The sequence below is a fragment of the Sciurus vulgaris genome, assembly GCF_902686455.1.
Source record: "Sciurus vulgaris genome assembly, chromosome: 16".
NCBI classification, from domain to species: domain Eukaryota; kingdom Metazoa; phylum Chordata; class Mammalia; order Rodentia; family Sciuridae; genus Sciurus; species Sciurus vulgaris.
In genome coordinates this window covers 25363301-25435389 of record NC_136477.1, presented here as the reverse complement: position 1 = coordinate 25435389, position 72089 = coordinate 25363301, and the positions used below count along the sequence as shown (strand labels likewise).

The 72089-nt window shown below is 40.6% G+C and overlaps 1 protein-coding gene across 1 annotated transcript; it reads left to right on the top strand.

Annotated features, from left to right (window-relative positions):
* The first annotated feature begins 38823 nt into the window (after positions 1-38823).
* Positions 38824-41430, top strand: LOC306647370 (eukaryotic translation initiation factor 1b). The gene is made up of 4 exons (XM_079116651.1): positions 38824-39090; positions 39842-40005; positions 40464-40565; positions 40988-41430. Exons 1-4 carry the CDS (start codon positions 39060-39062, stop codon positions 41030-41032), a joined length of 342 nt encoding a protein of 113 aa, XP_078972777.1. The 5' UTR covers positions 38824-39059; the 3' UTR covers positions 41033-41430.
* Positions 41431-72089: the final 30659 nt, after the last annotated feature.

The window sequence follows — 72089 nt, the reverse complement described above, 5'->3', positions numbered from 1 at the left end:
ATGGCTGTTTCAATAAAACTTCATTTTGGACAGAGAAATTGCAATTTCACATAACTTTCACTTGTCACAAAATTCTATTCTTCAGTTTTTTTATCCAACTATTTGAGAATGGGAAAAATGTTTTAAACTAGCTGGCCATCTAGCAAGTCACAGAGGGGCAGTACAGCCAGGACAGAAGTTAGGCCTCTTGACAAAAAGTCCTTGGGATATCAACACTGCCTGTGCCAGACAGACACCTCCAAAAGGTTATTTTTTCCTTCCTTTCCAAATTGAACAGGGATGTGCACTGGGACTCTGGATCCACAGAAGCAACTCAGGTCCTTAGTGACCAGGAGAGGCGCCAAAGCTTCAGTACTCAGTCAAAACCCTGGTGCTGCTAGGTTAAGCAGGTCATTTGTCTTCCAATCCTCGTTTCCTTTTCTATAACACCAGGATGATGGTGACAACCTCAGGGCCTCACTGTACATCAAGTCTCTGTAGGGATTACTATACATGATGCTCGGCAATAACAAGCATTTAATTAATGTTAGCTTTGATTATTAAAGAAGAAACTTTGGCCAAGTTAACTTTATGAAGATCAAAGAGATAAAGGATGTGAAAATGTGGAAATGTAAGATCTAACATGGGATATCAATTGTCTCTTTCCAAACAGGGACTCTTGGGATGAAATAAATACATGAGGTGTGTGGCAGGGCAGAGTGGCACCTGGTCTACTGTCACCTTTGGACAGAGTGAGCTATGATCTTGAGCTGCTTCTCTCTGTAGCTTACTAGTTTTGGCTCTTATTCTTATTTGCACTCTTTCTCTCTCTCTCTCTCTCTCTCTCTCTCTCTCTCTTCTCTCCTCTCTCTCTCTCTCTCTCTTTCCTTTTCTTTGCTTGATCAGAATTGCCTGAGGCTTATCAGATTTTAGTCTTCTTTGACTTCCTTAATCCTAATATATTCTTACTTTCTCTTTCACTAACTTCTTCCCTTTTAGCTATTAATCTTTCTTCCACTTTCTTTGTTCCATTTGTAACTTCTCAAGTTCGATGCTTAACTCACTAACTTTTAACTTCTTTCCCCTTGCAAGCATTTAAGAATGTAAATTTCCCTGGGGCAGCCCACAGGTTTTGATATCTAGCATTTTTATTATCACTCACTTAGTACTATTGTGTAATGTCCATTCAATAAGGTGTTCTCCACTCCTTGGGGAACTCTGTGGTTTACCTAACACAGAATCATCAGAAATATGCACTGTTCTCAGCAGACTCCCCAACCCGGTCCATTTTCACTGCTTGTTTAAAAAAAAAAAAAAAAATCAATTCAAATATTGTATTTGAAGCTATCAGGTGTTGACTGACTTCCCTGAAGATATCATTGCACTTGCACTTTCTCATTCTCTTTGGTGTTTCTATTTATCAGTGTGTCAGGAATATCTTTACCTTATTTAACCACAAATCCATAGGGTGTGTTTTTGTACTTTGAATTTAAAAAAATGGTAGCTGCAGTACCTACAGATGACCAGTAGATGATGATATTGACCCACTTAAGACCAGCCCTTAAATTTGACAGTCATCTGCTTGCATTTGAGTGTTTTACAGAAATCAGAATTGAGAGGAGATGCTAAATTTGTAACTAAGCACTCAAGAAAAAGTAAATAAATAAAACTTTTGCCTTAAAAGGTGCATATGAATCCAGCACACACACCCTCAGAGGACCTCTCATTCCAGAGATCCAAAGCCCTTATGAGGAAGGAAGCAGCCTTGGCTTCCCTGTATCCCTGTTTGAGAGAGCTGCTCAATCACTCCCTGGAGTCTCTTTCCTTGGTGTAGTCACTTGGTTGACTTCTTTTGGATTGCAAATGTTCCATCCTTCCAAACTCACCTTAGAGTTAAAATGGTTGAAGCCCTTATTTGGGGACAATTTTCCACTAGAGGAAAACGGGAGTGATGGTATCTGAGGGAAGACTGTGCCTTTGGACTATTAGACCTTTCCAAGGTGCACTTACCCCTGTGCACAAGCACACCCGTATTCTCCCATACCCCTGCCCCCAGCCTGTACTCAGATTCTTCCACAGCCTCCTGAGCTTCTTGAGCTTCATTGTGAATAAATTCACCTGGTGGTTTTGTTAAACTGCAGATTCCCACTCAGGAGACCTGGAGCAGCCCTGAGGTTCTGCTTGTGGAATAAGATTCCAGGTGATACTGATGGTGAGGATCTGCACTTGGAGAAGCAAGGGTTTGTAGCCATGCAGTGGTATAAGGATAGGAGCCAAAGTGGTCACTTGAGAGAAGCCACAGAACTTGGAACCATAAACCCTGGACTCAAGTTAAAGTTCTACCACTTTCCAGGCATGTGACCTGATCAAGCCAGCTACATACCTCTCCTTCCTCAACAGTAACCACTGGAGATATGGTGCATAGTATAAAAACTATAATCATGAGATGGCATGTGCATATAATGCCTTGCCATAGCAGGTACTGGGGCACGTGGGCACATTGGGCACATGTTTAGCAAATGTATGTAGAATGACAGTGAGACTGGAACACTGGAGTAGAACACCAGGACCACCTCATGGAAATGACCTGTGGAATAATTTTCTACATTTGTTGATCATTAAAATTATCCAGGACACTGTGAAGAAACACAAACCCTGGAACCCATCATATCCCAGATCCTGAGCCAGAATCTCTGTGAAGGGCAGGGGCTTGCATGCTCGACACATGCTCAGAAGATTCTTGACATCAGGCAGGCTCAGAACACAGGCGTACTGGATATAAAAATATGAAAACCCACTTCTATTCTGGAAACTAGAGAAAGATGCCCTCTGTCTGAAATGGCAGTGTTTTTCTATTATCTGTCATAAAGATGGAGTCAAAGGAAGTCTAAAAGGCAATCTCAACATTACAGTGAAAGATGGAACAGAGAGGATGGGGGACCAGACAGAGCCCCTACCTCAAGAGAATGAGGGCAGGCCTCTGGGCCTCCATGCACGGGCATGCACCCTCCCAGAAGGCAGGAAGTAGGGCTTTGGGGTCCTCAGCAGAGGAAACCATGTGCATACAAATCCTTGCCTGGTTCTGCCTCTTCTTTTGGGAGGTTGACTACCATGAGGAAAATCATCAACAGGATCATGAATATTTTATGATTTTGTACAGGGCATTTTATCACTACCATACCAAAATGTAACCTAAGAATTTCCTTCTCCCAAGAAATTTCACTTCTGGGAATTTATGTCAAGGAGAGAATCAGACAGTGGGACAAAACTGAAGACATTTAGATGCTCATTGCATTATTATTTATAACACTGTACAAGTTGTGAAACAACCAACAGAAGACTACATGACTAAATAAGAACTGTAAGGGAGTTAGGCCAGCAAAGAATGTGGGGTGGCTAGCTTCAGAAAGAGGACTCAGCAAACACAAACCACTCCCATGGGAGAGCAACTGGCCAGTTTGGTTAGCACACAAGATGGGAAGAGGAGGTTGGCTTGAGAAGCGTGAAGTTAGGCACAGGTGGATAAGGCAGGGCCTCACAGAACACTGCAAGAAGCACGAATGTTATTTGAAGGCAATTATTCCTCTAAGCAGAGAGCAGCATGCTTTGATTATTGTAAGAAGCTGATTGTGCCACTGTACAATAAAGGAATGTATGGGAGACAAGAATGGAGGCAGGGAGACTGATTGAAGGTCACTCCATTAGTCTAGGGGGGATGATGGTAGCAAAGAGGCAGAGAAGTGGGTGGATGAGGCATGTTTTAAAGATAAAATTAACAGAACTCATTGTCGTATTGGCCATGGGGGCAAGGAAAATTTAACTCCCAGGTTTCAATCTCTAGAAACTGGGTGGCTGAGAAGCTGGGATGGAAGGACAAGATTAGGTAATGAAAAGAATTTCATTCTGAACATGGCACGTTTTAGACATCTAAGAGACTTCCAATTGGAGAAGTTAAGGGAGTAGTTGAATTTTTGAGTCTGGAGTTCAGAGAAGATATAATTTCAAGAGGAGCTTATGGAAATTATTATAATGACAGATCACAGGAGTTTTTATTCTTAATGACATAAGCAAGGAGAAAAATCTCACATGCGTACTAAAAATTCCAGTTAGACAATAGGAATTGTTTTTATTTATAATAGAAAGTGCCAGCATTCTGTTCCTGTCCAGTGCACAAACATATACACAAATACACTCACACTTACCCTTTTCAGGGGCCACCTGGACCAAGGAAATGTTCAGACAGTAGAATATTTTTTAAGCCAAGAATGAATGAGCTTCTTTAGTAAAAGGATATATAGAGAAGGCCCAGAAAAAAATCTACACCAAAATACTAGGTCTAAAGGAGTATATCCAAAACATCATTTTGCTTTAAAAAAAATAAACAAAATGACATCATACTAAAGAGACAGAAGATATCTCTGTTGAACATTCACCAACCTGTGCATGATGGATATCTCTGGATGGTTGGGGGTGATGGGCTTTCATTTTCTCCATTGCTTCTATCACATTTGAGTTTTTATAAAGAGCACTGTTATTACCTTTACATTGAGAGAAAAACAATAAATATAATTATTTTAAATAGCAGCACCCACCGTAGGTGAGGATGCTGTGAAGTGCACATGTGCATCCTCTTTGGAGGAAATGTGAATTGGTACAACTTTCTGGAATGATATTTGAATGAATTTTGTGTGAATGAAATTGTCAAGCCCCTTAAAATGTTCAGACCTTTTTTCTTATCACATCCTAGGGAAAGCATCAGAGATGGGTGGTAGGAACCCTGGAATGTTCTTGGCTATTCTCAGATGGTCATTTAGCCTGAGCCCATGAACCCCATAAATGAAACAAGGATTATGGGGACAACAAATTTTGTCTCGATCATGCCCCATCTCATGCCTACACCTCCCCCTGTAAAACTCCAGGGAGTTGAGTGCTGAGCCCAAGACACCAGGGAAGTTTCTTTCTCCCAAGTCCAGATGAGATGAGACTAAATGAGTTCTAGAAGAGATTGAGTGGGATCCTGAGAAGGCCAGATTTCCCTGCATGGTTAAGAAAACATCAGAGAGAGGGCTCATGCTCAAATATACTTTTAACAGCCAGGTTTGGTCCCACAGCAGGCCACCTCCAGGCCCAACCACCAGAACAAAAAGTTACTATCAGCCTCCAGAGGAGGGCAACTCACCCTGAAATAAACACTTGACCCTTCAGGGCCTCACTTATTCAGGCCTTCTGCAAACCCCTTAGCCTAGTTTGGCACTTCCTCCTACTTTTCTATTCCTTTCTTCAAGAGGGTCTCTCAATTGCATAAGCACCAGGTCCCTGCAGATGAGTAATGTTCTTGCACTCAGAGATTTGAGCTGGGAAAGAGGGAAATCACTGAGCAGTTAGCAGCAAGCACTGTAGGTGTCTGAAAGGAAGTGCCATCATAGGACCTGAGGGAGAGTAGAACATTGGGTAAGCCACAGAGTTGCTTAAGCTGGAATTCTGAGACTCATCAGGCCAGGAGAGCTCAAAGAAGCTCTGGGCTTGTGGAGTTGCAGCAGGGGTAACTGAGTAAGTGGGGTGAATGGGGTTCTGCAGAGTCAGGGTTGCAATGTGTCATCATTATTGTTATTAGAATTGCTGATGTCGCTGAGAAGATCAGTGGACTCTTTGCTGAGATCTTCGGAGCTGCTGTAGGTCCTGTTCCAGTCACCTGAAGGCCTGATACAACTAAAATGTCTCTTGGAGATTTCCAGGAAAGCCAGTCTTCTCCATTGCTTTGTCATATTCTTCCAATAAACTCCACCTTGCAGTGGGAAAGGCCTCATTCTGGCAGACACGATCTCCCTTCGGTCTCCAGGTGAGGTGATCCAGGCATCTCTCCCCATTTCACAGGTGGAGACCTGTCTCAAGGTGCTTCCTGACACCTCCCAAAATTCCAGAGCTACTATGTGTTGGGATTGATGCTGAACCTAGAATGTGGCTTTTCTGATCTTCCAGTGACTTCTCTATGCCGATAAGTCAGCTTGGCAGTGAATGTAAAAGCCAGCTGATGAGTCTCAGTTCAAAGTGGGCTTCTCTGTGCCCTAATTATTCTTCCAGTAAATGGGGGTTAGTGTGTGGGGGTGAGCTGCATATTTATTGTTTATGGGATCAAGGTGATTTAGAAGAGAATGTCTCCCTACAGAAAAGTCCTTCCATGGAATTCTTGTTGAAGACTTATTGCGGAAAGGGGGTGAGGAAAGGGGAAGAAAATTGTGGGTCAGGAGAGATTCAGGGCTCCACTGACCTCCACACCCAGTGATTTGGGTAGTCATCCCAGTTTCCCCAGCCTGGTTCTTCCCTGGATGAACTGGCTTTGGAGGGCCAAAGATGCAGTACTCAATGTCTCCAAAAACCCTGGGCCAGTGGTCTGTTAAAGACAGATGCTTTAGGGGCACAGGAGAAGCAGCCATCCAATTTGACTATTAAACCTAAGAGAAACCATCCTGCTGTCTTTTTATCTACTATCTCCACACGGTCTTTGTATCTACTACCATATTCCTCAACATTTTCTCCTTTTGTAAAGAAAAAACAAAGGCGTCCCATAAAACTGCCCAAGGGAACTGACCATCACACACAAAGCTAGCAGGCAGGTATGACATTAGGGAGGTCCTTGTGCTGCCCTTTAAAGTCTTCACCTCCTGTAGCCAGGAGGAGACAGACTACATCCACATTGGAGTTTCACCTTTCATTAAACTTTAATTCACTCATGCTTTGTCCCTGGAACTACATGCTGATGGGAACTGGTACCACAGCCACCTGGACGCAGGCCAGGGCCTTGCAGAACACCCAGAGGCATCACCAAGTAAAAATAGACTTTCCTGACTATTAAATCGAATGCAACTAGCAATCCCAAGAGAAGCCAGGAACTGCCTCCAGGCAGAGGACGGATGTTTTCAGTAGTCACTTCCCCCAGACACATGCGCAGATTTGAACACATTGGGATTATGCAATTAGTTAGTTAAATTCATCTCATTTCCCATGGGAAGGCATCAGAATGAGTTTGAGAAAAACAAGAGCTTCCAGTCACTCACATGTATGAAGTGCTAACTTGATTCCAGGTGCCGGGAGAAAATGAGATGACCTCATACTTCTGCAGGCACTGCCAGCGCCCTGCCCACTGTGCACCTGGGGATCACCTCCGCACATGCCCTCTGCAGCCTACCCTACACACCTGCATCCCTCTGAGGACCTCCTCTGGCTATGGGAACATGGTATGGGCAAGCAGTACTTTCTAGAAGTGCCAGGGAGCTAATGCCCTGGGCAGTTAGGGAATCTCATAAGGAAAAACAGTTGATGGATAAACACGCTGGCTTCATCAACTCTTGATCCTTCCTAGTTGCTCAGAAGGTCCCAAGCAGAATGGAGAGACTATTGCCCACCATGATTGATTGCTAGTTAATTCACCCTTTGTCTGCCTTTGTCCTTCTCTGACTCACCTCCTTCCTCTCTTATGAGGCGTTTGGGGATCACCTTTTCAAATAAACTACTTGCACCCAAATAATAGTCTCACCATCTGTTTTAGTGGAACTCACACCAATTCATGAATTTAGACTGGACCTCAGTAATAGTGAAATTTACAAGTAGGCTTTAGTAAAAATGAGGATCTCAAATTCAAATATCCACAGGTCAAAGGCAGTGAGTGGCCACATATGTACGGGTCATAGATCTATATATGTAGGTAACAAATATCTACAGGCCAGACTCAAATGGGACCCAAGAGGTCTGGGAGGCCGTGTCCTCTCTGGGTGATCGCTGCTACTCTACTAAAGAAAGTGTTGGCATTGCAAGAAAGTGGGGTTGCTATCACTAGATCTTCCAGTTTTTAGAGAGACTGAAATCCTAAATTTTTAGGTGGGCTTTCCCAATTTTTAAATGTTGGAATCAATTCAAAAATTTTAAAACACCATGAAGCCTGAGAGAAACCCATGTATAGACCAAAGCCCATTCACAGTCCCCCAGTTTGTAAATGGTTTTGTCACGTGGGCAGCCCCTGGTGACATTTTCCAGGGCACTCTAACTTAAATAGTGAGACCAGAATGCATACTTTGGAGAGCTCAGAAAGGAATCGGAAGCGAAAAACAGAGAATGGCAGTGTAGATGGGTCTTTCAAAACAGAGAGAGAGCAGCCGTTACCGGGGCCAAAGAAGAGTTTCAGTTATTAAAGTTTGGGTACTCGAGAATAATTTTAAACACAGAGGAAAGATCCAGCAATGAAGAAGAGGCTGAAGACAAAGGAGAGAGGATATCTTTGAGCAAAGTTTCTCAAGTGAAGGCCAAGAATGGATTCAGTGCTCACTGTGGGATTATTCTTTAACACAGCTCTCTGAAGTGGGACAGGAGACACCTGATCCCCTAAGGTAAAGATTCTCAAAGAGGTTTCAAGGCAGTGACTCATTCCTTTGTGTTTGTGTGTGGTGCTGGGAATTGAACCCAAGGACTCTCTAACCCTGACTTACATCCTCAGTCCTTTTTATTATTTATTTGAGACAGGGTCTCACCAAGTTGCCCAGGCTGGCCTTGAACTTGGCAATCCTCCTGCCTCAGCCTCCTGAGTAGCTAGAATTATAGGGTGTGTCACCATGAGCAGCTTGATTCCTTTTAAAATAACAATATTCAGTATTTTTATCATAGTCTACTTTATTTTAATTATCTAATTATAAAATTGATAATTTTTATGGAAATGATAAAATATACCAAAGAGCAAGGATGAAAAACATTTCCTGTTATCACACAACCTACAGAGAACTGTTATTAATATTTTGCATCTATGCCTTTTTCCTTCAAACAGGGATTTTTTTTGTAATCTCATTTTATTAACTTCATAACCAACCTATCAGAGGCATGTTCCCATGTCATTCTTCTTTTAAGATATGATGAGGGGCTGGGGAGATAGCTCAGTTGGTAGAGTGCTTGTCTTGCAAGCATAGGGCCCTGGGTTCAATCCCCAGCACTGCAAAAAAAAAATGATGAGTTATAGTTAAACTGTATTTTCCAAAGATGCATGAACCCACATGTTCCTCTTACAGTGTGATACGGGCCTGCTTCCATCAGGAGGTGGGTCTTTGCCCCCCTCCCCCTTTGAATCTGGTCAGACTTTTCGGTAACTTCCACAACCAATAGAATGTAACATAGGTGATGCTTTGTGACTTCCGTGGGCATGTTATTTAGGTAACATGGTTCTTTTCCTTTTCACCCTCAGATCTAAGCTGCCATGTGGTGAGGAAGTCCCCTAATCCATGGAGAGGCTGCGTGTGGCTGTTCCAGCTGACAGATCAACTTAGGACTCCAGCTGATACCAGCATCTGACAATGTGTTAGCAAACAAGACTTCAAATGATCGCTACTGTTTAAGTTCTCCAGCTAAGATCCCAGACAGTACAGAGTAGAAATAACTCATCCCCATTCTGCCCTTCCTGAGTTCCTGACCACAAAAACCATGAGAGATAATAAATGATTATTGTTAGATATCTAAAGCAGAGTTGCATTTCATGAATAAATCATAATTCCCCTCTCTTGGGCTTTAGTTTGTTTCTAATTTCTATCATAAATAACATTGCAATGAACTTTCACATAGCTGATTCTTTGTCTAACCATCTATTTCCTACAAATAAATTTGTAGAAGTAAAATAAGTCAAAAGATATGATCATTTCCTAAACTCTGGAAACATATGGCTAAATTGTTTCCTAGAATGACTGAGTCAATTTACACTCCCACTGTTAGTGTATGAGAATGTGGAAAAGCATTCAGTGAGTTATTCTTAGTCACCATCCTCTGAAAATTTCACTTTTTTTTTTTTTTTTTTCGCAAACCGTCATCTCCACGTATGTTGGTCAGTTTTTGAGGTGTGTGATTCTAGAATTCAGTAACAATTAGTAGATGTCATGTTGAAAGTTGTGCGATGTGGAGCAACTGGAGGAAACTGGTGGGAAACTGCTGGAGGGGACATGGAGTCCAGCACCTTTGCTGAGAACAGGACTCCCAGCGGGCTGCTGAGGCTGATCACACCACAAAGCAGAAGCTCCCACTATCCATTTGGGTGGAGCCTGGGGTAGTAGCCCCAGCTGCAGTGCTAACCCTAGGAAACGTGCCTGTCTTTATCCCTGGGATTGATAACAGGGAGGGGAACACCCTTTTCTGTCTTCTACTGTTGTTGAGGTGAGATTTACATATCATAAATTAATAATTTTAAAGTTAAAGATTTAGAGGCATTTCATACATTTATAATGTTATGCAACCATCATCTCTATAGTTCCAGAGCATTTTCATTTGCCCCAAAAGGAAACCCCCTTCCCATTAAGCAGTTACTCACCCTGTCCTTCCCTTCAGCCCCTACAACCACAATCTGTCTTCTGTCTCTGTGGATGATCTCTTTTGGGTATTTCATATAAATGAAACGTGTGACATGTGGCCTTTTGCACCTGGCCCCTACAGCTCATCCACATTGTAGCATGTGCCAATACTTCCTTACTTTTACAGCTGAATAATAGTCTGCTGTATGAACATGCCAGTCTGTTTATCCATTCAACATCATTCTGGAACATTTGGAGTGTTTATTGCTTATTTTTAACAAGATATGCATATTAGAACTTGTCCCTCACATGGTCATTCCTTGTCACTTTTCTGGCAAAGTCCTCACAATAAGTTCTGTGACTCCATTACTATGGGATACCTATCACTTTCTAACTCACCTCTAAAACTCCCTTGATTTCTCATTGAAGACTGCCTTTAACTAGATTTGGAGTCGACTGCTCTCAGGTGCTTTAAAAAAAAAAATTGTACAGAGTCTAGTAGAAAACTATATGGGAACTCAAAGTAGGTTTTTTTTTTTTTTCTTTTTAAAAAATTTTTTTAGCTGTAGATGGACACAATACCTTATTTTATTTGTTTTTTTTATGTGGTGCCGAGTATCGGACCCAGTGCCTCACATGTACTAGGCATGTACTCTACCACTGAGCCACAGCCCCCACCCATTTGTTCTGTTTTTTGTTTTGTTTTTTTATAAAATGCACTTTAAAAGAAGTTAGTGAAATGAATCTGAGGCAAGCCACAGTGTTCTAGAAACCACTTTTAATTTTGCTGCAGAAATCTGGGCCAAAGGAATGATTATCAAAATCTCTCCTTTGACCAGGCATGGTGGTGCACTCCTATAATCCCAATGGCTTGGGAGGCTGAGGCAAGAGAATCACAAGTTCAAAGCCAGCCTCAGCAAGAGCAAGGCACTTAGCAACTCAGTGAGACCCCTGTCTCTAAATAAAATACAAAATAGGGCTGGGGATGTGGCTCAGTGGTCGAGTGCCCCTGAGTTCAATCCCCTGTAACTACCCCCCACCAAAAAAAAGCTCTCCTTTGCCTTTCCACGTGGTTCAATAAATTAAACAACAAAAAAGGAGAGAGAAGTTCATCGCACGTTAAAGCAAAGAGGCCAAGGAATGAATTGGCAGCATGGTCTCTACCCAACCTGTTTCCTCATCCTCACCTCAACACAGGACTCTCATTTCAGGGAGCCACAGAGATGGTGCAAGGCGGACGAAGCTCTGATTACCCCCTCTGGTACTGTAACTGAACTGCTGCCACCTCATTCTTCATGCTCAGTGGTTGACCCTGTGTGGAAACTCAGTAGGGCCATGACTGACACATCAGAATTTAAGGACTTGTGGCTCATTCACTTATTTCCCTTAAGACTTACTCCAATAGGGGAATAAACACAGTAGGCTCCACTAGTCTATCTCTCGCAAGGAGAAAATATTCATTAAAGCTTAAGAATCAAAATGCAGTCTGTGAAAACTAAAAAAAATTTTAAATTTTTTTAAAAAAAGCTTAAGATGAAAATATTTTATGGTCAAATCTCACTGACTTGTTCCAGGTTTTTGTATTGCTGGATTGACTGACTGATTGATTGATTGATTGATGTGATGCTAGGGACTGAACCCAGTGCTTTGCACAAACTAACTAAAGCTAAGGGGCTAAAGCACCCTTAGCCCCTGATTTTTTTTTTTTTTTTTGCTTGACTTATCATACAATTTAAACCAAATCTGTTTGAACATATTCAATATGATTCATATTTGACCTTCTCTGAAGTAAACACTAGAAAAAGTTGCTTTAGGATTCTATGCAGTATTTTCTGGTCCCAGAGGTCAAGTCAAGTTTTGTAATCTGGATGGGATGTTTTCAGAAGCTCATCAAAGATACAAAGAACAGGCTAGTTGTAGTGGCACATGCCTGGAGTCCCAGTGACTCTGGAGGCCAAGGTGAGAGAATCACAAGTTTCAAGGTCAGCCTGGACAACTTAGCAAGACCCTGTCTCAAAATTAAAAGTAAAACAAAGCTGAGGATATAGCTCTAGTAGAGCAGCCCTGGGTTCAAACCCCAGTACCACAAAGGAAAAAAACAAAACAAAACAGAGTTCATCAGATAAGATGCCTGAGATCATCCACCTCCCCTGGATGAGCATCTCTCAATTGCCAGCAGAAATCAGAGTTTCTCAGGTATGTCATCCTTTCTCCTCCCCAGCTGTTTGAGATAGAGGTGGTTACAAGGATGGAAGTAGGTTGAAAGGAAGACTTTTAGCAATGTAATAAAGGTGTCTATTGTTAGTTCAGACTGTTTTAGTCACATGTGCCAGAAACACAACACAAACTAACTTAAGCATAAAAAGGCAATTTATTGGTTTGTTAAACTAAAGATTCACGGTTATTGCTGTCTTTAGTCAAGGCTGAATCTAGGTCATACTATGTCATCAGTTCTCTTGCCCTGCACACTGTCTTCCCTGCAGGCAGTGGCTGGGCTAAGGTCGGCCCCAGTTGAACCAAAAGATGGAGAGGGCTGCTTCCCTAAAAGCTGGATTTCAGGGTAGGATACAAGGAGAGATTGTACCACAGGAGGTCATATCCTGTGTGTCTTTAGAAAAGTGACTCTACGAATCTTGCCCTGAGATCATGATTCCTTTTGCTATAAACTGAATGGTTAGAATCCCCAGTGTGATCATATTAGAAGGTAGGGACTTCTGTAGGTGATTAGATCATAAGGGTCAGTCCTCATGAATGGGATTAGTGCCCTCATAAGAGACTCCAGAGACTGCCCTCAAACCTTCCACCATGTGAGGACACCATCTGTGAGTCAGGAAGCAGGCCCTCACCAGACACCAAATCTGCTGGCACTTTGGCCTGGGACTCTTCAGCCTTCAGAACTGTGAGATATAAATTTCTGTTGCTTATGAGCCACCTGGTTTATGGTATTTTGTTATAGCAGCCTGAACTAAGCTGCCTCTTCAACATCTACTATGTGCCCTGCATCCTTCTAAATGCTGTTAAGAATACACAGATGGGCTAACGTGGTAGGGCACGTCCGTCATCCCAGCCACTAGGGAGGATTGCAAGTTCAAGGCCAACCTGGGAAATTTAGTGAGACCCTGTCTCAAAATAAAATATAAAAAGGGTAGTAAAATGCCCCTGATTTAAGGTCCATTTTTACAACTCCAACAAGAAGAGTCCCTCCCTTCTTCCTGGATCACAACACAACATCCAGTGGGAGGAGTGAAACAGGAGGTTGCCTACAGGCTGAGCCTGAGACAAGGATTAAGAACAGATGATTGATAGAGTGCATGCACTTAGAGGAAAAGAGAGAGGAAAACGGCGGGAGCAGCGGAAGGAACTAAGCAAGAAGTGGTCTTTCAGCCTAATCTGAGGAAGGTTCTGGAGCATGTACTGGACCACAAAGTTGGTCCCACTTGTCAAGGAGGTGGACATTTTTTGCCTCTGTGTCAGCCACTCCATGGCTGTAGGCTGCCCTGGGTGGGCTGGGCGTGTGGTATTCCAGGCCAGTTGGCTTTTTGTTCTGCTAGGGCAGAAGGGGCAGCTGTGAGATATTAGCCGTCAACACTCCCAACATCTGGGGTGGGTCCACGGGCTGAAGAGGGAATCTGAGTGGGACACCTATGGACCGATGGTGTCACCACAGAAAGGATGACATCAATTATATTTTTATGTAATATGTAATGCCTCCCTATGTTTTGGAAGCCATTTTTATTCGATTCATTTTTCAATTATTCAATTAGTTAAATAGCAATATTAACATTATAGGGTGATTAGTTTAAACCCCAAGTCTTCTCTAGAAGCTTGGTGGTCATTTTAGGCCAAATAATGATAAATTAAAGTCACATCATATGCTGAGTCTTTCTCCACAATGCCTGGGGTGTGTCAGAAGTATTAAGGGAATGAGGCTGAACACCGTAAATTATGCCTGGCTTCTGGAGAGTGCCAATCTCCAGGAAATCTTTGCTTCCTAAAAATGAAAACCCTTCCTAAAAATGAGGACGTTAGGACAATCACAGCCATTGATCCTTCGCAACCGAAAGCTTGTAACCGCATAAAGTGGGGTTGAAAACTGCAAATCTGGTTTATCAGTAACAGGCAGAAGATTATAGTCTATTTGGACATTTGCTATAGGTAAATAATGAGCAGTGTCAAAAGTCTTATGCCTTCTTCTATTTTAACATGACTTTCCCATTGGGAATTGCAGCTTCATGGGTTGCCACATTATAGGCATTAAGTAGGCAGGGGACCATCAACTCCTTGCTTAGAAGGGTAAAACTGGAAGCCTTGGTAGCCCAGGGTCAGCAGCAGGCACACTGAGGTCAGTGCTGGAGGGCGGAGGCGTGCACCCACTGAGAGAAAAGGCTTGTTGGATTTTGTGTTGAGGATCTAATCACTTATACACACACACACACACACACCACACACACACACACACACAGCTTACTGTCTTCACTAACATGATTTTACTATTGCATTGCACTCCTTACCATGCCAGGAGATTCTCTGAACGTTCACAATAAGAACCTTCTGAAAGGCATGTCATAGGAAGCAACAGATCGCTTACTCTTAAGATTCTTCAACCCCTCCTTTCCCCCACCTCAAAATCCTCACCATGCTTCTTCCTTCAGTTCTAAATGGTTATGTCATGATCCTTATCCAATCCTAATCAATTCTCTCATTGTAAGACCTGCTTTAGAAAGTCCAGTTCTCTGCAAAATCCAGCTTTGCTCTGCTCCTTGAAGGCCCAGTCAAAGCTCTGCTGCATCAACTCCGTGTTATCTTATCATCAAAAGTTTGCACTGGAGACACTGGGGTGGGGGATGGGTGCGGTCAGTATTTTATTGCATTGGTCAGTATTTAATAGCTGTAGCTTTTCTCAGGCATCATCCTTAGTGTGTTCTTCTCCTCTGAATCCCTGTTTGTTTTGATTTTCATTATTTTATGCTTCTTCAAAGAAAACATGAGGAATATAAATATTTTTAAAAAGTAGGTTGTAACACTGTATGTGAACATTTATATACCCAATATTAAAACCTTGGAGTATATAAACAAAAAAGATATATATACACAAAGACAAATAATAACTCCACAATCTTTGTGATAAAATTTTAAAATATCAGAAATTGATAAAAACCAGACACAAATAAATAAAACAGAAGATTTGAGAATGGGGATATAGCTAAATGGTAGATAGCTTGCCTAGCTTGCCAAGGCCCTGGGTTCAATCTCCAGCACTGCAAAAGAGAAAAAGAAAAAGAAGATAGAGGATTTGAATATCAATAATATATATTAGCTGGGGTGTAACTCAGCTTTAGAGTGCATATTTTGTGTGAGGACGTGGGTTCCATCCCCAGCACCAAAATAATAATAGTTATAAACATTAAATGCCTAAATCTTTGATTCATTTCCTGTACTCAGCATCCATGACCCCATCCTCTCAGCTTTCCTTCCACTTTGCTGGTCCCTATTTTTCAGTTTTCTACTGATTCCTGTCATTGCCCCACATACAACATGTGTATCCCAGGGTTTAGTCCATGGACTCTTCCCATTGACACTTACTCTCTTGGTGACCTCATCTATTCCCTTGAACCTAAATACCAGCAGATTTATATCTCCACCCCAGACCTTTCTTTGAATCCCATATTCATGGATCCAATTGTCCACTTAGCATTTCTGAAATCGAATTCCTGATTTCATTCCCCAAACTCCGTCACTGTCTTCCCCATTTGTTTTAGTCAACTTCATTCATCACTGTGACCCAAAGACCTGACGAGAACAAGATAGAGAAGAAGAAGTATTTGGAGTTTACAGTTTCAGAATTCTTAGTCCATAGATGGCTGACTCCACTGCTCTGGGCCTGAGGTAAGGCAGAACATCAGGGCAGAAGGGTGTGGAGGAGGAAAATACCTCAGGACAGCCCAATCAGGAAGCAGAGAGAGAGCTCCACCCACAGGGACAAAATATAAGCCCCAAAGGCATGCCCCCAGTGATCTACCTCCTACAGTTATGGCCCAGTTAATCCCTGTCAGCAGATTAATCCACTGACGAGGTTAAGGCTCTCAGAATGCAATCCTTTCACCTCTGAACACTTGCATCGTCTCACACCTGAGCCTTGGGGACACCACCTATCCAAACAATAACACCATCTCAGTGGATGGCAACTCTAGAAAACCACTCAACCAACACCTTGGGTTGATTCTGGACTCCTCACCTGGATTCCCCATAGCTAACCTGGAAATCCTGTTGGCTCTACCTTTAAAGTAGATCCCACAGTCACTGTTTCCGAGATACCTCTCCTGCTTTCACCCTTATCCAGGACACCATCCTCTCCCACCAAGACTATGGCAATATCTCCCCGGCTCCATCCTTTTGTTCCTCTACAGTCAAGTCTTCACAGAGCCATCAGTGAAGATCCCTTTAAAATTTAGGTGCGATCATGATACTTCTCTGCCCCAAACCCATTTCCCTAAGAGTTAAAATCACAAAAGTCCTACCAGGTCCTACAAGGCCCAGCAGGAATTTTACATCTATGTGTGCATGTGAGTCTGAATGTGTGCACGTGTGTCTGAATGCATGCACCACACACACACACACACACACACACACACCCCTCCCTCCTCTCCCTCACGTCCCATGTCATCTTTTCATGAGAGGATCCTTAAGTTGTCTTGGAATTATACTCCAAGAAGCAATGACATTGCCCTCCAAACTCACTGCTATTATTGACAGCTCAGCTAATTCTCCTGTTTCTGTTTAGGAGTATTATTATTGAAAAGGCCTAATATTCAAAGGGAATTAACATGAGCTGAACTGAAGATAGACCTTCTTTTATTTAATCTATTTCCTCACTCTCTTTCCACATCCTACCCATTTTTCAAGACTGAATGACTTTATTTATATGTTTGTTCTCCTATGTATCCCTTCCTCAAAAAATGCTTATAATACAGAATAATTTCCTCCCTGTCTTTATTTTTTTCTTTAACTTGAAAAGGAAGTTCCAAAGCACACCCTCTTGCCAATGGTGTATGTATTACAACCAATGTAACCCAAATGGCAATGATCAGAGACTTCCTTACTTGAATATCACTACCTACTCTGCTTTGGCTCAGCTCCCCTCATCCTAGCAGCATGACGCCACTGAACAAGATCATCAGCCCACTGGGTTTGACTCTCCTCTGCTTCCTCCTGTGGTTTCCAAGGTACCACCATCTCTCACTTTCCTCCTATTTCACTGATCACCCTAGCACAGGCTGAACAAGAAGCCAGCAAAGGAGTTAGACACCGTGTGACCAATGATAGGGAGAAAACCAAGAGAGAAAGATGCCACAGAAACCAAGAGAAAGGAGTAGTTCGCTTTTTCAAACAGGCTGAGATAAGACAAAAATGATGACATGGCCTTGGGTTGGCACTATGAAGATCAAGCAGACTTGGACAGGAATGGCCTCAGCGTAGCCATGCAGGTAGAAGACAGTTTAGAAGGATAGAGGAGATGGGTCACAAGCCAGTGCAGAGACTGACTGTAGACAATGCTTTAGAAGAGGAACAGAGAAATACTTCCTTCAAAGGAAAGGATATAAAGCCAAAGGAAGTTTTTGCTTTTGCTTTTTTAAGATGGGAGATTCTAGAAAACATTTGCATCCTGATGGAATACCATAGAGAGGAGCACATCGGTGGTGAGAGAGAGACAGAGACAGAGACAGAGAGAGACTGAGAGGAGATACAGGACTCTTAGCTATTTGGCTGCTGTGACTAAATGATCTGCCCAGTACAACTGTAGAGGAGGAAAGGTGTATTTGAGGGCTCATGGTTTCAGAGGTCTTAGTCCATAGAAGGCTGGCTCCATTCCTTGGGGCTCGAGGTGAGGCTGAACATCATGGCAGGAGAGGGTGGCGGAGGAAGCAGCTCACATCATCAGGAAGCAGAGACTCCACTCTCCAGGTACAAAATCTATACCCCATAGCCACGCCCCAGTTCCCACCTCCTCCAGCCACACCCTACCACTGTTAAGACTCATTGGCTTAAGATTGTTACAACCCAATCATTTCTCCTCTGAACCCCCCTGCATTGTCTCACATGTGAGCTTTTGGGGGACACCTCACGTTCAAACTATGACAAGGAGCAATGACCTTGAGAGGGCAGAAGAGAAAAACAGGGACACTTCATCCATTATAACAAGTGGCAAGGCAGAGAGCAGGGTGCAGATGCAAGAAGATTTGGAGATTTGATGGCCAAATTATGTTTGCTCCTATCTGACAGTTTTTATGTTCTCAATAAAGTAGGAGCAGGGTTATCACATGAACATGAACAAAGAGAAAGGCACTGGGATTTCAGGAGAGAGAAGATGTACGAAACCCTCATCCATCGTGGAGCCGGAGAAAGGAACATCCCAGGAAGTGCCGTAAGAAGTACATCACTGACAGCGATCTGTGGTCCTGAATGTAAAACGGGGCTGGATAATAGAAATGTTGCACATAAAGCACTGATTCCTGCTCCAGCACACAGGGCACGCTCAGTAAATGCAAGCTATTGCTATTTTGCCACACAAATATTTCTTTATTAGCTGAGATCCAATCCTATCAAAAATAAAAATAAAAAAGAAACTCAATCTTGGGGGAGGTTGTTTCACCAGCATTTGTAAACCCATTCCATCCAAAAAAAAAAAAAAAAAAAAAAATTGTCTCCAATAAAGTAAGAAGATGGAGTTCAAGCTTCTTGGAAATGTGGACCCAACAGCCTAAGAAATTGACAAAACCTGAAGGGCGTCTCCACTGGAGGGAAGTTCACAAGGACATAGCTCCACAGGCCAAGACGCAAGTCTGCATCTCAGCGTGAGCATTGGCAGAGCTTTGTGCAGCCTTGCTACGTGATCAGGTGGGGGCTCTGGGATCACAGACCATGATGGGCAAACTGGGATATGGGCATAGTGTCTATCAAAAAACCTGGAGGCTCAGTTAAAAGAGTAACAAAATCGATAAAGAAGCTCAAATTAACATGAGCTAAGAAAAGAATTCAGGGAAACGATTATTACATGGTGAACATCAGCATAAATTTAAGACTCAGAGAAGGGAGTGCTCTAATTTCCAGCATATATAAAGAACTCAAAAAACTCTACACCAAGAATACAAATAATCCAATCAACAAATGGACAAAGGAAATGAACAGACACTTCACAGAAGAAGATCTACAAGCAATCAACAGATATATGAAAAAATGTTCAACATCTCTAGTAATAAGAGAAATGCAAATCAAAACTACCCTAAGATTCCATCTCACCCCAATTAGAATGGCAATTATCAAGAATACAAGCAACAATAGGTGTTGGAGAGGATGTGGGGGAAAAGGAACACTCACATTGCTGGTCGGGTTGCAAATTAGTGCAGCCACTCTGGAAAGCAGTGTGGAGATTCCTTAGAAAACTTGGAATGGAACCACCATTTGACCCAGCTATCCCACTCTTTGGCCTATACCCAAAGGACTTAAAATCAGCATACTACAGAGATACAGCCACATCAATGTTCATAGCTGCTCAATTCACAATAGCCAGATTGTGGAACCAACCTAGATGTCCTTCAGTTGAGGAATGGATAAAGAAACTGTGGTATATATATACAATGGAATATTACTCAGCCATAAAGTATAATAAAATTATGGCATTTGCAGGCAAATGGATGAAATTGGAGAATATCATGCTAAGTGAGATCTCAAAAAAACCAAAGAACGAATGATCTCGCTGATAAGCAGATGAAGATACATAATGGGGGGTGGGAGGGGGCAAGAATGGAAGAAGGAGGGACTGTATAGAGGGAAAAGAAGGGTGTTAGGGGTGGGGGGGAAGGGAAAAAATAACAGAATGAGTCAAAAACTATTACCCTAGGTAAATGTATGATTACACAAATGATATGCCTCTACTTCATGTACAAACAGAGAAACAAGATGTATCCCATTTGTTTACAATAAAAAAAGGGGGGAGGGTGCTCTATGCCTGAGAGGAGAGGCACCAGCCACCATGTTGTCCCACTTCCAGAAACTGTTTGAGCCAACCTAACCTGCAGCTGGAACCCCTGCATGGTGGTAGCTGGCCCTTTCCTTGCTGGGAGAAAACTGACGAGGAGAATAGAACCAGGTGAACAATTACAGTCCAATCCTTATACAGTCAGTCTTGAAACTTTTACCACAATTATGCTAATGTGCTTGCCAATGATGGATTATCCTAGAATTTCCAGGCTACTCATGTTCCCTTGATACACTGCTAATTGGATGTGCCAATATGAAGTAAGTAAAAGTAAAAAATAAAACAATATGTTGACAGTGACTAACTGAAACTGGGTTTTGGTCTTTTTATTTACTTTTTCTTTCCTTGATTTTGAGATACAGTTCAACCCTTTAAAATGTAGAATTCAGTGGGTTTCGTATATTCACAGAGCTGTGTGACCATCACTACGGTCAGTTTGGGAACATTCTTGTTCCAAAGAAACCACGTAACCATTAGCATTCACTCCCCTTTTGCCCCAGACTCATTCCCTGCTCTAGACAGTGACTAACCTACTACTCTCTGTCTCTATGGATGGTCTTGTTCAGGAAAATTTGCATAAATGTAATCATATAATCATTGGTTTTATCACTGGATTCTTTTACTTAGTATATTTCCAAAGTTCATCCATGTGGTAGCACATGTCAATTTTTTTTATGACTGGTCATATCATTATATACATATATGACAATTTGTTTATTCACTCAAAGGTTGATGGACCCTGAGATTGTTTCCACTTCTTAGCTATTTATAATACTGTTATAAATTCATGTGCAAGTTTTTTATACACACCCGGGCTTATTTCTCTTGGAATGTTTCATTTCTCTAGAAATATACCTTGGGGTGGAATTGCTGGCTTAGGTGATAAACCCAATGTTTAACCTACAGAAGGACTGCCAGGCTGTTTTCTAAACAGTTGCTAACATTATGCATTCCCACCCAGCAAGTGAGTGTTCCTATGTCTCCACATCTTCATCAACACTTGTTATTTTCTGCCTGGTTATTGTAGTCAACCTAGCGTGAGTGAAGTGGTCTGATTTTGATCATATTTCCCTGATGGTGAATGATGTTAAACATCTGTTCCTGTGCTTACTGGAGAAAAGCCTATTCAAATCCTCTTCCTATTTTTTTTTTTTTTTCTTTTTTGCAGTGCTGGGGATTGAGCCCAGGGCCTTGTGCTTGTGAGGTGAGCACTCTGCCAACTGAGCTATATCTCCAGCCCCCCCTTCCTATTTTTTAACTGACTTTTTAAATTATTATTGGGATGTAAGAGGTTAAGTATTCTGCATGAAACTCATTTATCAGATATATGATTTGCAAATATTTTCTCCAATTTTTATGGTTTCTTTTTACTTTCTTGGTATCTTTTGAAGCCCAAAAGCTTTTAATTTTGATATATAATTTATCTACTCTTTTCTTTCATTGTTTTTGCTTTGGCGTCATATCTAGAAAACTACTGCCTATTCTAAGGTCATGAAGATTTATGCCTATTGTTTTTTCCTAATATCTTTTTTTATCCTTAATCTCCCTCTTCCTGGAAGTGGTATTTTATCTTCGTGGAGTATGTCATTAATACTGTCAGTGGGAATAAAATTTTTGAGTTGTTGCTTATTTGAAGATCCCTTTATTTTTTTTATTTTTTCCTTTCTTACTTATTGTTTCACCTAAATATAGGATTTTAGGTTCAAAATCATCTTCTCCCAGAATTTTTAAGATATTGCACCATGATCTTCAATAATGCAGTGATGCCGCTGTTGAGGGATGAAGATTCTCCACTGATTTTCTCCTTTCCTTTTTCCTTCAGAAGGATAAGAATGTCTAATTCATTGATGGTACATCCTTATTTGTCCAGAGCTTAATTAATTATTTCCAAAATATATGTTTTCTGACATTACTAGAGACTGTTGTAATGATGAAGGGGCTTAGTTTGCATTCTTTGCCAATCACTTTTGCCTACTCTCAAAAGATATAATGACCCTTTATTATCACTGCACTTTGAATGACCTATCATTCAAGTAGCTAGGTTTCAAGGCACATGATGGTACGTTTGTTCTATATAAAGATTAATCATAATGAGCTTTGTTGTTACAGAACTCTGTTCAATGATCAGTACAACGATTGAATCCTTCTTACCTTATAACATTTTAAGTTTTCATCTCATCATGTATTAATAATCATACAGAACATAAATATGGCAATCAAGTTCTCATAAGATATTGAGATTTTCACTGACTTTTTCTAACTGATTTGTATACCACAAAATGGGAAACATACATAGTATATTTATTATTCTTTATAAGAATAAAAAAATTGGACCTTTACTTTAAATTTAATATTTAAATTTAGAAGCATTTCACCTGAGAAGTTTTCTGGAAGTTAGAAAAACTCATAAGGTCTATATTATTTGAAAAGGTAATTCATATACTTTTAAATATGACTTTATTCCTGTTTCTTGACTTTAGTACAACCAGCAGATTATGCTTTTGTTCACTCCTGCTCTGTGAATCACTTAGGTATATTTATTCAATTTCTGTCATTTAGAGAGTGTGAACTGGACACATCATGAGATTTGGGATCAGAGTCTAAAATCCATGTCTCATCCCATCTATTTACTACAAGACTTACAAGCTAGAAGCCTTAGCTTCCTCTTATGTAAAATTATGATGATAATAGTAATAACATATAATTTACTTCCATTCCTTAAATGAAATTACAAACACACACACACCAAGCACTCTGGTTAGACTTTAAGCAAAATAGCTATGCTTAGTAAAACCATCAGAGTCTTAAGTGCCCATTAAAATATAAGTATAGAATCTGGAAAAGACTAGCTTCTGTTTGGGAGCCAAGACATTGCCAGGTCCACCATCATGTGTCTTAACTCACAGTTGGAACCAAATTTTTTTCTTAAATTGAATATGAAAAGGCTGCTATTTTTACTTGAGAAAAGGCAACTCATTCCCAGAATGAAAATCTACAGGTCGCTTAACCTCTCCACTTCACATGGTCCCAGTTCATCTAAAAGTCCTCAAAAACAAAGGAAAGGGTAGGGGAGACTCCAAGGAAATGTTTTCCCACCACTACCAAGTGCCAGCAGTAGTAAAACCCCTGGATTTTTTTTTTTTTTTTTTTTTTGAGCATCTTGTTATTTCAAATAATCTTTCACATACACGATTTCATTTGATCTTCCTAACAGGTAGATTTGTTATATTTTCACAAATAATATTCTTTCCCACAATTAGTGGATGGAACCGAGGTTTAGAGGAGTGATGTGCCATCACTGCGGTATGCCCCGCCAGCAGAGCTGGTGCTCCGGCCTTTGGTTACTTTACTAAAATTAATCTGCCCTGATGGAAGATCTCAGAGTGGACCTCCCTCACCAGCTCCCCAAGCCAGTCAGCATCTTCCATTCCTCTGCACAACATCACCCTGACCCCTCGCTGCTAGTGAAATGTTCATTTGTAAGAACATGATCCTCAAAGAACTTAGAAGTCTGTGGACACATGAGTTTAAAGACAGTATTGTTTTTAATTCCAGAGCTTTGAATATTGAGTGTCAGAATCATTACCCAGTATAAATCTGTGCTAAATTCATATTGAAGCCCTGCTACGGAAATAAAATGAAAATGACTATGTATTTGATCACAGGCTTTGTATTTTTCTCATGACTTTATTTAAATATAAAATTCATTTTATATAAAATTTATTTATTTTTTATTCTCTGCCTCCTTTCAGAGAGAGTGTAAATTCCCTTATATCCCTTACAGGAAGAAGAGGAAACTAGACATTTATAAACATGTTTATAAGGTTAAAAAAAAAAAAAAAACTATTTCTCAGGAGTAATTCTGAAACCAGTTAGGCCTTTCTTTAAGGATCTTTATAAACAGACACTGAGATATTTAAAAAGGACAAAAAAACAAAACAACAACAAAAAAACCACCTCCTTGACAACATTTCTGTGAGACAGACCACAGTGAGTGTCATTTGTGCCATTTCTGTCCTTGTCTCTCAGCACAGGCTGATGATAGCATCCCAAAACAATTCAGCAAGAGCAGTCAGTGCTGGGGTGGGGGTAGCAGGGGCTAACAGAAATACAACACACATTCTCCGCTTCTCTGTTGACCTGATTTGATCCAGGGGTGGACCTTGGAATATCTAAAGCAGTACTTATTCTCTATACTGTTTGGTCAGATACGGACAAATCTTAGGTGTAGTAGATATGTTGATGGAAAAATAAACACCTCGGGCTCAAATGCCTAACTTGGCAAATAAGTAGAAACAAAGTCCAGAAAGATCCTGTGGCTATGGTTTCACCTTTTAGTTACTGGCTCATGCAGTGGTCTGGAAGATCCAAAGGGTGGAGTCAGGGATTGGAGAAGCTTTCCCCAATGGATTGTAATAATTTAACAGCAGGTACAGAGAGTCACAGACGCCAGTTGGATGTCAACCCTCCTACACACTAAAAAAGTATAAAAAGCCAAGTGAGTTTCAGGGACCCCCCTGTTAGGTTTCATGTGAACAGTCCAGGTGAATTGTTTATAAGGCAGATATAAACAATGCGAATTTGATCAACTCTTCCCTCTAATAATCTTGTAGGATGCTTTCTGCATTCCTATAAATAGGAATAAATAGGAATAAATAGATTCAAGAGATGTGATGAGACCAAGAGAGTGAGTGGACATCTCCTCTACTCTGTATGTGGCCTCTGAAGTTTGAAGAGACACAGTGGACTCTCAGTTTATATCTTGTGTGCTGTCCTGTAATCCACAGTAGGCTGGCCCAACTCCCCCAGACTGTGGGTAGGATGGACAGACACAGACAGGACCAACACAGAGCCCTGGAACACTTACCCAGCTTCTCAGAATGCTGGGGTTTCCCTTCAGGCAGCCCTGCTCTTCAAGCTACCGTTAAGTTCAACTTTATTTAACTGAATACCAAGAGAGCAGAGGCTTAAATACATGAGTTTTCTTGCAAGACCAAGACAAGGGCCCTCTATCATTCTGCTTCCCCAACTGCAGCACATACATATGGCAAGGTCTCCCAGTGGTTCAAATGACTGTCAGCATCATGTCTGCATTCCAGGAAGCAGGAAGGAATAGGAAAAAGCAAAATGGGTACTTTTTCCCGACTGACTCAGCTTCCTTTAAGCAATTTTTTTGGAAAACCCATTTAATGCTTCTGCCTACATCTCATTGGCTACATCTAGCAAGGAAAGCTATGAAATGTAGTCTCGTCTTTTTCTGGGCACATTGCATCCCAGAATAAAATCAGAACTCCTCTTTTACTAAATAAAGGGAATGGAAATTGAGCAGCAACCTGCACTTGCTGTGGCCAACACATTTCAATGAATAGATCAATAAAACAACAAAACATGGCAACCCAGTTGTTAGCTGTGCTGGACTAACCCAAGTCAGAAGTGAACCAAGAGTTCTGCAGCATTTCTTGGGAAAAAAGTTTACAGTTCAACTTTTTTATATGAAATGAGAATTCCTTCCTTATGACTTCACTCTTTACCTTAAGGAAACTTTTCCAAAACGTCTCCCAGGTGGAACACTACAGGTTACATTTGGTTCCTCCTCTTATTATTTTCTTAATTCATTGGTAGTTTTCTTAGCATAATTCCATTATCCTAAGGTGGGAATCCTGGGGCCTGGGCAATCAGAAGTATCTATAAATCAGCTTTGATAATCTTTTTAAAGATGAGCTAGAAATTCAGATTTTTTTTTTCCATAAGACTAACATCCAAAATTAGTGCAGCCAGTCTGGAAAGCAGTGTGGAGATTCCTTAGAAAACTTGGAATGGAACCACCATTTGACCCAGCTATCCCACTCTTTGGCCTATACCAAAGGACTTAAAATCAGCATACTACAGAGATACAGCTACATCAATGTTCATAGCTGCTCAATTCACAATAGCCAGATTGTGGAACCAACCTAGATGTCCTTCAATTGATGAATGGATAAAGAAACTATGATATATATATATATATATATATATATATATACACACATACAATATATATATGTATATATGTATATACAATATATATATATATACATACAATGGAGTATTACTCAGCCATAAAGAATAATAAAATTGTGACATTTGCAGGCAAATGGATGAAATTGGAGAATATCATGCTAAGTGAGATAAGCCAATCTCAAAAAACTAAAGACGAATGATCTCACTGATAAGCGGATGATGACACATAGTCGGGGGTGGGAGGGAGGTAAGAATGGAGGAAGGAGGGACTGTATAGAGGGAAAAGAGGGGTGGGAAGGGTGGGGGGTAGGAAAAAAACAGAATGAATCAAACACTATTGTCCTATGTAAATGTATGATTGCACAAATGGTATGTCTTTACTTCATGTACAGAGAACAGTATGTATCCCATTTGTGTACAATACAAAATAAATTAAAAAAAAAAAGGACTAACATCCAAACTTTCACAATAAATAGGAAAGTTAATGAGCATTGCAGCAGGCGGGCCTCTATTGGACCAAGACCCAGATTCTAGTTGGCAAGTTTCCGCTGTGCTCTTGGCCTTCTACTTTTGCTATCACATGGAGGCAATTCTTTCCATAGAAAATCCTGTAGGTCTTTATCTCCCTGTTCTTCCTCCCTTTTCTTTCTTTCTTTTTTATTTTTTTAAATCTCTAAAATTTTATTTCCTTCAAGTATGAAGACAGGCCAAAAATGACAGTAGTAATAGTGGGGCATATGATTTCAGTACCAATAAAAAGTCACAGATATTTTCATATCACTATACAGGTATGGTAATATTGCCTTCCTATATTCCCTATCCTCGCCTATTTTTGGATCAATACATGAAAGGAAGGTAGTCAATACTACTTTATAGTTTTGTGTTCACTAAACAACAACAGTCTTCACACTAACTGATCTTTTAAAAATTTAAACTCATTGTTAACACCTATGTTTTAAATTTACAGTCTTTTTATTTAATACATTAATAAAAGAATACATGTATTACTGTTCCACAAAGGCACTTTTGATAACTATATTTCAATATAATGTGTTTCTTGTGTAATCTAACATATTTTATTTTAATCTTTTTTTTTATATTAGGGCTTACTCTTTATTTTTACAGACTGCATTTTGATTCATTGTACACAAATGGGGTACAACTTTCATTTCTATGGTTGTACTTAGTGTAGATCACACCATTCATGTAATCATACATGTACATAGCATATTGATGTCTGTCTCAGCCCACTATCTTTCCTTCTCCCACCCCCTCCCACCCCATTTCCCTCTACACAAACCAAAGTTCCTCCATTCTCCTTTTCTTTCTTTTCTTCTTTTCCTTCTTTCTCCTTTTTTTCTTTCAGTTGACTTTACCAAGATAACTAATTCTTTTTCTGACTTTGACATCCTTTCCCCCTCTTAAAGATTTTTTTTTTTTTAAATATCCTCTGATCAATGCTTTCCTTTCAACTTCAGGTTTTAATATCGAAATATGGATTCTGTTCCAGAGTCACTCCTACTTTCTAAAATTCATCCCTTGACTCTTAGGAAGTTCTGAGTTACAGAAAATGTACTAAAGAACTCTTATGACTTCTTCGATCTGTAGCAAGAGGCTACAAGCGGAATATCATCTGTGGTTGGTCGCACAGTGTTCCTGGCAACTGGCAACGGCAATGATGATGTGCACAGCCTCTGTGTTAAAGAGAAGGTTGGACCTAGTGGGCATCATGACACTTTCAGGAGCCTATTCTCTATCTAAGTCAGAATAATTGCTACCTACTCACTTGAAGTTTCTGTTGTTGTTTTAAGATAACCTGGAAATTCAGATTGTTTTCTTAAGAGAAGAAATAAGCCTGAATTTTCATACAATACAAGAACAATGGAAGCCCTGTATTTGCAATCTTGGACCTATAACACATACTAACTTATTCCCTAATTGATTGGTACTTTATCACAGCACCTAGAAGAATGCTAAAAGCATGTCACAGGTATTCAGTAGAAGTTGACTAATGAATGCTGTGACCAATGGACTTGGTCATGCTCTTCTTTTGGGAGGAATTTCTGGACTGTTTCAGAGCTTGGATAAAGTCAAGAAATAATATCTGGTCTACGAGGAAGGTAAGGGAGAGCCAATCATTTTTTTCTTTCTAGCCAATTAAAACTCTATGATTTCATATTTAATTTGCTATTAACTAAAACCCTGTGATTGTGAAAAATTAGCCTCAGTATACTTCAAGCAAGCTTCAGTGACTTCTATGCTCATGACTGACTTTAGTTCACTCATCAGTTGCCAATGAAACTGCATTTCACAGGTCCAAATCCTGCCTACCACCAACTGGCCAGACTTGCTCATTCTCTCCCTATGAAAGCACTACTGCACATGAGATGAATCAAACTGTATGCTTAACCTCCATAAAAGTCTGAGAATGTAGGAGAAAGAATATGGAATTTGGAGGCAGACAAACCTGAGTTCAAACACCTGCCGTGCCACTTTCTGGTCGTATGTACTTGGAAAAATAATAAACTTCTCAGGAATTCATTTTCCTCTCCTATAAAATTAGATAATAAACCTCATCTCACAAAATTGTTATGAAGAGTAAATGGATTATATTAAGTGCTTGGTACACTTTCTGGCTCACAGTGGAAGGATAAAATATTAGCAGCAATTCCTGTGCTTACTTAGTGTATGTCTCAATTCAGTATGTGCTGCTTCTTTTTTAGCTATAAAGTGAATTGACTCATATTTACCAAGTTTTCACAGAATATTTAAGTCCTTACATAGCACTTAGAAATATGAAGAAAATTTAAGATCTCAATGAAAAAAGTGAGTAAACAAGCAAACCAAATTAACAGAAACAATTAGCTAATTTATAGGTTAGTTCAATTCCCAGCCATAAAACAACCCAAGGTTTTTCTGTTAAAAAAAAAAAAAAACACTTATACACATTTCTAAAACGATTTTTAGAAATCTTCTGATTTTTAGCACCATAAGAAATTTATACCACTGGTGGATAAAAATTTACATATACCCATATGCACATTTATACCACTGTTAAATGATAATTGCTCTTAAAAAAAAGTCAATTTTCCTCTCCAAAGTGGAAAATATACTCATAGTTGAAATCTTAATCCCATGACAGATGTCAAAAAGAATTTTGTTTGTTCATTTATTCAAAATACTTATACTGACTTTTCCTATCAACCAAGATGGAATAATGGGGACCGAATGCACTTTCCTGCCTGAAACAACCAAACACAGAACAAATTATAAGAAAGAACTGTTATTCAAGACACTCCATACAAATGTCGGTGATTCCTGAAGGATGGAGTGGGCAATGAGGTGAGCTCTGTGATTGGTCCATCCTACTCCCTTGAAAGTCTGTCTGGGCCTCAGCAAAGCCAAGAAGACTCCTGAAGTTCTATAGACAACACGGAGAGTCCAAGGATAGCAGGGTAGTTAGAGTCTGCAGACAGAATATTTGAGAGGAGAGAGCTTCAGAGAAAGGGGTGAAGTTCTCGAGTCTACCTCAAGACTCAAAAGAATTCTGATTAGCACACAAAGGTAAGGAATCTATGTAAAGCCTAGAAAAGACACTCATAGACCTGCAAATAAGTTGTAGGCATCCTCCTTCTCTGGGTACACCCTTTGGTGGAACACACACATACACGTATACAGAAGGGATTTGTTACAGGGAGCTACTTTGTGCAGTTGTGAGGGCTGGTTAAGTAATAATAAAGTACCAATAAAAAGTCACAGATATTTTCATATTGCTATACAGGTATGGTAATATTGCCTTCTTATATTCCCTATCCTCACCTATTTTTGGATCAATACATGGAAGAAGGTAGTCAAATACTACTTTATAGTTTTTGTGTTCACTAAACAACAATAGTCTTCACACTAATTGATCTTTTAAAAATTTAAACTCATTGTTAACACCTATGTTTTAAATTTACAGTCTTTTTATTTAATACATGGAGAATGTATTCATGTGGAGAAATATCTCTGCATCTGATGCACAGTCCACAAGGGAGGAAGTCAGTAGACTCAGGAAGAGAAGATCACAAGCAAGCTGGAACCCTATGAGGAAAGGCTAAGCCCACATCCTTTCTTGTTGCCTCAGACCTTGATGTGAGGGTATCCTATAAAATCAGGGTTCTTTTTTCATGGAGCTAACAACATGCACCTAGCTCCCTAATTTTAAATAAATGAAGGAAAATTTAGGGAAGGTGAAGAAATGGCAGGTTCAGAGGTGGCTTCATGCTCTTGAGGTGTAGTCAGCTACAAAAGCGTTTCTTTTCTTCCAAATCTGACAAGAATAGCCTTTGCATACCCCTTAACATGGAAATGTACAAGAAAGGAAATTCTGGGGAATTTATCTTAGCCAAATTGATACATTACAAAGACAGTATGCACAGAGAGAAAAAAGAAAAAAAGTAACGGTGCTTTTTAGACTAAAATCTAAATGATATAGACATTTGCACCCTCCACAAGGAAGACATAAGAAGCATAGGAATGGGAAGAGAAGAAAGAGGAGGGGAAAAGAAAAGAACAGAGCATCAGCTGTGTACAACTTCAAGAAGTTCAGCAAATGTGTAACTGGAGTCCTTCCAGTAGAGGAGAGATGGGATGAACAGAAATAGTGTTTGAAGAAATAATGAGTATTTTTTCAGAATTTGATAAAAATTATAATCCTAAAGATACAAGTTTAATACACTTCAAACACAAGAAACAGTGAAATCTGTATCAAGGCACAACATGATCAAATCACTCAAAGCCAGTGATAATGAGAAAAATCTTAAAAGTGGTTAGAGAAAAAGATGTTACATCAGGGGAAGAAAATAAAACAGGTAACAGCAGATTCCTCATTGGAAGCAATGGGAGCTAGAAGAAAATGGAGCAACATTTTTAAAGCTCTTTGGAAAAAAAAAGGAAAAGGAAACCCTGTCAACTTAGAATCCTCTAGCCACCAAAAGCACTTTCAAAAGCGAAGATGAAATAAGATACTTTAGGCATACAACAACTGAAAGAATTCATCACCCATAGACTCATGTTACCTGAAATGATGAAAAGAGAAGTTCTTCAGGCTGAAAATAATGGCACATGAAAATGTAGACATACACAAGAAGTGAGGAACACTGGAGGTGTTAATGACATGGATAAATACACAAGACCTTCTCCTTATTATTTAAACCTCCTTAAAATATAATGGATTTTTTAAAAACGAGGTGCAGTGGTACATGTCTATAATTCCAGTAATTCAGGAGGCTGAGGCAGGAGGATCATTAATTCAAAGCCAGCCTTAGCAATTTAGAGAGGGCCTTCAGGAACTTAGTAAGACTGTGTCTCAAATAAAAGTAAACAGGGCTGGGGACATAGCTCAGAGGTAGAGTACCCCAAGGTTCAAACCCTGGTATCTAGCAGATAGATAGATAGATAGATAGATAGATAGATAGATAGATAGATAGATAGATAGATAGATGACTTTTTAAAGAAAATGAGACAGTAAAAAAGTAAGATCTATGATAAAATAACAAAGGTCAAAAGAGAAGAAATGGACTTACATATGGTTGTAAGGTTTTTATACTATATGTAAAGTGGCATAAAATACCTATCCTGAACACATTCTATGAACAGATCTTGTTAGGCACTAGCCACAATGAGGAAAACAACTTAACCCCTCTCTCTCCTTGCAGAATTTATCTCCTCCTATTCTCTCTCAGGAAGCCTAGGCTAGTTGTTGTTGTTTTTGTTGTGCAGAAAAACTGTGAAGTAAGACATCTCTTTAAAGTGATTATTTAAATGTTTCAGTTCTACACTATCAATGCTTTATGGAGCAAATGACGGGAGGTGCAGCATGTTTTTGAACGTGAAAGAAACATGTGCCTGTAGAAAGGGCATATTGTTATATAGTCCATTAGAGCTGTTCCTGTGGTCAAAAGAAAGCGCTGAAGATTCCACCTCCAGATCAACTGAGATTAGAGTCAAGACTTAATCCAAAGTCCCCAGGTTCATTCACGATAAATCCCTACAATTAATAATACTCCAACACATTTCCTAAACTTATTTCAAAAAAGATTTTATTTACTTCCATTTAACAGATATGAGTCCAAGAACATCTATTTTTAAAATGAGGAGTTACATAAACTGCCCAGAACGGATCTCACAATGTCAAAGTCATATCTTATTGAATAACACACAAATTAACCTTTAGAGGGAAACGTGCTCTCCTGAGCATATGGATGTGCGAGCAGGGATGAGAAGAGAGAGTGGGACTTTTCATCTCAGGCAACTTACACTGCACATCCTTGTCCTTTCCTACAGTGGGAGTATATATAAATTTGGGGCAGTAAAGAGATTGTATTTATTTTTTTTATTTTGTATCTATCTCTCCTGGACTGTTTCTACATAATCAGGTTGCATAAATTGACTGCCACCGTTCCAAGAAAAACTGTATCAGAATGAACCAAAGTGACTAGCTATCATGAAATTTCACAAGGGCCCAAGATTGCAGGAAGAGAACTGTCATATACATATTGTGTAGGAGAATGCGTGATGCTCTATTAACTGCCTCAAACTCATATCAGACTCATTTCCAAGCATCCTCATCACAGAACTCCCGGAAAAAGACTTTGAACAAATAATGCTTCATCTCCTGTTCCAGGCTCTGTCTAAGTGCTTTTGATACATTTTCTGATGCAATCATTACAAAACTCTGCAGTAGGAATTATCATGTCCTTTTCACAGGAAACTGAGACTTAGAAACATCAAGTTCTCACAGCTAATGGCTGGACAAGGGTATAGTGCCAGATCTAACTCTTAAGCCCAGTCCCTTAAATTCTACCCTATAAATAAGTCACTGGATGCAGGCATACTCAAACCATACATATGATCATAAGCCATCACTCCCCCAGAAGCCCATAAGAGAGATGACTTCTCAAGGGTCAGTGGCAAAGGTACCACTCTTATAGACCAAGTTTGTGACTGAAAACTCAATGCAAAGGTACTAGGAAAACTGAGTAGCAACATGAGGTCAAGGATTGGAGGCCTCTGGGGACATATCCCTTCCCTAACCTCAACTTAACTCACAGGAACAACTGGCTCTGTGGGAGGCAGGGAAATGAAGAGACAAGAGAGCTCAAGGATAGAGGAAATCAGGGCTGGGCTTGTAGCTCAGTGGTACAGAGTTCACCTAGCCCATGGGAGGTACTGGGGTCGATTCTCAGCACCACATAAAAGCAAATAAAAAAATGTACTGTGTCCATCTACAACTAAAAAATTAAAAAGAAAAGGATAGAGGAGACCAAAGACAGAAGGATGATGGCTAGGTCTGGCCCCTTGAACGTCCAGATATTTGAGAAAAGAGGATAAAAGGTAAGATACATTTATATGTACTGCCTGTCAAGATACAATAGCCTTGTCCTCTAGTAAATATGACCACTCTAGTGTTCTGGGAGATCACAACTCATATTAGCAACTCCTCCTCCAGAAAGGAGGGTAGGCAGTTGTTGGAGCAGGCAATTCATCATGGGCCCTCACAGTGCCTGCAGGTTCTTGCTGGGTTTTCCAGGAATGCAAGGCTCTGACCGCTATATATCTTGATCATTTCTCAGGGTTGTGTTTTCAGGGAGCAATCTGGCTGGATGAGATACAATCTCCCTCTAGACAAGCTTATTACTGCTCATAAAAGATTCCACAAGCACAGTGTTCCTCTCCTGAAATGCAACCCATCCCCTTTGTAGACAGCCATCTAGGCCCATGTGAGTTGTCAGATGGGACCTGGGGACATAGGAAAACAGTGCCAGCACTAATCTCTGGCTGCTGCTTTTGCCCTGAGTAATAAAGTCTTTTGTCTCTAACCCAGGAGTGTCATGTCTTCTATCAGCATCCATGGCAGGCTAACTGGGTCGCATGCGTGTAGGGTAAAATGTCAGACCTTTCACAGTTCATGACAGCAGAAAGGGAGAATGAAGAGGAAGAGATTTGAATGCACCCCTGCTCTTTTCTTGAGACTATTAGTTGAATGATGTGACCATGTACCTACATTCCCTCCTGTTTTAGATGACTATTGGAGGGTGATTACTGCAGGGGAATGTCCTCAGATTTTTTTGGTTAACTCCAGTAAGTCTTCAACATCCTGGATCACTGAAATGTTCTCATTCAATTTGATTCCTGATTGCATATTGGCTTGTTTTAACTGTCCTTTGAGAGTCACAAGATCTCTGAAAATAAGAAAAAAATAGACTCTTTAACACATGCATAAATTTTGTTTTGGTACAGCATAGCGCTCTGCCGATACTCCACATATAATATGCTAATCATCAACATGTTCCTCTTTGCTTTCGTTTGACTGTGTCCCCTAGAAATTCACGTATTAGAATCTTAATCCTCAGTGCAACAGCACTGAGGTGCAGGGCCCAATGGGAGGTGCTTAGGTCATAAGGGTTCGGCCCTCATGAATAGTTAATGCTGTTAAAAACCAGCAAGTTTGGTCCTCTTTTTGCTTCTTTGCTGTTCTGCCTTTCACCACGTAAGAATGAAGTTTTTGCCCTCTGAAGGATGCAGCATTCAGGCATCATCTTGGAATTTGAGTCTCCAAACCTGCCAGCTCCTTGACTTGGACTTCCAGCCTCCAGAACTATGAACCATTAAATTCGTTCTTTAAAAAGTATCCAGTAGTAGGTAATCTGTTCTAAGATTGCAAACAAACTCAGAAAAGCAACATCATTGATATATACATATATATGTACCAGGGATTGAACCAAGAGGCATTTAACCATGGAACCACATCCCCAGTCAGAACTTATTTTGAGACAAGTTCTTGCTAAGTTGCTGAGGCTGGCCTAGAACTTGCAATCCTTCTTTCTCAGCCTCCTGTGTTGTTGGAATTAAATAGGTATGAGCCAACACACCCAGCACTATCAATATTTTTAAATTAAGTATCTATACTTAATTAAAGGCCCTGGGGTCTTTTCAGTTGGGAATGGGCAGAAACATTCCCTGCTTTAAATACTACGTGTACTTTATTTTTTGCCTTTTTATGTATTTACATTTTGTTACTATTCGATATGAAAAGTATAAAGGGCTTGTTATTGGGCACATAGCCAGGAGAAGAAAAGACTGCCTGCCCTGCTTTATATAGAAGGCCTTAAGCCTTCAGGCAGGATAAGAGAAAATTCTCTTAACCTTATGAAATCCAATATAGTTCACCAAGAGATTTTAGGGTTTGGGGAGGGGTGGGGAAAGCAGAGTTTTTTAAACTAGAATTTTCTTTCTACCTATTGTGTCCTCACCAACCCATCTGGAATTAGGTGCATGCACCAATGTGAGTCCTTTGAGAAATAGTCATCAAGATGGAGTTAGATGTGCAAGAGATTTATTGGGGGAAACACAGGAAAGAAATAGAAAGAAGCCAGAGTCATGGTGACTCTGTGAAGGAGAGAGAAAAGGGTTGAGGAAAAAGAATCTTAGACTTCAGCACAAATCCAAGAAAGTTCAGCCAGACTCAGGAAGAGCTACAGTCACCCATTAGAGGAGTCCCACATCTCTCAAGAACAGGTCCGCATTAGTATCTTTATTGTGTTTAGTCACTGGCTGGAAACAGCCAGTGGGACATGTGGCCTGAGCAGGATGCAAGGTTGAATTCCGAGTGCAGCAGCTGGGCAAAAGTCTGCTCCCGAAGCAGGAATTCTGAGTGGTGTCATTATCATATCTCCAGCCTGGTAGGCGGTCTATGGATGTTTGAGGACCAAGGTTCTAACCAGATAACACACCTTCATGGCCACCAAACTTAAGAAACAACTGAATAAAATGCACCACTTTCTTCGCTGTAGGCAAAGGATGCTGTCCACTACATCATAGTGTCTCCTTTATGAGGGCCCAAGAGAAACAGTTCCCATGACTCAGAGTCAGGCAAAGCTACTCCTCCTGCACAACTGGTATGTTTCATCCTGTAGACACAGGTATTCTCTAGTTGATTTTCTCTATCTTAACTGCTAAGATGTTAAGAGCCAGGTTTGGAATCTAACATTGAGGGCTTTTCTTTTTCAACCGTTCTGCTTTTATCTTCTCTGATTCCTTTAGTCAATATTACTGTTTTCTGTGAACGATGTAAATTATTTTTGGAAATATGGCAAGAAATAACCCCCTTAAACTAGGCTGGTACCATTTAGAACTAAGTGTTCTAGATTTTAAATGCTTTGGTTGGTTCTTTTCTGCCAAATGCTTTGGTTGGGTCAAATTCTTTCACTCTAAACCAATACTGCCTAATAGAAATAGAATTCAAGCTACATGTAATTTTAAATGTTCTGACAGCCCATGTTTTAAAAAAGTAAGAAAACAGGTGAAATTAAGACAACTTAAATCTTTGGAAGTCCATTGAGTATTTTATATTTATAGCACTTCTCACTTTGGACCACCTACACTTCAAGTGCTCAGTGACCACATGTGGTTACTGGTTCCTGGACTGTATAGTGTAGATCTGAACACAAAGACAGTGAAGAGACTTTAATAATCACAGTTCTTTCTAACCTATTCATTTTGGTTAATTAAAGATTTCTGAGCTTCTGGAAGTTTCTGATGCAAACATTAGTACTCAAGAAGGATGAATTCTCCTAACAGGGAATTACCAGAAAACCCTAATGTTTCTGGTAAAAAAAAAAAAAAAAAAAAAAAAAAAAAAAAAATATTATATATATATATATATATATATATACAAATATATATATATAAACTTCTCTGTTACCTTTTCAGTGGACTATACTTGGTTACTTCTGAGAAACAATGTAATACAATATGGCTATGAATATCTATCTGGTAAGAGAGGAAACACAGATGCATTTTGTTTATTCTGCTCATGTAAAGTGTTAAAAATCACTGAAGAATATTATAGTGTTAAACTGGAGTACACAATTGAAGAACTAAAAATTGCTTTGAGGCACACCTATGAAAGTATGTTGGAAACAGCTCTAGAATTTTATACTTGGAGTTTGGATAAAGGAAGTTTTTTTCTTTTTAATCAGGGCTAGAAACCCAAAAATACAGACTTCTGAGAGTTAAGAATCGGATTTTTAGGCAAATTACTTATCTTACAAAGTCTGTATGTTTTATTACACCATAGAGCAATATCTATCTCATACATGTAATATCTATCTCATACACCATACAGTAATATCTATCTCTACAGACATGAATAATATTGTATATAAGTGCTGAATCTGGCAAATAGTAAGAACTCAATAAATGGTGCCTATCATCCCTGTTAGTCACAAAAGACCATTAAATCCTGGTATTCTTAACCTGTGGTCTGCAGAACCCTTAGTCCGCTGCAAGACGGTGTGCATAAAATTAGATGGGGGAGAAGATTACAACTTATTTTTACTAACCTCTAAGCAAAATTTAATGTTACCTTCCATCCATAATGGAACATCATGGTTGTATTGGAAGTACCTGTCATTTTGTATCAGTGGAAGTCAAAGACACGTTCATATTGCATTTCTGATGTTAGGGACACCTCAAAATATCTTTAATCACATTTTTAAAATTATAATAGTTATTACACTTGCTACTATATCTTGCTAATTAATGCATTAATACAGAGGCACACACTATGTTATGAACACACTGTTTTTTAATTTCTATGTAACTGGTTTCCTTTGTAATCCTATGTATTTTACTTCAAGCACTCTAAGCATTCTTCTAAGAAGGGGTCCAGAGTATTCCCAAGACTGCCGTGGCACACAAAACAGGCTAAGCAGCACTAAATTTTAGCCCTTCTCTTAGGTCTAGAGAGCCAACCAAGTTTGGCATTGGGGCCCTGCCTGGGTCAGCCCCCTCCCACAGTCTGGATGTGTGTGACTTGATGGGAAGACATTGCAGTTCTGGTACCGCTTTATCGATTAACCTATTTGCTGAGCCCGCCTTCAACTCTTATCTGACACCTCTCAGTTCAGGATATGAGGAACACCAGACGAGCGGAGAGACTGGTTTTCTGGTATGTTCCTTCCACGGACTGCCGGCCCACACTAAATGCCAAGGCCCAGAGGAAGCTGGCCACTGGTCCTCAAGCACGGTCCCAGACCAGCAGCATCCACATCCCCCGGCAGCTTGTTAGGATGCCACACTCTCAGGTCACACCCCAAACTTTCTGAAACTGATACCCTGGGGTCCGTAGTCTGTTTTACACAGCCCTCCGGAGATGCACGCCGGAGTTTGAGTGGGAGGTCGGCCCGACCCTGGGAGGGAGGCTCCGACCTCCACCGCGGCGGGAGCCCAGGGGGTAGCGTGGGGCGCGCTGCAGCGGGGTCTGCGCGGCCAGGGCCGGGAGTCCGGGCCGGCGCTCCAGGACTGGCTGCGCTCCTGCACCGCGGACGCAGCCCAGCTCCCGGGCCTGCGGGGTGACTGACGGCGACGCCGCGCCCGCCCGCGGCTCGGGCTGCGCCCGCTCGGGCCGCGTCACGTGGCGGCGCGCGCCGCTAAATAGCCCGCGTCGGCCATTTTGTGCGAGAACCGCAGCGCCGCCTCCCCGCTCGCGTCCTCGCGTCCGCCGCCGCCGCCGCCGCCGCTTCCTGCTCCTCCCGGCCGCCGCCGCCGCCGCCCCAGCCGAAGCCAGCCCGGCGCCGCGCTGCCTCAATTCTCTCGGTCTTCTCGCCACTGCAGCCTCCTGACACGGCGATCCGGGCGGGCCCCGCAGCAATTTTATCCCCTCACCGGCCTCACACTAGTATCGCATGTCCACTATCCAGAACCTCCAATCTTTCGGTAAGGCCCACCGCCCGCCCGGCCCGCCGCCCTCGGGGCTTTGTCTCGGCGCCCGGAAGATGGCGACGGGGCCCCGGCGACCCCTCCCCGGGGACGGCGCCGGCCGGCTGCGGACCCCGCTCCGCCAGGCGTGGCCCGGCCCGGTTCCGCCCGCCCCGAGGGCCCCGGACCCGCCGGATGGCGCCGGGCCGGGCCGGGTCGGCGCAGCCCTGGGGCGTGGAGCAGCGGCTGCGGGCACAGGCCTGGGACGGGTCGGGGAAGTGGCCCGGGCCCCCTGGCCGCGTCGCGAATGGTAAAGGGACGTCTGTTTTGTTAAACGTGTGGGGTTTCTTATTTTAATTTTTTGCACGGCACAGTTATGGTTGAAGGATGGGGTGGGTGTCTTTGAATGTTTCTGTTGTCATCAGAATGTAATGGAGATGACGCACATTTTTATAGTGGCTACCAAATTAAGGTCGTGTTCGTCGTTTGTCGACTCATCCGAGGACCATCTTCAAAGATCATGTGGTGGGTCTGTAACAACGGTCTTTAATTCGAATATCCGCGGACAGACCCGTTTAGATTTTGTTCCTTTTTATGAGTGTGCCTTGGAAATCTTCATAGCTCACTGACAACCCCGTCCCCACCAGCAAAATAAAGCTGAAGCTCTGGAATCTTCATTGCTAACCGTCTGGATTGGTGTTGTACTCTGTTTGCAGGGAGTGCTTCCTAACACATGTTTTTCAGCTTTGGATTTTGTATTCCTTTGCAGACCCCTTTGCTGATGCAACTAAGGGTGACGACTTACTCCCGGCAGGGACTGAGGATTACATTCATATAAGAATCCAGCAACGGAACGGCAGGAAGACACTGACTACAGTTCAGGGCATTGCAGATGATTATGACAAAAAGAAACTTGTGAAAGCTTTCAAAAAGGTAAGAGTGTTAAGGAAGAAAGGATTAAAATAGAATTATTGGTGTACACCTCTGAGTTGGATTGTGGTTCACACCTTCTCTTGAATATATCAGCATGGATGAAAATGGTGAGACCCAAAAAAGCTGGTGTTTCTTTCTTTCTTTCTTTCTTTCTATTTTTGTAATTAACGTCCAGAAATTTGGTTATTCTCCCAGTTCGTCTTCCATCTTAAAATGAGACGTATGTGATTTTCAAAGAAAATAAAATGTATCTAGATATTAATGTTCCATTTGAAATCATTTCTTTCATGTGACCTGATTCATTAACAAATTAATTGTTGAGCATTTGTTGGGGATTATAGGAGTCAATCTATTTCCTAATTACAATCAAGCCTACTAAAATAGTGTTTTTTATTTTTATGGGGAAGTAAAACCTCACTGTACTTAACTAAATGCTGTTGTACATTTATGCACTCTAGAAATTTGCCTGTAATGGTACTGTGATTGAACACCCTGAATACGGCGAGGTTATTCAACTTCAAGGTGACCAAAGAAAAAACATTTGCCAGTTTCTCTTGGAGGTGAGTGATTGGGTGCTTCATATATAACCTGAGATTGCTTCTAAAATTTTATTTAAAAACAACCTGAATTATTTCCTCTTGGTAAAAATCCCACAAATAAAATAATAGGTAATCAGGTGAAATATAGACTGGGTATTTATTTTGATAACAATAAGACATTTATTCAGTTTATTACATTATTAGCGTGACCTGATCGTTCCTGTTTGTAAGTGGTGTTTTCTGGCGTGCATGGGGGTATGCAAATATGTGTTGAATTGTTGGCTGTTAACAGTGCATGCCACAGATAAGTGTTGCAATAAACTGTTAGCTGGTTCTTTTTGATGGCTGCTTGGGTTTTCTTAAAGATTAATTTATTCTAAATTTAATTAATTTATTCTAAATTTAATTATTTAATTTCTTCTAAATTAAATTTTATTTTACAGGTTGGCATTGTCAAGGAGGAGCAGCTTAAGGTTCATGGATTCTAAAATGAACCTAAATACGTGGAGAATTTCTTGAATGATTTTGTTCTCTAAAACCAGTGTGGCTGCCTTGTGAAATGATTCTCTGCAGTAAATGGACTTTTCATGTATTTAATCATTCAAACTTCCATTCACATCTGCATGATTACAGAAAACATGGGGTATGTAGGCTAGTAACACATAAAAAAATTGCAGTAAGATGGTAACGAAGCCCCGTATTCATCTTAACATGTTTCCAATGGAAAATATTTTGTTTTGAGTGTTTATTTGTTGATTGTTCAGTTTATTTTCACTTGATTAAATGTTTTTTTGTTGTAATAAACCATGTATGTTGCAGCTTAACAATAAAAAAAAATCTATGAATTCTTTTATAAGCAGTTATACTCCCAAGTCTAAGCAAGTAAGATAGACATATGTTTTGTCTTTTGAAATTGGAGTGAGTTTCTGCAAATATCTCTGATTAGCTCTAGCTGCTGTTACACTCGGAACTAGAGAACTTTTGGTGTACGCTACTTGTACTTCTCATTTACTGATTAAAAAATAAGAATACAAGCAGGATTATAAACTCAGCACCACTCCTTGCAAGTCAACTAAAAGTTGTCATGGAATTTATCAGAATGTAGTGTAAGAGTATAAAGTTTAAGTATTAACAGATAAGAGTTCTTTTATGTATTTTTTATCAATTCTGTCAAATGGGCTGCCAACATAAATCTTTTCCCTAAGTGCCAGATATTATAATAGGCTTATGACCTAAAATACATTTAGTCACCCCGCCCCTGCCCTGCAAGTGGTATCACTCTTCCAGATAAAAGAAAGACATTGGGTTTCACGTCAACTTACCCAGAGCGCTAGAACATGACAGAGTTGGGGTGCCGGCTCAGGGCTTTCAGCCAGAAAAGCCATGTTTGGCTAAAGAAGCAAGAGCCACAAATGACACTGCATCAGGCGTGGTGGTGGTATAAGAAATAAAATTACAGTACTTACTTATGAGATTTCTGCAGCCCATTATCACAGGTTCCAGTCTTCTGCTTTCTAGTGAGCAGTAGTTTTATGCTCATTTGTACAAGCTATGCCACTAAAACATTTAGCCATGGCAAAGAAATGCATCCATAAGTGTGAAACTTTTTAATAATGGGATTTTGATGGTACCAGAAAAGTTAGTATCTTTCCCCCCTTTTTTTGGTACTCAGAGGCATTTAACCACTGAGCCACATCCCCACACTTTATTTTTTTATTGGGAGACAGGGTCTTGCTAAGTTGCTTACAACCTCAATAAGTTGCTCAGGCTGGCTTTGAACCTGCCTCAGCCTTCCTAGCCACTGGAATAGGTGTGAGCCATTGCACCTGGCTACTTTTGAGAAAACAGCCCCCACAAAGTGTGCCTAAAGGCACTAAGGATTATGGCTTTTTTTTTTTTTTTTTTTTTTTTTTTTTTTATACTTTATCCTACCTCCAAAAAAAAGGCTGCCACTAGTAAGAGGTCAGTGCATCAGAATATGGTGCCAAAATTGGTAAGTTCACTTCTGGTAAACATCAATATAATTTGACCAAGATGAGAGGTTTGAAAAAATTTTCCAGCTTATTAAGAAGCCTCCCCTTTTCTACATCTAGTTTTGTATAGTGATTCTACCTCTAGTTCAGGGATGCTATGGGAATAGCACTTTTGATGAGGCATAATAGAAGAAGTAGAACTTTAGTTGAGGCACAACCTGGAGTAAAAGATTTCTCTGGCCTCATGGAAATGGAAAAGCATAAACATTTAACTCTCACTGTAAATTACTACCTAAGTAAGTAAATTTGCTAATAGGTGAGCTAGTTCCTGGAGAAGAAGAATTATTATTTTTTTGGTATGATACCAAGGTGCCCAGGCTGACTTTGAACTTGCCTCAGCCTTCTCAGTGTCTAGGATTACAGGCATGTGTCACTATACCCAACTAAGAATTTTCTTCAGTTAAAGAGATGAGAGAGATTTCATAGATGGATTGAGAGGGGTGGTGAGAACCCTCATCCTGAAACTCACAGATAAGCTCTTCATAATCACTGTCAGGTTGCTCCCAGTGAATAGTATCAAAAGCCTATAGCAAAACTTCCCTCACTGGATTTTGTGAAGAGTGCACATCTGTTACGAGCCCCAAACACTTGACCACCTGTAGGCAATTCAGATCCTTCTCCCTTATCTTTGAGCAGGTGATAGAGTGCATCATATCTGCAGTGTTACTGAAACTAGTCAAGGGATGAACTTGGAATCATCACCCTCAGAGGAGAAAACTGACCAAGAGCCTCTGAGAGCAGGGATCAAGACTAACTGCTCTTGGCATCAGAAGAGACGAGGTAGTATTGTGTAACTGAGGGAAGATAATGCCTTACAGGCACATCAAAAATAATTGTGGCCAAACTAGGTTTTCTTTGTCCTCCCCACGTGGAAGATTTTGATCTGTAATTTCTTCAGTGGTTTCTGCTTCAAGGTACAAGATGGAAAAATCAAGTAGAGGACAAGTAAATTTGTTCCTGAACTTTTAGACTTGGCAGAGATCTTGGCAAAGCCATTAGGAAATTGAGAACTTTGGTTGAGGCACAGCCAGGAGTTTTTTGTTTTGTTTTTTAAAAAAGGCATTCCTTTCCTTTAGTCTTGGCCTTCCTGGGCAGAGGAAACCCTGGGGAAGAAACCTGCTCTGCCTGCTTAGGGATTCCAGTAGCAGGAGCTGTTCTCTCAATCATCCTAAAAAGGGTGCTGGGGTGGGAGGGGAGGGGATCCCCTCATCTTGAAACTCAGATGAGCTTCCATGTGCTGATCACATGGAAGGAACAGTTCTAGTCCCAACGTGATGGCTGTTAACCAAAATAACTTGAGTAATACAGAGTGGTAATGCAGGCTTCTATGTGCCACCTGTGTGCCACCAGCTGGGTTCCAGCGGAAGGAAAAGTCAACCTCATTAACTCGCCCCCAGACACCTGTTCATTGAGCCTTTGAGAATTTTGTTACCATGCCAGAGGTCCATGTAGGAGGGAGAGGAGCGATGGAAACTGCTCTAACTAAAACCAAGAGAGCCTCGTTTGCAGCAGACTGTGATCACTTGAAAGCAGAAGGTAGCCAGCCCAGTGGCATTGTGTTTGTTTGGGGTCAACTGGCCCAGTGAATCAGCTAGGATTAACAGAAGTAAAATTAATATTAAGGAGGCTTTAGTAGTGACAACTTCTTTCATGTGACCAAGCAGCCACTTAATGTCCTTTTTATCAGGATAATGGAAGCATGGGAGAAAACTAACAAATCAGAGGAACGACTGGATTTCCTCCCTCCTGGAAAAACATTGCAGAGAGGAATTGGTGCCAAGAGGAGGAGAGAATGCCAAATGTCCTTGAATGTTCTGGAACCAAGCATTATGGAAGATGACATGCAGCCTGTGAGGATTCTGACCTAAATGAAGAATTGAAAATGGCAATTGAAACCTAGCATTGGTTTGTGAGAATGCCATTGTGGGTCAGTGGTTTACCTGTTAGATTGTCAACCTGATTGGAACCTACCATGGGGAATAATACTGTCTATATAGCTCTGCTCCCTACAAATGGATAGTGTGATGCTGAATCTTGGTGAACAGCCTACAGATTTCATGCACAAAGCAATTCTATAGATCTAGGTACCATTGATTCAAGGCATAAAAGATGACTAAAGTTCAAAGCCAAATCTAAAGTTCAAAGGCAAAATCCTCTAGGGGGAACCTAAGTGATCTCAGGCTCCCTGCAGGGCTTCAGCTGCTGCTCTTTGTTTAACCCAGAGTTTGGAAGGGCCTCCAGAGTATGATCCAGAAGGAGGGTAGCTGTAACCCCCAAGTTGTCCTATACCCATGCTTACCAAGACCCCAGACCTACTTTCCTGAGCCCACTGGACAAGAAACAGCATGCATAGCATGCAGTCTAGGAAGTGGAGACAGAATTAGCGCTTGATTCCACATCAACTATGCCAAATTCTGGAAAAGACATTGCTAAAGAAGGATTTGGAGAAAGGTAATTCCTTGAAGTAAGAAAAATACCCATGCTCTTCCTGATCACAAAAGTCTACCCTGAGTCTATTAGTGTTGTTGACTTGTTAAAAATTCTGGAAACTTTAATTTGATATTCAGATTAAACTACTAGCGTCAGGAAGAATAGTATATGAGTGATTGGACACAGATTGGGAATCACTAGCTATCTACTTGATAAAGAGTTGAAATGTAGGGTACATGAATGATTGAATCTCTTAAAGAAGAAACTGATCATCAAAAATACAAATAATAAATGCTGATGAGTATATTAGGAGAAAGGTACACTTGTACATTGTTGGTGGGACTGCAAATTAGTACAACCACTTTGGAAAGCAGTATGGAGATTTCTTAAAAGACTAGAAATAGAACCACCATATGACCCAACTATCCCACTCCTTGGTATCTATCCAAAGGAACTAAAATCAGTATACTATAGTGATACATGCATACCACTGTTTATAGCAGCACAATCCACAACAGTCAAGTTATGTAACCAGCCCAAGTGCCTGTCAACAGATAAATGTATAAAGAAAATGTGGTATATATACACAAGGGAGTTTTACTTAGTCCTACAAAGGAATGAAATTTTGTCATTTGCTGGTAAATGGATGTACCTGGAACATTGTGCTAAGTGAAATAAGCCAGATTTAGAAAGTCAAGGGTTGAATATTTTTTCCTATACGTGGAAGCTGGAGATAAATAAGGAATTTTTAAAAAGGGAGGTTGATCCCATGAAAGTAGAAGGGAGAACCATTGGACTAAAGGAAGAGGAATTGGGCGGTGGGCTCGGAGGAGGAATGGGAAAGGCAAGGAGCACCACAATGAAATTGACCAAACGGCGCTATGTGCATGTATGAAATTTATCACAGTGAAAGCCACTTTAATGTATATTTATAATGCACCAGTTAAAAAATAATGAAAGACCCATAGAATAGAGGAAGAGGATAGAGGAGGAAGGAGAGGAGGGAATGGGGAAATGGAGCAAATTGCATTACATACATGAGTGTCAAAATGAACCCGATGTTATGTATAATTATAGTGCACTAATAAAAAATAAAAATTAAAAATTAAAGGAGGGCCCAATTAGGGCAAGTATGTGGTCCTCCACCACCCTCTTGTGGCCACTTAAAAGATGATGGCTCCTGGCACTTACATAAATTATGAAGGTTTAATTTATAGTCATCATTAAAGCACCAGGTGACAGGTTACCCTGAAAAGTTATCCAGAAATTGACCTAGTCAATCCTGATTGTTGTAATCCATAAAAATCAATTATGATTTGCTTTCACCTGAGAGAGTTGATAATATTTTCATAGTCTTGCCCTGAAGGTATAATAGTCACCTCACCTATAATCTACTAAGATGTTGTTTGAAGAAATTTAATATAATGTAAATAATGTTTTCTGTTTATGACCTCTAAGAAATAGGTGGTTAAACCAGAAAACAAGATTTCTAATTCATCACTTGTTGAGGAACACAATCTGGAGTTTTTGCACACACAAGCTGAATGTGTAGTGCTCTCAATTTAAACCTCTGTCTTAAGCACACATTAACATAACTTTTGGCTACCAGAGGAACACCCACTTAGAAGGTCATCTGAAGGTATAGTCTGAGAAAAGTGGTGGCTGGATTCCCCCAAACTCTAAGGACCCAACATAGTGCCCTTCCATTAATGAACTCAGAACAGGACTCATTTTGAAAACTGATTGTTAATAATGTAGTCACTTGAAAACTACTGGCAGAGCTCACCTGCACAAATAAGGGAGGGCTAATGAGAGCCCAGTAGTAATCTATAAATGGTATGTTAGGTATTTGATTCTGCTTGAGTCAATGGTAGCACCACTGGTTAGGAAATCTAGAGGCGTTGAGAAGTATTATCTTCACCAAGTATTACCCCTTGTTTTTCACTTCTTTTGCATTAATAATAAAAATAGTTAATTTCTTTCAGCATTTATATCCTAAGTCCTGCTCTGAAAGTCCTGCATTCACAGACATTTATGAGCCAGAATAGATTCACTGTTTTGCCATCACAATTACACCCTTGCAAATATCCTCACCTCCCTTGATCCTTTCTCCATCCTTTGTATTCCCCTGTGATCACCCCAACCTTTTGTTCAACCCAACCGTCTGACTACACTTGTACAGATCAGCTGGACATAGTTTGATAAAAAATATGATTTTTCCCTCTTCCCCTTCTCCCCCATCCTCCAACTGTTCAAGGTGGACGCTGGGTGTCATCCATCACTGCATGATTGAGGTTTTTGTTTTTGTTTTTTGTACTGGGGATTAAACTCAGGGTGCTTTACCACTGAGCTTCATCCCCATTCCTTTATAGTTTTGCCAAGGTTGGTCTCGAAATTGGAATCCTCCTGCCTCAACATCCCAAGTAGCTGGAATTATAGGCATGTACCACTGCACCTGGTCCATAATTGAGGTAGTTGAACTTCCTCGTTTTTCCACTTCCAGATCTAATGTATGAGAGGCCATACTGTGTACTTTGTCGTCTTTCTCGTTTACAAAGGATGACATGTACTTGCCCCCGCCAAAACAAACCCTGAGTACCATCCCCACAACTTTATCATGAATTACTTTCTTCTGAATTATCAATTTCTTCCTCTGTGCTGGATCATTTTCATGATAGAAACATTTTCTAGTACCTCCCGTCTTTCAAATAGAAGGAACAACAACAACAACAACAACAAAAAATTCTCTGATCTCATGTGCCTGCACTAACAACCTACTTGACATTCATTTGGATAAGTGAGAGGAACCTCAAGATTAACATGACTTAAGTAAAAATATTAACTCCATCCTTCACCCCCAGTTTCTTCCAATCTGTCTCTTCTAAGTAGATTGCACCACCATCCACATAAGCCTAAACTTCCATCCTCTTTAAATTTACTACCCTTTCCCCTATCCAATTTAACAAAGTCTGATTGTTTCTACTTGGAAAATATATCTCATATCCATTTTTCTCCACCCCCATCTTCTGATTTGCCCTCCCAAATCACCTTGCCTTTCCCTAACTACTGCAGTAGCCCTCTGTGATCTTGCACTCATTGACCACACGGAAGCCTTGGGGATTCTTTATAAGACCCAAATGATATGACTTCAGCTTCTGCACAGACTTCCAACAGCTTCCCATTGCTCTTAATATTAATTGTCACAGTGGTGTAGGATATCTTTAAAATCTTTGAAATATATAAACATAATGTTTATTTTGCAAAAATTTTTGCTTGTTTTTCTTGCTAAAAACAAGGTCTCTAAATCTAAGTTCTATAATGATAATTTGATGCAAACTTTTTCTGTGTCTCTTTTTTCTTTGTATCTCTTAATAGTGGATATTCAAGGCGCTCAGGCTGTATGTATGTATATATATATATGGTCACTGTCGCAACTGTGCAACTCTCCCATGGAAACGGGAAAACTGCCAGATTATAGAACACGATTACAGATGGCTGTTTCAATAAAACTTCATTTTGGACAGAGAAATTGCAATTTCACATAACTTTCACTTGTCACAAAATTCTATTCTTCAGTTTTTTTATCCAACTATTTGAGAATGGGAAAAATGTTTTAAACTAGCTGGCCATCTAGCAAGTCACAGAGGGGCAGTACAGCCAGGACAGAAGTTAGGCCTCTTGACAAAAAGTCCTTGGGATATCAACACTGCCTGTGCCAGACAGACACCTCCAAAAGGTTATTTTTTCCTTCCTTTCCAAATTGAACAGGGATGTGCACTGGGACTCTGGATCCACAGAAGCAACTCAGGTCCTTAGTGACCAGGAGAGGCGCCAAAGCTTCAGTACTCAGTCAAAACCCTGGTGCTGCTAGGTTAAGCAGGTCATTTGTCTTCCAATCCTCCGTTTCCTTTTCTATAACACCAGGATGATGGTGACAACCTCAGGGCCTCACTGTACATCAAGTCTCTGTAGGGATTACTATACATGATGCTCGGCAATAACAAGCATTTAATTAATGTTAGCTTTGATTATTATCAAAGAAGAAACTTTGGCCAAGTTAACTTTATGAAGATCAAAGAGATAAAGGATGTGAAAATGTGGAAATGTAAGATCTAACATAGGATATCAATTGTCTCTTTCCAAACAGGGACTCTTGGGATGAAATAAATACATGAGGTGTGTGGCAGGGCAGAGTGGCACCTGGTCTACTGTCACCTTTGGACAGAGTGAGCTATGATCTTGAGCTGCTTCATCTCTGTAGCTTACTAGTTTTGGCTCTTATTCTTATTTGCACTCTTTCTCTCTCTCTCTCTCTCTCTCTCTCTCTCTCTCTCTCTCTCTCTCTCTCTCTCTCTCTTTCCTTTTCTTTGCTTGATCAGAATTGCCTGAGGCTTATCAGATTTTAGTCTTCTTTGACTTCCTTAATCCTAATATATTCTTACTTTCTCTTTCACTAACTTCTTCCCTTTTAGCTATTAATCTTTCTTCCACTTTCTTTGTTCCATTTGTAACTTCTCAAGTTCGATGCTTAACTCACTAACTTTTAACTTCTTTCCCCTTGCAAGCATTTAAGAATGTAAATTTCCCTGGGGCAGCCCACAGGTTTTGATATCTAGCATTTTTATTATCACTCACTTAGTACTATTGTGTAATGTCCATTCAATAAGGTGTTCTCCACTCCTTGGGGAACTCTGTGGTTTACCTAACACAGAATCATCAGAAATATGCACTGTTCTCAGCAGACTCCCCAACCCGGTCCATTTTCACTGCTTGTTTAAAAAAAAAAAATCAATTCAAATATTGTATTTGAAGCTATCAGGTGTTGACCGACTTCCCTGAAGATATCATTGCACTTGCACTTTCTCATTCTCTTTGGTGTTTCTATTTATCAGTGTGTCAGGAATATCTTTACCTTATTTAACCACAAATCCATAGGGTGTGTATTTTGTACTTTGAATTAAAAAAAATGGTAGCTGCAGTACCTACAGATGACCAGTAGATGATGATATTGACCCACTTAAGACCAGCCCTTAAATTTGACAGTCATCTGCTTGCATTTGAGTGTTTTACAGAAATCAGAATTGAGAGGAGATGCTAAATTTGTAACTAAGCACTCAAGAAAAAGTAAATAAATAAAACTTTTGCCTTAAAAGGTGCATATGAATCCAGCAACACACCCTCAGAGGACCTCTCATTCCAGAGATCCAAAGCCCTTATGAGGAAGGAAGCAGCCTTGGCTTCCCTGTATCCCTGTTTGAGAGAGCTGCTCAGTCACTCCCTGGAGTCTCTTTCCTTGGTGTAGTCACTTGGTTGACTTCTTTTGGATTGCAAGTGTTCCATCCTTCCAAACTCACCTTAGAGTTAAAATGGTTGAAGCCCTTATTTGGGGACAATTTTCCACTAGAGGAAAACGGGAGTGATGGTATCTGAGGGAAGACACTGTGCCTTTGGACTATTAGACCTTTCCAAGGTGCACTTACCCGCTGTGCACAAGCACACCCGTATTCTCCCATACCCCTGCCCCCAGCCTGTACTCAGATTCTTCCACAGCCTCCTGAGCTTCTTGAGCTTCATTGTGAATAAATTCACCTGGTGGTTTTGTTAAACTGCAGATTCCCACTCAGGAGACCTGGAGCAGCCCTGAGGTTCTGCTTGTGGAATAAGATTCCAGGTGATACTGATGGTGAGGATCTGCACTTGGAGAAGCAAGGGTTTGTAGCCATGCAGTGGTATAAGGATAGGAGCCAAAGTGGTCACTTGAGAGAAGCCACAGAACTTGGAACCATAAACCCTGGACTCAAGTTAAAGTTCTACCACTTTCCAGGCATGTGACCTGATCAAGCCAGCTACATACCTCTCCTTCCTCAACAGTAACCACTGGAGATATGGTGCATAGTATAAAAATTACTATAATCATGAGATGGCATGTGCATATAATGCCTTGCCATAGCAGGTACTGGGGCACGTGGGCACATTGGGCACATGTTTAGCAAATGTATGTAGAATGACAGTGAGACTGGAACACTGGAGTAGAACACCAGGACCACCTCATGGAAATGACCTGTGGAATAATTTTCTACATTTGTTGATCATTAAAATTATCCAGGACACTGTGAAGAAACACAAACCCTGGAAACCCATCATATCCCAGATCCTGAGCCAGAATCTCTGTGAAGGGCAGGGGCTTGCATGCTCGACACATGCTCAGAAGATTCTTGACATCAGGCAGGCTCAGAACACAGGCGTACTGGATATAAAAATATGAAAACCCACTTCTATTCTGGAAACTAGAGAAAGATGCCCTCTGTCTGAAATGGCAGTGTTTTTCTATTATCTGTCATAAAGATGGAGTCAAGGGAAGTCTAAAAGGCAATCTCAACATTACAGTGAAAGATGGAACAGAGAGGATGGGGGACCAGACAGAGCCCCTACCTCAAGAGAATGAGGGCAGGCCTCTGGGCCTCCATGCACGGGCATGCACCCTCCCAGAAGGCAGGAAGTAGGGCTTTGGGGTCCTCAGCAGAGGAAACCATGTGCATACAAATCCTTGCCTGGTTCTGCCTCTTCTTTTGGGAGGTTGACTACCATGAGGAAAATCATCAACAGGATCATGAATAGTTTATGATTTTGGACAGGGCATTTTATCACTACCATACCAAAATGTAACCTAAGAATTTCCTTCTCCCAAGAAATTTCACTTCTGGGAATTTATGTCAAGGAGAGAATCAGACAGTGGGACAAAACTGAAGACATTTAGATGCTCATTGCATTATTATTTATAACACTGTACAAGTTGTGAAACAACCAACAGAAGACTACATGACTAAATAAGAACTGTAAGGGAGTTAGGCCAGCAAAGAATGTGGGGTGGCTAGCTTCAGAAAGAGGACTCAGCAAACACAAACCACTCCCATGGGAGAGCAACTGGCCAGTTTGGTTAGCACACAAGATGGGAAGAGGAGGTTGGCTTGAGAAGCGTGAAGTTAGAGGCACAGGTGGATAAGGCAGGGCCTCACAGAACACTGCAAGAAGCACGAATGTTATTTGAAGGCAATTATTCCTCTAAGCAGAGAGCAGCATGCTTTGACTTATTGTAAGAAGCTGATTGTGCCACTGTACAATAAAGGAATGTATGGGAGACAAGAATGGAGGCAGGGAGACTGATTGAAGGTCACTCCATTAGTCTAGGGGGGATGATGGTAGCAAAGAGGCAGAGAAGTGGGTGGATGAGGCATGTTTTAAAGATAAAATTAACAGAACTCATTGTCGTATTGGCCATGGGGGCAAGGAAAATTTAACTCCCAGGTTTCAATCTCTAGAAACTGGGTGGCTGAGAAGCTGGGATGGAAGGACAAGATTAGGTAATGAAAAGAATTTCATTCTGAACATGGCACGTTTTAGACATCTAAGAGACTTCCAATTGGAGAAGTTAAGGGAGTAGTTGAATTTTTGAGTCTGGAGTTCAGAGAAGATATAATTTCAAGAGGAGCTTATGGAAATTATTATAATGACAGATCACAGGAGTTTTTTATTCTTAATGACATAAGCAAGGAGAAAAATCTCACATGCGTACTAAAAATTCCAGTTAGACAATAGGAATTGTTTTTATTTATAATAGAAAGTGCCAGCATTCTGTTCCTGTCCAGTGCACAAACATATACACAAATACACTCACACTTACCCTTTTCAGGGGCCACCTGGACCAAGGAAATGTTCAGACAGTAGAATATTTTTTAAGCCAAGAATGAATGAGCTTCTTTAGTAAAAGGATATATAGAGAAGGCCCAGAAAAAAATCTACACCAAAATACTAGGTCTAAAGGAGTATATCCAAAACATCATTTTGCTTTAAAAAAAAATAAACAAAAATGACATCATACTAAAGAGACAGAAGATATCTCTGTTGAACATTCACCAACCTGTGCATGATGGATATCTCTGGATGGTTGGGGGTGATGGGCTTTCATTTTCTCCATTGCTTCTATCACATTTGAGTTTTTATAAAGAGCACTGTTATTACCTTTACATTGAGAGAAAAACAATAAATATAATTATTTTAAATAGCAGCACCCACCGTAGGTGAGGATGCTGTGAAGTGCACATGTGCATCCTCTTTGGAGGAAATGTGAATTGGTACAACTTTCTGGAATGATATTTGAATGAATTTTGTGTGAATGAAATTGTCAAGCCCCTTAAAATGTTCAGACCTTTTTTCTTATCACATCCTAGGGAAAGCATCAGAGATGGGTGGTAGGAACCCTGGAATGTTCTTGGCTATTCTCAGATGGTCATTTAGCCTGAGCCCATGAACCCCATAAATGAAACAAGGATTATGGGGACAACAAATTTTGTCTCGATCATGCCCCATCTCATGCCTACACCTCCCCCTGTAAAACTCCAGGGAGTTGAGTGCTGAGCCCAAGACACCAGGGAAGTTTCTTTCTCCCAAGTCCAGATGAGATGAGACTAAATGAGTTCTAGAAGAGATTGAGTGGGATCCTGAGAAGGCCAGATTTCCCTGCATGGTTAAGAAAACATCAGAGAGAGGGCTCATGCTCAAATATACTTTTAACAGCCAGGTTTGGTCCCACAGCAGGCCACCTCCAGGCCCAACCACCAGAACAAAAAGTTACTATCAGCCTCCAGAGGAGGGCAACTCACCCTGAAATAAACACTTGACCCTTCAGGGCCTCACTTATTCAGGCCTTCTGCAAACCCCTTAGCCTAGTTTGGCACTTCCTCCTACTTTTCTATTCCTTTCTTCAAGAGGGTCTCTCAATTGCATAAGCACCAGGTCCCTGCAGATGAGTAATGTTCTTGCACTCAGAGATTTGAGCTGGGAAAGAGGGAAATCACTGAGCAGTTAGCAGCAAGCACTGTAGGTGTCTGAAAGGAAGTGCCATCATAGGACCTGAGGGAGAGTAGAACATTGGGTAAGCCACAGAGTTGCTTAAGCTGGAATTCTGAGACTCATCAGGCCAGGAGAGCTCAAAGAAGCTCTGGGCTTGTGGAGTTGCAGCGAGGGGTAACTGAGTAAGTGGGGTGAATGGGGTTCTGCAGAGTCAGGGTTGCAATGTGTCATCATTATTGTTATTAGAATTGCTGATGTCGCTGAGAAGATCAGTGGACTCTTTGCTGAGATCTTCGGAGCTGCTGTAGGTCCTGTTCCAGTCACCTGAAGGCCTGATACAACTAAAATGTCTCTTGGAGATTTCCAGGAAAGCCAGTCTTCTCCATTGCTTTGTCATATTCTTCCAATAAACTCCACCTTGCAGTGGGAAAGGCCTCATTCTGGCAGACACGATCTCCCTTCGGTCTCCAGGTGAGGTGATCCAGGCATCTCTCCCCATTTCACAGGTGGAGACCTGTCTCAAGGTGCTTCCTGACACCTCCCAAAATTCCAGAGCTACTATGTGTTGGGATTGATGCTGAACCTAGAATGTGGCTTTTCTGATCTTCCAGTGACTTCTCTATGCCGATAAGTCAGCTTGGCAGTGAATGTAAAAGCCAGCTGATGAGTCTCAGTTCAAAGTGGGCTTCTCTGTGCCCTAATTATTCTTCCAGTAAATGGGGGTTAGGTGTGTGGGGGTGAGCTGCATATTTATTGTTTATGGGATCAAGGTGATTTAGAAGAGAATGTCTCCCTACAGAAAAGTCCTTCCATGGAATTCTTGTTGAAGACTTATTGCGGAAAGGGGGTGAGGAAAGGGGAAGAAAATTGTGGGTCAGGAGAGAGGATTCAGGGCTCCACTGACCTCCACACCCAGTGATTTGGGTAGTCATCCCAGTTTCCCCAGCCTGGTTCTTCCCTGGATGAACTGGCTTTGGAGGGCCAAAGATGCAGTACTCAATGTCTCCAAAAACCCTGGGCCAGTGGTCTGTTAAAGACAGATGCTTTAGGGGCACAGGAGAAGCAGCCATCCAATTTGACTATTAAACCTAAGAGAAACCATCCTGCTGTCTTTTTATCTACTATCTCCACACGGTCTTTGTATCTACTACCATATTCCTCAACATTTTCTCCTTTTGTAAAGAAAAAACAAAGGCGTCCCATAAAACTGCCCAAGGGAACTGACCATCACACACAAAGCTAGCAGGCAGGTATGACATTAGGGAGGTCCTTGTGCTGCCCTTTAAAGTCTTCACCTCCTGTAGCCAGGAGGAGACAGACTACATCCACATTGGAGTTTCACCTTTCATTAAACTTTAATTCACTCATGCTTTGTCCCTGGAACTACATGCTGATGGGAACTGGTACCACAGCCACCTGGACGCAGGCCAGGGCCTTGCAGAACACCCAGAGGCATCACCAAGTAAAAATAGACTTTCCTGACTATTAAATCGAATGCAACTAGCAATCCCAAGAGAAGCCAGGAACTGCCTCCAGGCAGAGGACGGATGTTTTCAGTAGTCACTTCCCCCAGACACATGCGCAGATTTGAACACATTGGGATTATGCAATTAGTTAGTTAAATTCATCTCATTTCCCATGGGAAGGCATCAGAATGAGTTTGAGAAAAAACAAGAGCTTCCAGTCACTCACATGTATGAAGTGCTAACTTGATTCCAGGTGCCGGGAGAAAATGAGATGACCTCATACTTCTGCAGGCACTGCCAGCGCCCTGCCCACTGTGCACCTGGGGATCACCTCCGCACATGCCCTCTGCAGCCTACCCTACACACCTGCATCCCTCTGAGGACCTCCTCTGGCTATGGGAACATGGTATGGGCAAGCAGTACTTTCTAGAAGTGCCAGGGAGCTAATGCCCTGGGCAGTTAGGGAATCTCATAAGGAAAAACAGTTGATGGATAAACACGCTGGCTTCATCAACTCTTGATCCTTCCTAGTTGCTCAGAAGGTCCCAAGCAGAATGGAGAGACTATTGCCCACCATGATTGATTGCTAGTTAATTCACCCTTTGTCTGCCTTTGTCCTTCTCTGACTCACCTCCTTCCTCTCTTATGAGGCGTTTGGGGATCACCTTTTCAAATAAACTACTTGCACCCAAATAATAGTCTCACCATCTGCTTTTAGTGGAACTCACACCAATTCATGAATTTAGACTGGACCTCAGTAATAGTGAAATTTACAAGTGGGCTTTAGTAAAAATGAGGATCTCAAATTCAAATATCCACAGGTCAAAGGCAGTGAGTGGCCACATATGTACGGGTCATAGATCTATATATGTAGGTAACAAATATCTACAGGCCAGACTCAAATGGGACCCAAGAGGTTCTGGGGAGGCCGTGTCCTCTCTGGGTGATCGCTGCTACTCTACTAAAGAAAGTGTTGGCATTGCAAGAAAGTGGGGTTGCTATCACTAGATCTTCCAGTTTTTAGAGAGACTGAAATCCTAAATTTTTAGGTGGGCTTTCCCAATTTTTAAATGTTGGAATCAATTCAAAAATTCTAAAACACCATGAAGCCTGAGAGAAACCCATGTATAGACCAAAGCCCATTCACAGTCCCCCAGTTTGTAAATGGTTTTGTCACGTGGGCAGCCCCTGGTGACATTTTCCAGGGCACTCTAACTTAAATAGTGAGACCAGAATGCATACTTTGGAGAGCTCAGAAAGGAATCGGAAGCGAAAAACAGAGAATGGCAGTGTAGATAGCTCTTTCAAAACAGAGAGAGAGCAGCCGTTACCGGGGCCAAAGAAGAGTTTCAGTTATTAAAGTTTGGGTACTCGAGAATAATTTTAAACACAGAGGAAAGATCCAGCAATGAAGAAGAGGCTGAAGACAAAGGAGAGAGGATGATCTTTGAGCAAAGTTTCTCAAGTGAAGGCCAAGAATGGATTCAGTGCTCACTGTGGGATTATTCTTTAACACAGCTCTCTGAAGTGGGACAGGAGACACCTGATCCCCTAAGGTAAAGATTCTCAAAGAGGTTTCAAGGCAGTGACTCATCCCTTTGTGTTTGTGTGTGGTGCTGGGAATTGAACCCAAGGACTCTCTAACCCTGACTTACATCCTCAGTCCTTTTTATTATTTATTTTGAGACAGGGTCTCACCAAGTTGCCCAGGCTGGCCTTGAACTTGGCAATCCTCCTGCCTCAGCCTCCTGAGTAGCTAGAATTATAGGGTGTGTCACCATGAGCAGCTTGATTCCTTTTAAAATAACAATATTCAGTATTTTTATCATAGTCTACTTTATTTTAATTATCTAATTATAAAATTGATAATTTTTATGGAAATGATAAAATATACCAAAGAGCAAGGATGAAAAACATTTCCTGTTATCACACAACCTACAGAGAACTGTTATTAATATTTTGCATCTATGCCTTTTTCCTTCAAACAGGGATTTTTTTTGTAATCTCATTTTATTAACTTCATAACCAACCTATCAGAGGCATGTTCCCATGTCATTCTTCTTTTAAGATATGATGAGGGGCTGGGGAGATAGCTCAGTTGGTAGAGTGCTTGTCTTGCAAGCATAGGGCCCTGGGTTCAATCCCCAGCACTGCAAAAAAAAAAAAAAAAAAAAAAAAAAAAAAAAATGATGAGTTATAGTTAAACTGTATTTTCCAAAGATGCATGAACCCACATGTTCCTCTTACAGTGTGATACGGGCCTGCTTCCATCAGGAGGTGGGTCTTTGCCCCCCTCCCCCTTTGAATCTGGTCAGACTTTTTGGTAACTTCCACAACCAATAGAATGTAACATAGGTGATGCTTTGTGACTTCCGTGGGCATGTTATTTAGGTAACATGGTTCTTTTCCTTTTCACCCTCAGATCTAAGCTGCCATGTGGTGAGGAAGTCCCCTAATCCATGGAGAGGCTGCGTGTGGCTGTTCCAGCTGACAGATCAACTTAGGACTCCAGCTGATACCAGCATCTGACAATGTGTTAGCAAACAAGACTTCAAATGATTGCTACTGTTTAAGTTCTCCAGCTAAGATCCCAGACAGTACAGAGTAGAAATAACTCATCCCCATTCTGCCCTTCCTGAGTTCCTGACCACAAAAACCATGAGAGATAATAAATGATTATTGTTAGATATCTAAAGCAGAGTTGCATTTCATGAATAAATCATAATTCCCCTCTCTTGGGCTTTAGTTTGTTTCTAATTTCTATCATAAATAACATTGCAATGAACTTTCACATAGCTGATTCTTTGTCTAACCATCTATTTCCTACAAATAAATTTGTAGAAGTAAAATAAGTCAAAGATATGATCATTTCCTAAACTCTGGAAACATATGGCTAAATTGTTTCCTAGAATGACTGAGTCAATTTACACTCCCACTGTTAGTGTATGAGAATGTGGAAAAGCATTCAGTGAGTTATTCTTAGTCACCATCCTCTGAAAATTTCACTTTTTTTTTTTTTTTTTCGCAAACCGTCATCTCCACGTATGTTGGTCAGTTTTTGAGGTGTGTGATTCTAGAATTCAGTAACAATTAGTAGATGTCATGTTGAAAGTTGTGCGATGTGGAGCAACTGGAGGAAACTGGTGGGAAACTGCTGGAGGGGACATGGAGTCCAGCACCTTTGCTGAGAACAGGACTCCCAGCGGGCTGCTGAGGCTGATCACACCACAAAGCAGAAGCTCCCACTATCCATTTGGATGGAGCCTGGGGTAGTAGCCCCAGCTGCAGTGCTAACCCTAGGAAACGTGCCTGTCTTTATCCCTGGGATTGATAACAGGGAGGGGAACACCCTTTTCTGTCTTCTACTGTTGTTGAGGTGAGATTTACATATCATAAAATTAATAATTTTAAAGTTAAAGATTTAGAGGCATTTCATACATTTATAATGTTATGCAACCATCATCTCTATAGTTCCAGAGCATTTTCATTTGCCCCAAAAGGAAACCCCCTTCCCATTAAGCAGTTACTCACCCTGTCCTTCCCTTCAGCCCCTACAACCACAATCTGTCTTCTGTCTCTGTGGATGATCTCTTTTGGGTATTTCATATAAATGAAACGTGTGACATGTGGCCTTTTGCACCTGGCCCCTACAGCTCATCCACATTGTAGCATGTGCCAATACTTCCTTACTTTTACAGCTGAATAATAGTCTGCTGTATGAACATGCCAGTCTGTTTATCCATTCAACATCATTCTGGAACATTTGGAGTGTTTATTGCTTATTTTTAACAAGATATGCATATTAGAACTTGTCCCTCACATGGTCATTCCTTGTCACTTTTCTGGCAAAGTCCTCACAATAAGTTCTGTGACTCCATTACTATGGGATACCTATCACTTTCTAACTCACCTCTAAAACTCCCTTGATTTCTCATTGAAGACTGCCTTTAACTAGATTTGGAGTCGACTGCTCTCAGGTGCTTTAAAAAAAAAAATTGTACAGAGTCTAGTAGAAAACTATATGGGAACTCAAAGTAGGTTTTTTTTTTTTTTCTTTTTAAAAAATTTTTTTAGCTGTAGATGGACACAATACCTTATTTTATTTGTTTATTTTTATGTGGTGCCGAATATCGGACCCAGTGCCTCACATGTACTAGGCATGTACTCTACCACTGAGCCACAGCCCCCACCCATTTGTTCTGTTTTTTGTTTTGTTTTTTTATAAAATGCACTTTAAAAGAAGTTAGTGAAATGAATCTGAGGCAAGCCACAGTGTTCTAGAAACCACTTTTAATTTTGCTGCAGAAATCTGGGCCAAAGGAATGATTATCAAAATCTCTCCTTTGACCAGGCATGGTGGTGCACTCCTATAATCCCAATGGCTTGGGAGGCTGAGGCAAGAGAATCACAAGTTCAAAGCCAGCCTCAGCAAGAGCAAGGCACTTAGCAACTCAGTGAGACCCCTGTCTCTAAATAAAATACAAAATAGGGCTGGGGATGTGGCTCAGTGGTCGAGTGCCCCTGAGTTCAATCCCCTGTAACTACCCCCCACCAAAAAAAGCTCTCCTTTGCCTTTCCACGTGGTTCAATAAATTAAACAACAAAAAGGAGAGAGAAGTTCATCGCACGTTAAAGCAAAGAGGCCAAGGAATGAATTGGCAGCATGGTCTCTACCCAACCTGTTTCCTCATCCTCACCTCAACACAGGACTCTCATTTCAGGGAGCCACAGAGATGGTGCAAGGCGGACGAAGCTCTGATTACCCCCTCTGGTACTGTAACTGAACTGCTGCCACCTCATTCTTCATGCTCAGTGGTTGACCCTGTGTGGAAACTCAGTAGGGCCATGACTGACACATCAGAATTTAAGGACTTGTGGCTCATTCACTTATTTCCCTTAAGACTTACTCCAATAGGGGAATAAACACAGTAGGCTCCACTAGTCTATCTCTCGCAAGGAGAAAATATTCATTAAAGCTTAAGAATCAAAATGCAGTCTGTGAAAACTAAAAAAAATTTTAAATTTTTTTAAAAAAAGCTTAAGATGAAAATATTTTATGGTCAAATCTCACTGACTTGTTCCAGGTTTTTGTATTGCTGGATTGACTGACTGATTGATTGATTGATTGATGTGATGCTAGGGACTGAACCCAGTGCTTTGCACAAACTAACTAAAGCTAAGGGGCTAAAGCACCCTTAGCCCCTGATTTTTTTTTTTTTTTTTGCTTGACTTATCATACAATTTAAACCAAATCTGTTTGAACATATTCAATATGATTCATATTTGACCTTCTCTGAAGTAAACACTAGAAAAAGTTGCTTTAGGATTCTATGCAGTATTTTCTGGTCCCAGAGGTCAAGTCAAGTTTTGTAATCTGGATGGGATGTTTTCAGAAGCTCATCAAAGATACAAAGAACAGGCTAGTTGTAGTGGCACATGCCTGGAGTCCCAGTGACTCTGGAGGCCAAGGTGAGAGAATCACAAGTTTCAAGGTCAGCCTGGACAACTTAGCAAGACCCTGTCTCAAAATTAAAAGTAAAACAAAGCTGAGGATATAGCTCAGTAGTAGAGCAGCCCTGGGTTCAAACCCCAGTACCACAAAGGAAAAAACAAAACAAAACAGAGTTCATCAGATAAGATGCCTGAGATCATCCACCTCCCCTGGATGAGCATCTCTCAATTGCCAGCAGAAATCAGAGTTTCTCAGGTATGTCATCCTTTCTCCTCCCCAGCTGTTTGAGATAGAGGTGGTTACAAGGATGGAAGTAGGTTGAAAGGAAGACTTTTAGCAATGTAATAAAGGTGTCTATTGTTAGTTCAGACTGTTTTAGTCACATGTGCCAGAAACACAACACAAACTAACTTAAGCATAAAAAGGCAATTTATTGGTTTGTTAAACTAAAGATTCACGGTTATTGCTGTCTTTAGTCAAGGCTGAATCTAGGTCATACTATGTCATCAGTTCTCTTGCCCTGCACACTGTCTTCCCTGCAGGCAGTGGCTGGGCTAAGGTCGGCCCCAGTTGAACCAAAAGATGGAGAGGGCTGCTTCCCTAAAAGCTGGATTTCAGGGTAGGATACAAGGAGAGATTGTACCACAGGAGATCATATCCTGTGTGTCTTTAGAAAAGTGACTCTACGAATCTTGCCCTGAGATCATGATTCCTTTTGCTATAAACTGAATGGTTAGAATCCCCAGTGTGATCATATTAGAAGGTAGGGACTTCTGTAGGTGATTAGATCATAAGGGTCAGTCCTCATGAATGGGATTAGTGCCCTCATAAGAGACTCCAGAGACTGCCCTCAAACCTTCCACCATGTGAGGACACCATCTGTGAGTCAGGAAGCAGGCCCTCACCAGACACCAAATCTGCTGGCACTTTGGCCTGGGACTCTTCAGCCTTCAGAACTGTGAGATATAAATTTCTGTTGCTTATGAGCCACCTGGTTTATGGTATTTTGTTATAGCAGCCTGAACTAAGCTGCCTCTTCAACATCTACTATGTGCCCTGCATCCTTCTAAATGCTGTTAAGAATACACAGATGGGCTAACGTGGTAGGGCACGTCCGTCATCCCAGCCACTAGGGAGGATTGCAAGTTCAAGGCCAACCTGGGAAATTTAGTGAGACCCTGTCTCAAAATAAAATATAAAAAGGGTAGTAAAATGCCCCTGATTTAAGGTCCATTTTTACAACTCCAACAAGAAGAGTCCCTCCCTTCTTCCTGGATCACAACACAACATCCAGTGGGAGGAGTGAAACAGGAGGTTGCCTACAGGCTGAGCCTGAGACAAGGATTAAGAACAGATGATTGATAGAGTGCATGCACTTAGAGGAAAAGAGAGAGGAAAACGGCGGGAGCAGCGGAAGGAACTAAGCAAGAAGTGGTCTTTCAGCCTAATCTGAGGAAGGTTCTGGAGCATGTACTGGACCACAAAGTTGGTCCCACTTGTCAAGGAGGTGGACATTTTTTGCCTCTGTGTCAGCCACTCCATGGCTGTAGGCTGCCCTGGGTGGGCTGGGCGTGTGGTATTCCAGGCCAGTTGGCTTTTTGTTCTGCTAGGGCAGAAGGGGCAGCTGTGAGATATTAGCCGTCAACACTCCCAACATCTGGGGTGGGTCCACGGGCTGAAGAGGGAATCTGAGTGGGACACCTATGGACCGATGGTGTCACCACAGAAAGGATGACATCAATTATATTTTTATGTAATATGTAATGCCTCCCTATGTTTTGGAAGCCATTTTTATTCGATTCATTTTTCAATTATTCAATTAGTTAAATAGCAATATTAACATTATAGGGTGATTAGTTTAAACCCCAAGTCTTCTCTAGAAGCTTGGTGGTCATTTTAGGCCAAATAATGATAAATTAAAGTCACATCATATGCTGAGTCTTTCTCCACAATGCCTGGGGTGTGTCAGAAGTATTAAGGGAATGAGGCTGAACACCGTAAATTATGCCTGGCTTCTGGAGAGTGCCAATCTCCAGGAAATCTTTGCTTCCTAAAAATGAAAACCCTTCCTAAAAATGAGGACGTTAGGACAATCACAGCCATTGATCCTTCGCAACCGAAAGCTTGTAACCGCATAAAGTGGGGGTTGAAAACTGCAAATCTGGTTTATCAGTAACAGGCAGAAGATTATAGTCTATTTGGACATTTGCTATAGGTAAATAATGAGCAGTGTCAAAAGTCTTATGCCTTCTTCTATTTTAACATGACTTTCCCATTGGGAATTGCAGCTTCATGGGTTGCCACATTATAGGCATTAAGTAGGCAGGGGACCATCAACTCCTTGCTTAGAAGGGTAAAACTGGAAGCCTTGGTAGCCCAGGGTCAGCAGCAGGCACACTGAGGTCAGTGCTGGAGGGCGGAGGCGTGCACCCACTGAGAGAAAAGGCTTGTTGGATTTTGTGTTGAGGATCTAATCACTTATACACACACACACACACACACACACACACACACACACACACAGCTTACTGTCTTCACTAACATGATTTTACTATTGCATTGCACTCCTTACCATGCCAGGAGATTCTCTGAACGTTCACAATAAGAACCTTCTGAAAGGCATGTCATAGGAAGCAACAGATCGCTTACTCTTAAGATTCTTCAACCCCTCCTTTCCCCCACCTCAAAATCCTCACCATGCTTCTTCCTTCAGTTCTAAATGGTTATGTCATGATCCTTATCCAATCCTAATCAATTCTCTCATTGTAAGACCTGCTTTAGAACGTCCAGTTCTCTGCAAAATCCAGCTTTGCTCTGCTCCTTGAAGGCCCAGTCAAAGCTCTGCTGCATCAACTCCGTGTTATCTTATCATCAAAAGTTTGCACTGGAGACACTGGGGTGGGGGATGGGTGCGGTCAGTATTTTATTGCATTGGTCAGTATTTAATAGCTGTAGCTTTTCTCAGGCATCATCCTTAGTGTGTTCTTCTCCTCTGAATCCCTGTTTGTTTTGATTTTCATTATTTTATGCTTCTTCAAAGAAAACATGAGGAATATAAATATTTTTAAAAAGTAGGTTGTAACACTGTATGTGAACATTTATATACCCAATATTAAAACCTTGGAGTATATAAAACAAAAAAGATATATATACACAAAGACAAATAAATAACTCCACAATCTTTGTGATAAAATTTTAAAATATCAGAAATTGATAAAAACCAGACACAAATAAATAAAACAGAAGATTTGAGAATGGGGATATAGCTAAATGGTAGATAGCTTGCCTAGCTTGCCAAGGCCCTGGGTTCAATCTCCAGCACTGCAAAAGAGAAAAAGAAAAAGAAGATAGAGGATTTGAATATCAATAATATATATTAGCTGGGGTGTAACTCAGCTTTAGAGTGCATATTTTTGTGTGAGGACGTGGGTTCCATCCCCAGCACCAAAATAATAATAGTTATAAACATTAAATGCCTAAATCTTTGATTCATTTCCTGTACTCAGCATCCATGACCCCATCCTCTCAGCTTTCCTTCCACTTTGCTGGTCCCTATTTTTCAGTTTTCTACTGATTCCTGTCATTGCCCCACATACAACATGTGTATCCCAGGGTTTAGTCCATGGACTCTTCCCATTGACACTTACTCTCTTGGTGACCTCATCTATTCCCTTGAACCTAAATACCAGCAGATTTATATCTCCACCCCAGACCTTTCTTTGAATCCCATATTCATGGATCCAATTGTCCACTTAGCATTTCTGAAATCGAATTCCTGATTTCATTCCCCAAACTCCGTCACTGTCTTCCCCATTTGTTTTAGTCAACTTCATTCATCACTGTGACCCAAAGACCTGACGAGAACAAGATAGAGAAGAAGAAGTATTTGGAGTTTACAGTTTCAGAATTCTTAGTCCATAGATGGCTGACTCCACTGCTCTGGGCCTGAGGTAAGGCAGAACATCAGGGCAGAAGGGTGTGGAGGAGGAAAATACCTCAGGACAGCCCAATCAGGAAGCAGAGAGAGAGCTCCACCCACAGGGACAAAATATAAGCCCCAAAGGCATGCCCCCAGTGATCTACCTCCTACAGTTATGGCCCAGTTAATCCCTGTCAGCAGATTAATCCACTGACGAGGTTAAGGCTCTCAGAATGCAATCCTTTCACCTCTGAACACTTGCATCGTCTCACACCTGAGCCTTGGGGACACCACCTATCCAAACAATAACACCATCTCAGTGGATGGCAACTCTAGAAAACCACTCAAGCCAACACCTTGGGTTGATTCTGGACTCCTCACCTGGATTCCCCATAGCTAACCTGGAAATCCTGTTGGCTCTACCTTTAAAGTAGATCCCACAGTCACTGTTTCCGAGATACCTCTCCTGCTTTCACCCTTATCCAGGACACCATCCTCTCCCACCAAGACTATGGCAATATCTCCCCGGCTCCATCCTTTTGTTCCTCTACAGTCAAGTCTTCACAGAGGCATCAGTGAAGATCCCTTTAAAATTTAGGTGCGATCATGATACTTCTCTGCCCCAAACCCATTTCCCTAAGAGTTAAAATCACAAAAGTCCTACCAGGTCCTACAAGGCCCAGCAGGAATTTTACATCTATGTGTGCATGTGAGTCTGAATGTGTGCACGTGTGTCTGAATGCATGCACACACACACACACACACACACACACACACACACCCCTCCTCTTCCTCACGTCCCATGTCATCTTTTCAATGAGATCTATTCAATATTTATTGCAATCTCTACCCCTACCCCACACTCCCCATCCCACATATCCTGCTGTCTTTTAAAAAAAAACAATCGTCCTTCCAGAGAACATATAACATTACTTTATGACTTGTTTATTTGTTATGAGTATTGGTTATTGCCTCTCACTAACAAACATATGTCTATATCTATCTATCTGTATATCTACATATATATCATATATACGTATATACATATTTGTGATATGAATATATCTATTAGATAAATATATGAATATATCTCTATATACATCATATATATATATATATATATATATGAGGTACCAGGGGAAGTATTTTGGCAAGTCTCATCAGAAAAACCTACATACACACAATAACATTAGAAGTATAGGGAAAAAAAGAGTTTCTTTAAAAGATAAATCAACAATAAATTTGAAAATCTATAGGAAACTGGCGGTCCTCTCTAGGGCAATATAGAAAAAAAAAAAAAAAACAGAAAAGAAAGAGCAGTCAAAGATCAACCCTATATAAGTCACCTGGGGATAACTGAGTAAATAGGTCCAGAGAATTTCTATTACATAAATTGTTCTTTGGCCTAGAAGACAATGGACATCTCCCCACCTCTTTTATGAAACTGGCATGAATCCAGATACCAAAAGCAATCAATTAGAGAAAAGTGATTGGCCTTTACCTCTTAGAGATATGGATGAAAAATGTCTTATTAAAACCCTAGCAAACTGAGTCCAGCAGTGAATTGAAAGAATAATATATCATGGGTTTGTTCCAGCATGGAAAGGTGATTTAATACCAAGATATCTGTTGCTGCAATTCAGTGCATTAAGATATTAAAGAGGAAAAGAAATCATTATCTCACTAGATGCTGGCAAAAATTGATAAAATTCAACACCTATTTCTATAATTTTAAGGCATCTCTTAGCAAAATAAGAATTAATGGAGAGTCCCTTGTCTTAATGACAGACGACTTCTAGAGATCAGTAGCCAGCAAGACAAGGAAGAGGAATTAGTCATGGCATGGATCTCTAAGAAGCCCAGTTCTTTTATTATTATTTTGAAATTTTAAGTTAATTTGTTTATTTGTAGGCAATATGTTCACTTCTTCAAAATTCACACTATAAAAAGGTGTAGAAAAAAAGACATTCTCCCAGTCTGTCATCTCCCTACCCAGTTGCCCTCCCAGAGCAAATATTACCTTCTCAGTTATTTTCCAGACCTAGTCTATGCCTTTGCAAGCACATTTGTGAATACATATGATATATTTGTGTATATTATAATATATATTATATATTATTCATAATATAATATATATATAAATTTCCCCAGATTTTTTTTATTATTCTGGTTCTTATATATTATGTGTGTGTGTGTGTGTGTGTGTGTGTGTGTGTGTGTGTGTATTCTTTACATAAAGATAGTTAAACATAGCGGTAGTAAATGCTGGTGCTTCTCCTTGGCAAAATATCGTTCCTAAAGAGATTCCCTATTCTGAGCCAGAACATGGCATTAAATAAATACATCATAAATTCAACAAGCAATCTGCCAAGAGATAAGTTGTTTTGAAAGTTACTATGACAAATAACACTCAAGTTAATAAACTTTGTCTATGTGTTATTTTGCACATATGACTGTATATGTAGAATTATGTAGTAAAGAATTTGCCCTTGTCCAAAGAGAAAGTTTGACCTGACAGGAGGGTCTTCATTCAGAATGGAGACTGGTCACACCAGATCTTAGGGTGTCGGTGTTCATACCCAACAGACATAGTACAGGGCTGGACATGCCAGAAAGACCCACTGTGTGACTCAGTGTGGGGGTTTTGGGTCATGCAATGTCAACCTAGGGACTGGACAATCATTCCTACATAATGTAACCCCAATAAAAACTCTGAACAGTGAGGCTTGGGTAAGGTGCCTTTTTGGTTAGCAACGTATCATACATATCATCGCATGTTGATGGTGGCAGAGCAACTTATCCTGACTCCCTGAGAAAAGGACAATGGAAGGTCACATTTAGACTTGACCTTTCTGGACCCTTCCCGTTTCTTCTTTTCCTTTGGTTCATCTTAATCTGTGTCCTTTCCCCATAGTAAACTATACCCGTGAGTGTAACAACTCTCATTGAGTTTTCTGAGTCCTTCCAGCGTATTATGAAACCTGAGGGTGGTTTGGGGAACCTTCCAAACTTGTGTCAGAAGTGAAGATCGTCTTGTGTGGAGACTCCACTCTCTAACCTTACAGTTGGCCCTAAACACCTCACAGGGATAAATTTGTGCCATGTATCTTATAAAATTCTATTAAATTTCCATAAGAGTTGCTTCACTGAGTTGAGATTAAATTTATTTGATTAGATCATGGGAATGATACCTCATCAGATTTTCTATTTGCTTCAACCCCTTTGAAACTAATATTTATTTTAATAAAAAGAATGAGCAAATTACCTTTGGAATAACGATAAGTAAGAAAAAAATGTTGGTTGTCTTTGTTGGAAGGGGGCAGGAAAGAAGGCTGACTTTTTACAATATCAAATGAACATTCAAACACAAAAATACTTTCTATTATAAATATTGAACAATAAAAGAGGCACATAATTTTTAAATCAATAAAAGGTCTCTGTCTCCTGCTCCCGTCCCCCTTTCTCCTTTGGAAGCATCTACTTTCAACCCTTACAGTCTTTTCTCCTACTTAGCCTCACATTTCCAAATAGGATTCTCTTATGCTACACTTAGATTTATCAATTTTAGGAAATATTTGTTGATATCCAATTGCAGTATCAGAGAATTTTGTTCTTTTACATAATGTGACCACCGGCTCTCCCTTCTTCATCTTTGCAATGTGGTTATATAAAAATTGTTTGCTTTAACAGCCAATGTAGGTATTGTTCACTGGTGAGCAGAGTAGTTCTATAATTATCTTCCTTCTTCCTAGAGTTTTCAACTTTTCTTCTGGTTTTTGCTTTTTGTCTGTTTGCAGTACTGGGGACTGAACCCAGGGCATTTTTCATGCTGAGCAAGTGTTCTACCACTGAGCTACTTTCCCGGCCCTTTATTTTTAGAGACAGGGTCTTATTCAGGGCTGGCCTGGAGCTTGTGATCTCCTGCTTAGCCTTCTGAGTTGCTGGGAGTAGCTGGGCTTATAGATGTGATGTGTGCCACCACACTTGGATTCTCTATTTTTATTTGCTTAATTTTCTAGATTTTTTTTTTCCAAATGATTCAATAGATCTGTTACATGTCTAATTTTTCAAAAAGTCCCAGAATATCAAAATTTCCCCAGATTTTTTTTTAAGTTTTTTTTATTCTGGCTCTCTTGAGATTATCAGTGCTGGTTATCAGATGCCATCTGCAGCAGCTATCCAAGGTGATTTGCTCCTTCCTCCGAGCCTCTTTTGCTCACACAACTCTTTACCTTAACTCTGTTACCCACGCAGTCCGTCGTGGAAAAAAGGTAAGCTAAATTCTGTTTCTTCAAGAGGCATGCCCTCCTCGCCAGGGGCTGCTAAAACTTCCTGACCCTTCTTCCTTGGAACTCTGTCTCTTCTTTTTCAAGGTAAATGGGTTTCAAAGTGTAAATTCACCTCCAGAACACATTTTTAACTTAGCAAGTTTGCTTATTCGCAGAAATGCATTTGTTTATGCCCCTGGGATCAGAGTTGATGCAAAGTAGCAGATACGTTCAATGTCAGATTATAATCCGGCTCATACTGCTAGGGATGAAACAGAACTATCAGTTAACAAAAAAAAAAAAAAAAAAAAAAAAAAAAAAAAAATCCTTTCCTTCTCTGACAGGTAATTCTTTCATATCTCAGATGTCCTAATCTTTGTAAAAATTCTCTCCTTTTTGACTCTTTTCTTCTCTCTTTACTACCCTAATACCAGATACCAGATACCAGATATATCATTAGCATCTCACTGCATAATCTAAGTATTTTTATTTTTATTTTTTTAATATTTTTTTAGTTGTCAATGGACCTTTATTTTTATTCATTTATTTATATGTGGTGCTGAGGATGGAACCCAGTGCCTCACACATGCTAGGCAAGCAGTCTGCCACTGGGCCACAATCCGGCCCCCTAAGTATTTTTATGATTCTTTGGAAACTCCCATTTTGCCTCCAAACTGATCTTCAACAAATTATTTAATAATGTTGCATCTGCTTCTTCAAATAGGAATAATAGTAAAAGTTCTTCTCTTATAAATTTCTTGTGTGCATTAAGTGAGAAAACCAGTGTGAAAAAATTTAACCTAGTTCCTGATGGTTGGTAAATAGTCAATTAATTTTAGCTATTGTTTGTATGTTGGGATTATTTATTACCCTCCTTGTCATTTTATTTGGTCATAGAAGGGAATCTTAAAGCATCATTTCACTATCTTCTTGATATCAGACTTATTATTAAGAAGTTTGATGCCAATCTGATTTCCATTCTTTCATAAGCAACCTATTACCTACCCACCTATCTATTATCTATCTACCTACCTAACATCTACATCTATTTATCTATCTATCATCTTCCTATCTTCTATCATCTGCCTATCTCTCTATTTATCTATCTTCTATCATCTATCTATCATCTATCTACCTATCTTCTGTCATCTGCCTATCTATCTACCTATCGTTTATCATCTGTCTATCTTCTATCATCTGTCTACCTATCCTCTATCTATCTATCTATCTATCTATCTTCTCTTCATCATCAATGTTTTGGAAATTCTCAATGACTTTGCGCCTTGTTTCATCCATTGTTCTGAGCACTCAATGTAGTGCTTTGGATCAAGACATTCCTTTTCTATGATTTTGAGAATTTTCTTGTTCTACTTCCTTGAAAATTTCTTCCCTTTATTTTCTTGGCCCCATTTCTGGAACTTTTTATAGGATACTATACTTCCTGGACTGGTCTTCTAATTTTCTTATGATTTCTCTCTCATTTTAATAACAATCTTTTTATGACACACCCTAATGCACTTTTCCATCTTTATCTTTCAGTTGATTGCAGTCTGCACCTCACCTCTCATGCTTAGTGTTTCATGCACTCTCATTGTTACTATTCCACAGCATCTCTTTCTTGCTTAATGAAGAGAGCATCTTCAAATCTGTCCAAGAAGCTTAATGGTGGCTTTTTAAAAAAATCCTTTCTTCTGCTACTTGCATTGCCTTCATTTTCTCTGCATTACTTTTGCAATTCTTTTTGGTTATTGCTGTTGTTTTTGTTTGTTAGTTCATTTTGCTTTGTTTTGTTTTCTCTCCTTCCCTTGTGCATGTTGACAGCATTTCTCTGTTTAACCTTGCCTATTGGTTCATATTTAAGTTTACTCATTCACTCTGAAGCAGAGGTCTCCAGTGACCACTAAGCAACAAATGACTCACTAAATCTAGATTGTTCTGGAAGACCTTCTCAAAGTGCATCTATAACCTCTTATGAGGAGGCTGGGAAAGATTTTGATCATAAGAAACAGAGTTGACTAGCTGACCCTCTTTGAACTTAGGCTTTCTGTCTGAGGATCTCCACACAATACTTTTTCTTTTTTTTTTTAATTTATTTTTATTGTAAACAAATGGGATACATGTTGTTTCTGTTTATACATGGAGTAACAGCATACCATTTGTGTAATCATACATTCACATAGGGTAATGAGGTTTGATTCATTCTGTTATTTTTTTCCTTCCCCCCACTCCTCCCACCCCTCTTTTCCCTCTATACAGTCCCTCCTTCCTCCATTCTTGCACCCCTCCCACCCCCCATTATGAGTCATCATCCGCTTATCAGTGAGATCATTCGCCTTTTGGATTTTTGAGATTGGCTTATCTCACTTAGCATGATATTCTCCAATTTCATCCATTTGCCTGCAAATGCCATAATTTTATTATTCTTTATAGCTGAGTAATATTCCATTGTATATATATACCACAGTTTCTTTGTTTTGATGATAAATGTGCACCTGTAGTTGTCAGGTAATTTTACAGAAGAAATAACCAAACTAAAAAAAATGAAGTTTAAATTACCAAACTAGGACAGTTTAAGTATTAAGAGTAAAAAGAAATAGAGAATTTTTAAATTCCTTCCAAAATCTGAAGATATTTCAGGAGTTCATAAAATATTTTCATTTTAACAAGAATCAAAACATGATGTGTCATCAGGAGGAGAATTACTTCCCATCCTATGCTTTGTTGCAAAACTTCTATGTGGGGGCAGAAAGGTCTCTTTATGGGAGTTACCTGCCAGAGGCACCACGATCAAGCAGGAACTGAGGGTTGAGATCTCTGGGGACAAACAAACTGGGATGTTCCAATATCCAAATATAGAGATCAGCTCAGTCACGAAGCCAGAGCAGCATCAGGGGCAATGATGAGCAGGACAGATTGGCTGCAAGGGACACGGTCCCAGTGCACTTGTCACAGGATAGACCCTCCTCATTAGGGTTGCCCTGGGCCAGGTTCAACCACATCTGTATGGAGCAACCACTCCCTTAGCTATAATTATTAAATTGTAGGAACAACTCCTGCTTTATTGCACAAGGTGGCAGGTGCAGGGGACATAGAAATGGAAGAGGTGGCAGGCAGCTCTCACTGGGCA

What these genes read in the sequence shown, in the direction of transcription:
- LOC306647370 (XM_079116651.1), top strand. Translation starts at nt 39,060, where the DNA reads ATGTCCACTATCCAGAACCTCCAATCTTTCG. An exon ending in TTGTGAAAGCTTTCAAAAAG is followed by an intron (nt 40,006 to 40,463) that starts GTAAGAGTGTTA and finishes TATGCACTCTAG; the next exon opens with AAATTTGCCTGTAATGGTAC. An exon ending in TTTGCCAGTTTCTCTTGGAG is followed by an intron (nt 40,566 to 40,987) that starts GTGAGTGATTGG and finishes TTTATTTTACAG; the next exon opens with GTTGGCATTGTCAAGGAGGA.